The following is a 72,089-nucleotide window of genomic DNA, read 5'->3' on the forward strand; positions in this document are numbered from 1 at the left end:
CCATGAGTCATTCACCATGTGGTTGTATTGTTTCTATATTTCTATTTCATTTCTGTTCCTTTTTTCCCCATCTGCACTTGATGCATGCTTCTAGTCAAATGCTGGGTCCAGGTGACTTCACAGTTCTTACAATTCATAACCATTGAAGGTGGTCCAGTAGTTAATGCTGCTGGCCCACAAGTCTGGAATCCTCACCCACTTGCCTGTGTGGCGTTTGAACATTCTCTTCTGTTTCTGCGTTAGCTTTCCTCCAAGACATGGCTTGTAACATCATACATCATTTTAAGAAAATGATTTTTATTCATAACACTGATCTTATATATCCCCAGAAAAAACCCATAATGTTGGCCTTGACAAAATTTATTAATTCAACTGTCAAAAAAAAGGTTATTTTTGTGTATTCCAGTCAGCACGTGAAAAATGAACGTGTGCACATAAGGATTGTTTCACCTGTATTGATTATCGAAAATGGATTAATTACTTTACTTTGGTGTGACGCCTCGTGTCCCTTAAATGCCAACACCAAAAAGGTCTGCATAGGACTTTTAGATGGTTGAGACTTGTCTTAGCGTTAAGCCAATTTTCACAGCTCATTCGTGTTTTATCAGTCCCTACTTTTGCATAAGAAATGGATTACGCACGTTTCTGAACATACTTGTAATCCGGTTCCACACGTGAAGTCCCAGGTGTCCTTTACTGGTGCTGGGAGAATCTCGTCGACCCATACACAAGGAAAGTCTAGAACACACAGGGCTTGTTCTTGTAGGGATGCTCCCAATGATCGACAGCCAATCTAAATCGACCAATTTCGACTAAAAAAAGACTTGATTGGCGCATAAAAGGTCAGTTACTAAACTGTATGACCTTAAATTGTGAGAAGAACCTGGAGCACTGCAAAGTGGGAAATGCTACCTAATTCATCAACACTGTGGCCTCATAAGAAATACAAATGTGCCCTGTGAATAAATGTTTGCAATGTAAAGTTCCAAATGCAGTGCTATGTAAAAGTTTGGGCACTCCTCGGAGGCTGCATGATAATTTGCTCCATCTTCATAAGAGAAGGTCACAGAAATATTCCATTTGTTACAAGAGAAATGTAGACAAGGGGATGTTTATCAGACCAACATTCTCGGTGTAGCGTTATTGAGTTATACAAAATAAAATAAAATGTAAAAAAGGGATGTGCAAAAGTTGGGCACCCTTTTAACTGCATTAACTTGAAGACCTGTAGTCATTTAATGCTGACAGGTTGCAGCACAAAATTGCTTTGATTAGCTCATGTAGCAGTAGAGGTATCGATCCACCTCTTGAACCCTCAGGTACCACTCCAAACACCAGGTAAAAGTCCAAGACTTCTTTATTTTACAATAATCACGTGCACAAAGCACCCTCCTCTCCACACTACTCATATAAGAAACAATACAGTAATCCCTTGCTACTTTGCGGTTCACTTTTCGCGGATTCACGACTTCGCGGATTTTATATGTAAGCATATCTAAATATATAACGCGGATTTTTCGCTGCTTCGCGGGTTTCTGCGGACAATGGGTCTTTTTACTTCTGGTACTTGCTTCCTAAGTTGGTTTGCCCAGTTGATTTCATACAAGAGATGCTATTGGCGGAGGGCTGAGAAGCTACCCAATCAGAGCACGCAATTAAGTTCCTGTGTGCTGCTGATTGGCTTAGCGACGGAGTGCTGCATTAACCAGGAAGTCTCATCTCACTCATTCAGCATTAACGTGCTCCTCCTACTGCTTCAGGGGCCGTGTCCAAGCGCCAACAGAAGATGCAAATGATTGCAGAAAAGGTAAAAGTTTTGGATATGTTGAAGAAAGGGAACAGCTACACCGCTGCAGGACACCATCACATCACCATCATCTTTTCTCCCAGGGCTGAATATTTTTCCAAAAACTTAACTTTTTTAAAAAAAAGAACACAAAGCAATGGTTTAACATGTCAAATCAACAAAAAATATTTCTTTTTGACAAATGTTACTGTCTTGCATGTTGTATGAGCCTGCATACTATATGATTTCACATACATGTTACGCAGCAAAGTCCTGCAAAGTATGATCTCGCTCAAAGCAGCCTGTTGCATGCATTGCCACATTGCACTGCTTACAATACGAGTTGCACTGGTGCTTCCTTTTCAGTTGTCTGTTGCTGCACTTTCTCACATACAGTGAGGAACATAAGTATTTGAACACCCTGCGATTTTGCAAGTTCTCCCACTTCGAAATCATGGAGGGGTCTGAAATTCCCATTGTAGGTGCATTCCCACTGTGAGAGACAGAATGTAAAAAAAAAAATTCAGGAAATCCCGTTGTATGATTTGTACAGAATGTATTTGTATTGCACTGCTGCACATAAGTATTTGAACACCTGAGAAAAATCAGTGTTAATATTTGGTACAGAAGCCTTTGTTTGCAATTACAGAGGTCAAACGTTTACCGTAGTTCTTGACCAGGTTTGCACACACACTGCAACAGGGATTTTGGCCCACTCCTCCACACAGATCTCCTCTAGATCTGTCAGGTTCCGAAGCTGGCACTCAGCAACACGGAGTTTCAGCTCCCTCCAAAGATTTTCGATTGGATTTAGGTCTGGAGACTGGCTAGGCCACTCCAGAGCCTTGATATGCTTCTTACGGAGCCACTCCTTGGTTATGCTGGCTGTGTGCTTCGGGTCATTGTCATGTTGGAACACCCACGACCCATCTTCAGTGCTCTGACTGAGGGAAGGAGGTTGTTGCTCAAAATCTCACAATACATGGCCCCATTCATCCTCTCCTTAATACAGTGCAGTCGTTCTGTCCCCTTCGCAGAAAAGCACCCCCAAAGCATGATGTTTCCACCCCCATGCTTCACAGTAGGGATGGTGCTCTTGAGATGCAACTCTTCCTTCTTTTTCCTCCAAACACGGCAAGTGAAGTTTAGACCAAAAAGTTCTATTTTGGTCTCATCTGACCACATGGCTTTCTCCCATGCCTCCTCTGGATCATCCAGATGGTCATTGGCAAACTTCAGACGGGCCTGGACATGTGATGACTTGAGCAGGAGAACCTTCCGTGCAATGCGTGATTTGAAACCATGACGGCGTAGTGTTCTACTGACAGTGACCTTTGAAACTGTGGTCTCAGCTCTCTTCATGTCATTGACCAGCTCCTCCCGTGTAGTTCTGGGCTGATTCCTCACCTTTCTCATCATCTGTGATACTCCACGAGGTGAGATCTTGCATGGAGCTCCAGTCTGAGGGAGACTGACAGTCGTCTTTAGCCTCTTCCTTTTTCTGACAATTGCTCCAACAGTTGATCTGTTTCCACCAAGCTGCTTGGCAATTGCCCCGTAGCCCTTTCCAGCCTTGTGGAGGTCCAAAATTTTGTCTCTGGTGTCTTTTGACAGCTCTGTGGTCTTGCCCATGGTAGTAGTTGGAGTCTGACTGACTGTGGGGTGGACAGGTGTCTTTAAAGAGCTCAGACAGGTGCTACTAATTAAGATTACTAAGTGGAGTGAAGGTGGACTTCTTAAAGGCAGAATAACAGGTCTTTGAGAGCCAGAATTCTTGCTGAGTGCCAGGTGTTCAAATACTTATGTGCAGCAGTGCAATACAAATAAATTCTGTACAAATCATACAGTGGGATTTCCTGAATTTTTTTATTTTTTTTCCCACAATGTCAAGCAGGGGCTGAACTTTATACATGGGGTTATAGCCCGGCTCACCCCTTGGGATTTGCTTCTGGTTATCACAGAATGAATAAAACTTTGCAGCAGCACGTACCTAACATCACGCGGCATAACCTGTCCAAAAGCACGTTTGGACCAATGCTCCCAGAAGTTATATCACCAGTCTAGTCCCATCTCTATTTGTAATGCCACAAAGCCCTTCATCTTGTCTTTTGTTGTGGGTTTCCACTTTGAAAAACGAGAATGCGTTGCAAGCGCAGCCCGCGATTCAAAAAATGCTCTCTATACCTGTTTCTCTCGTCTGACAATAGCGGAAAAGCAGCTTCAGGAGAGAGCAGCCTGAAGTGGCCCAGCGGCTGGTAATCTGTCGTGTGCAATAGCAAGCCATGCCGTCTTGTGAAGTCCGGTAGCCAGTTTGGCACCCACGGATCAAGGTCTGGGTATTCCTCCCACATGAACCTTGCCGTAGGTGCGTTGGCTGCGCAAATGCGCTCAGCTGGCAGCCGATCGACCAGCTGATGCCAGTTCCTCACTCTCTTGCTCGATCTCCTGATCACTGTCAACAAAATCAGATTCTGAAAAATTGGAGTCCGACTCAGCAATAATGCGCAAAACATCGTCTGCTAAGTATTTTCTTTTCTGCACTTGTTTCGCTCCCTCATGAGATGTCGATGCCATCTCGCCTTTGTTTACATTTGTTTACTTTTCGTAACTCAAGCACATGCATGGATTAGATGCAGAGTCAATGAGTCTTAACATTCCTCCAAGAAGAGAGGGAATGCCTGTGACGTAACAGTGAGTTTTGTCATCATTAACAGCTGATTGTCACCCTCAACCCCTGGATGTAGACTTTTGTCGACATGCGCCCTCAACCCCTCCTTTCGACGAAAGTCGACAACCACCCTAAAAGAGTTAAATTGGTTATGTTGGTCCAATAAAAAATATCTCACTACTGAAATGTTGCTGTTTCCATAAGGTATAAAATATGTTAAAATGAAGTTGCTGCTACAAAAGCTTAGCAAGTTACTGTATAAAGTGATATAGTGACTTTTATCAGGGGTGCCCAAACTTTTACATAGCGCTGTATTCTCATGCTCAAATCAAGTTAGTCTGATTTAATATTTTTTACTTCTTCAGAAGTTGGAAATTTCATCCTAGGAAGTAATAATTTAGCATCCCAGTAGGAAAGCATTGCGGCCTAGTGATGAAGGATCTGGTGTACAATGAGCAAAGCTGCCAATGAATCCTGAGCAACTTGGTTAACCAACTTGTGGAAGAACCTGCAGGAAAATAATGAAAGCAATTATAACACTGCAATTTGGAAGCTGTTTTGGGCAACACTATCATCTTAAATGTTTTACTATCTGGTGTTAAGACTTGCTTGAGAGCTCAAAGTATAAATGTGTATCAGGAGTTTCTTACTCTATTGATTTTTGCTTGCAGAGATTTTGTCAGCATCGGGGCTTCCTCCTCCATTCAAGAAATTCGAGTATGGTATGTCAATTTGCAATATTAATACGGTTTACTTTAATATCATTTTCCTGTATCTGCTTCTCCAGAATCTTTGCCATAGATTATTTGTCGTAAATGCACATTTAGATACAGTAATGTTTAGGACAAAGACACATTTTCTTTCATTTCCCCCTCTGCTCCACAGTTTAAAAATCGCAAAATCAAACAATTCAGATGCAATCATAAGTGCACCTTGCAGACTTTTATTTAAGGGGATCTGCATACATTTTGGTCACACCATGTAGAAATGACAACATTTTTTTTTACAAGCCCCTAACCATTTCAGGGCCCCATAATGTTTGGGACAATTTGTGTCCCAGGTGTTTATGATTCCTCAGGTGGGTTTTATGGCTTTATAAGATACCCCGGCTTGCTTCTACCCTTTGGAGTCTGGAGTTCAACAGGACGACATGAACTGTGCCAATGAAACTGAAAGAAGCCATCATGAGGCTGATAAACAAGATTAAAACCATTGGACACATCAGCCTTAGGATGACCGAAATCAACTGTCTAATATCATTAAGAAGAAAGAACATACTGGTGGGCTCGGTAATCGCAAAGGGACTGGTAGGCCAAAGGAAGACCTCCACTGCTGATGACAGAAGAATCCTTGCTACGGTCAAGAAAAAGCATTCAACGCCTGTCTGACAGATCAGAAACAGTCTTCAGTGGTCCGATGTGGACGTGTCGGAGACGACTATCAGCAGAAGACTTCATGACCAGAAATACAGAGGAGACACTGCAAGATGCAAACCACTAGTTAGCCACAACGACAGGATGGCCAGATTACAGTTTACGAAAAAGGACCTTAAAGAGCCTGCAGAATTTGGGGAAAAAGGTCTTGTGGACAGACGAGACAAAGATGAACCTGCATCAGAGTGACAGCGAGAGCAAAGTGTGGAGACTCCCTAAAAAACAAAGCAGAGCACCTCATCTGTTAAACATGATGGTGCTGGGGGTGTTACGGCTTGGGCATGTATGGCTGCCACAGGTCCTGGCACACTTCTCTTCATGGATGATGAAACTGCTGACGGCAGACGCACAATGAATTCTGAGGTGTACAGAAACATCTGATCTGCACAAATTCCAATAAACCCCTCCAAACTCGCTGAACGGCGCTTCATCCTACAATAAGATAAAGATCCAAACATACTGCTGAGGTAACACGGGAGTTTTTCAAAGAAAAAAATGGAAAATTCTTGAATTGCGTATTCAACTGAGCAGGCCTTCCATATGCTGAAGAGAAAACCTACGGGGATAAGCCTCTGAAACAAACAGGAGCTGAAGATGGCTGCATTAGAGGCTTGGCAGAGCATCACCAGAGAAGCACTTGCTGATGTGTGTGAATCGTAGACTTCAAGCAGTCAATTGCATGCTGGGATATGCAACAAAGTCCTAAATATGATATCTTTAAATAGACCCAAACATTATGGCGAAATGAGGCGACCATGTAGACAAAGTGTTGTGTGATCCAAATGATTGCAAATACCCTTACGATTAAAGTGCACATTGCAGACTTTCATTTGTCTGAATTGCTTGATTTGTAATTTTAAACTGTGCAGCAGAGGAGTAAATCAAGGAGAAATCTGTCTTTGTCCCAAACATTGTGGAGGGCATGGTATAAAACTTTAGCAAACTAACATTCTTCTGGATATGTCGATTAAAAATGTAATTTATACCTAAGGCAATATACCACATACATCATAATGGCAGCATTCAAGTCACACGCGTAATAGTTCTGTCAGTGTTAAACCAAACTAACGGTTTACATTTTTTACAGACACCATGAAGATCATCCATCAGCCTCATGGAGCCAAAGTAAGTATTATATATTATTCTACTATACAGTGCTATGAAATTGACATTTATTTTATTAGTTGTTTTCCTTACCTTAGTAACACAGTGGCTGGCAGTCCAACCTTACAGTTCTAGTTTCCCAGGTTTGAATCTCTACCTGGTCACTGCCTGTGTGGAATTCTCATATTGTCTACGTCAGTTTTCTCTGGGGACTCTGCTTTCCTCCAGTAGCTCAATGACACGCGTGACGTTTATTTGAAAATGAAACATTACAACCAAATACAACCCAACCATACAAATAAGATCAAGCTACTACATAAATACGACAGTATGCTTTAAAATCAAAAAGAAACTCTACATTCAATACCCCCCACAAAGTGTTCGGTGAATTAGATCCTACAAATTCACCCTGGACAAGCGAATGTATGCATGCATGCTGTTGTGCTCTGCAATGGACTGGTGTTTTACCTTGGTTAATCGTTGCCTTGCACACGATGTTCCTAAAACTCTATAAACTGTACACAGAATAGGTACAGTTGTGCTTAAAGGTTTGTGAACCCTTTAGAATTTTCTGTATTTCTGCATAAATATGACCTAAAACATCATCAGATTTTCACTGAAGTCCTAAAAGTAGATAAAGAGAAACCAGTTAAACAAATGAGACAAAAATATTATACTTGGTCATTTGTTTATTAAGGAAAATGATCGAATATTACATTGAGAGACAAAAGTATGTGAAGCTCTAGGATTAGCAGTTAGTTTGAAGGTGAAATTCGAGTCCGGTGTTTTCAATCAATGGGATGACAATCAGGTGTGAGTGGGCACCCTGTGTTATTTAAAGAACAGGGATCTATCAAAGTCTGCTCTTCACAACACATGTTTGTGGAAGTGTATCATGGCACGAACAAAGGAGATTTCTGAGGACCTCAGAAAAAGAGTTGTTGATGCTCATCAGGCTGGAAAAGGTTACAAAACCATCTCTAAAGAGTTTGGACTCCACCAATCCACAGTCAGACAGATTGTGTACAAATGGAGGAAATTCAAGACCATTGTTACCCTCCCCGAGGAGTAGTCGACCAACAAAGATCACTCCAAGAGCAAGGTGTGTAATAGTTGGCGAGGTCACAAAGGACCCCAGGGTAACTTCTAAGCAACCGAAGGCCTCTCTCACATTGGCTAATGTTCATGTTCATGAGTCCACCATCGGGAGAACACTGAACAGCAATGGTGTGCATGGCAGGGTTGCAAGGAGAAAGCCACTGCTCTCCAAAAAAACATTGCTGATCGTCTGCAGTTTGCTGAAGATCACATGGACAAACCAGAACGCTATTGGAAGAAGGTTTTGTGGACGGATGAGACCAAAATAGAACTTTTGGTTTAAATAAAAAACGTTATGTTTCGAGAAAGGAAAACACTGCATTCCAGCATAAGATCCTTATCCCATCTGTGAAACATGGTGTTGGTAGTATCATGGTTTGGGCCTGTTTTGCTGCATCTGGGCCAGGATGGCTTGCCTTTATTGATGGAACAATGAATTCTGGATTATATTAGAGAATTCTAAAGGAAAATGTCAGGACATCTGTCCATGAACTGAATCTCAAGAGAAGGCGGGTCATGCAGCAAGACAACGACCCTAAGCACACAAGTCGTTCTACCAAAGAACGGTTAAAGAAGAATAAAGTTAATATTTTGGAATGGCCAAGTCAAAGTCCTGACCTTAATCCAATCAAAATGTTGTGGAAGGACCTGAAGTGAGCAGTTAATGTGAGGAAACCCACCAACATCTCAGAGTTGAAGCTGTTCTGTACGGAGGAATGGGCTAAAATTCCTCCAAGCCGGTGTGCAGGACTGATCAACAGTTACCGGAAACATTTAGTTGCAGTTATTGCTGCAAAGGGGGGGCACACCAGATACCGAAAGCAAAGGTTCACATACTTTTGCCACTCACAAATATGTAATACTTGATCATTTTCCTTAATAATTAAATGACCAAGTATAATATTTTTGTCTCATTTGTTTAACTGGTTTCTCTTTAACTACTTTTAGGACTTGAGTGAAAATCTGATGAAGTTTTAGGTCAAATTTATGCAGAAATATAGAAAATTCTAAAGGGTTCACAAACTTTCAAGCACAACTGTAAATGGATGTTTTGGCCTATTTTTCTATTTAGAACAAAACAATGTTAGATGGTGGTATAGTGGGTCCGCGGCATCAAAAAAATATGGCCAGGTTTTTAAATCCATAGAGCCGTGTCAGTCTCCGTGGGCGCGATTGCATGACCGCAGGGAGTTAATGAGGTAGTTGGGGTGAGTCGCACCTGCACGCGAGGGTACGGTCATTATCAATTGCTTCATTGGCTTCCTGTGGCGTGTGATTAAGGCGCTGCGTCCACGGAGACATGTATATATACGGGCCGGCACAAGGGGAGAGAAAGAAGGAGGAGAAGTAAAGGAGAAATCGAGAAAAGGAAAAATGAGACAAAGAGTGAAAGAGGTTAGAAGATGTGAAAGGCAGTCTTAGTAGGAGGATCTGGCCACCTGAGAGGCGGAAGCAGTGCAAGCTGGGGCCCCGTGAAGGAGCGTTAGCTGTGGCGCTCTTGGGGCTAGTTCGCCCCACTGAGCATTCGGGTGGAGTGTGGCGAGCAAGGCAGGTGCCCTGCCTACGTTACTGAGGTGCGACCACGTGAGCATGAAGGAAGAAGGGAGGAGAGCCAACCTCGGACGGTCTGGCTGTGATGCCTGGAGGCAGCCAAGATGGAGGTCAGCCGAAAGGAGCTCGTGGCTGCGGACTCTCCGCTGGCTATGCGAAAAATGGGTGAGCCGGGGAGAATGAGAGATGGAGGTGTGCTGAGATCGTGAAGTGAGAGACTGCATTTTAACTTCTTATTTTTAACGGATTTATTTATTGCTTTTTATCCCCACTTTTCACTGTTTTTATGGATTATTTATTGGAACTGTGGAGCACTGCACTTTTTGTTTGGACACATCTGTTTTCGTTTGTTGATTTTAAATAAAAGCACTCTGTACTTTTTGCACCATCCTCTGGCTTCATCTGAGAATTGTCCTCATTTGTCAGCTCATCTCAGTCATAACTATCGACGGTGTTGGTTTGGCGGACTCTCAAATGGGAAGAGGGAGTCTGTAAGGAACCAGCATCATCACATAGATGATCTTTATTCTTGTATATCAGAATACAATATTCTCTGACCTGTTTAATACAATTCAGGGTAGCTGGTGATGCCGGACCATATTCTGCACGCTTTGTACATAAAGTAGGAATCATTTCTGGACATAGTACCAGTACATAGCAGTGCTCACTCACACACACATACAACAGTACCCTTTGTACTCCCACTTTGACAATTTAGAATAAGCAATTATATATTCATCTTTGTTGTCTTGGTTCCTCGACACCTTTCAGTTGGTTTTCGACACTGAGTTTAAGTCGGATTACTGAAAAACGAAAGGAATCTAAAGCAGCCAGTTGTCATTATAAATGCCAGCTAGTGGGCAGTGAGGTTCAAAGCTCTTTCTTTTACATATTCTTGGATGTAAAATTAAAATATTATTGCAGGCCAACAAGATTTGAAGATGGCTTTTACTCCAGGTTACAAAAAGGGCCCAATTTTATACTCCATGCTTGTCACGATTTTACAGTGTGACTTCAGTGGTTGGTTAATCTTTGTGTCAGATTGACACAATTAAGACTCTGACATGTCCTATTAGAAGAACAACATTTTATACGTCTTCCTGTGAAGTGATTTAAACTTTGTAGCTGGGACTTTTTATACAGCCAAAGACATGTATCAGTGTCTTCTAATTAGCGTTACCACAGTTCATTGTTAATGATTAAGAAAAGAAGAGACCTGACATGTCACAAGGATATGAATTATTAATTATTTAAATGTGGTGTCAAACACGTGCGAGTGGGAGGCAGCTGAAGGGCTTATTTAATCATAACAAATTGTCCGACCAGGGGGCGGAGGAGTGCACTGACTCTCTTTCTCAGTTCCCTACAAGACCGTTCCCGGGAAATCCCACCAGGTGCCAAAGCCCAGAGGAAGATACTTCCGGTCCCGGGTCCGAGGACGACATCACTTCCGGTCCCGGGTCAGAGGATGACATCACTACCGGTCCCCGCCCCAAGGGTGACACCACTTCCTGTCAACCCTCCATAAAAGCCACTCCCCTTCCTCTGGTGATCAGTTCTGTCTTGGACTCAGTAGTGTAAACTACCCTGTGCTATTTTTCATAACTTTTGCAGCCTGGACTACAATATATGGGTGGCTGCCCCAAACCTTCTTGCGATGTCTCTTATTGTGACAGTGGTCAGGGTTGGAGAAGGTGAAATGGCAGTGACTTTACGGGTGCTCTTTGAGGTCACGTTCTCCCTGTTGGATTGAAGAGTTGAATGGTTTCATCATATCTCAGTTACGTTGGCCTCCATAGAGCTTACAACAGACTTTTGCACACAGGCAGCAATAGAGAATAAGGAATTAAAACAAAATGTCTAATCTGACTTTTCCATTATTTCTTTTCAGACTAATGAGTTGATAATGAGTTTGGAAGATGATGATAAACTTCTTCTAAAAGAAAATGATACATTGAAAGCTGCTGGAGTTGGTAATGACTGGTTTTCATTTGAAAAATTATAACAAAGATTGATAAATAGCACATTTCATTTTGGGCTCTGTATGTTGTAAAGCAACTATCATAATTCCAATAAATGGGAATTCCTTCATTAAATTGCATATTCAACAGTAAATTAGATTAGATAAACTTTAATAATCCCATGGCAAAATTCAAAGGCATACAGCAGCAGTAACCTAAAAATAAAGGATACAGACTCACATGTCAGATAATATAGGGTGGTCCAGAGCTAATTATGCAATTTTCATTACGCTATAACTTATTACGTTTATTACATAGAGAATTCACAAAAAATTATTTTTGTTGCCAATAGATGGCAGCACCTGCCCTGCATTCCAAAATGGCGGGGAAAAGGTTGTCAGTCGAACAGCAGGTGCTTTCCTGCATTGTATTAAAAGTTGCATAATTAGATCTGGACCAGCCTGTATAGCCAATCAATCAATCAGTAAATAAAAATAAAGTTAACAAGTAGATTGGGTGGAAGCATTGAATTGCCTGATAGCAGTGGGAAAAAAACACCCCTAAGTGGCGCTTCTTAACACACTGTGGTTGAATGAGCTCTGTGGCTAAAAGTGCTCTAAGAGAGCACCTCCTGGAGGGGATGAAGGGAATTTTTCATGATGACATCCAATTTTGCCTTCATCTTCTTTCTTCCATAACTGCTCATAGTGTGTCTAGGGTTCACCCCATGATGGAGCAGACTTTCCTGAGAAGTTTTTTTCTGGCATTGGGCGTCTTTTGTGCTCAGGTTGGTTACCCAAGAGAATGCTGCGCGAAACACTACACTGGGCTACTACAGACTGGTAGAACATTTACAGCAGCTTGCTGCACACATCTAAAGTCCTGAGTGTCCTTAGCAAGTCCAGGCTCCTCTTTCGCCCTTCTAGTCCAGCGCCACTGTGTTGTCAAACCAGTCCAGTTTGTTGTTCATATGAACCCCCGGGTACAGTGCATCTGGAAACTATTCACAGCGCATCACTGTTTCCACATTTTGTTATGTTACAGCCTTATTCCAAAATGGATTAAATTCATTTTTTTCCTCAGAATTCTACACACAACACCCCATAATGACAACCTGAAAAAAGTTTACTTGAGGTTTTTGCAAATTTATTAAAAATAAAAAAACTGAGAAAGCACATGTACATAAGTATTCACAGCCTTTGCCATGAAGCTCAAAATTGAGCTCAGGTGCATCGTTTCCCCTGATCATCCTTGAGATGTTTCTGCAGCTTCATTGGAGTCCACCTGTGGTAAATTCAGTTGATTGGACATGATTTGGAAAGGCACACACCTGTCTATATAAGGTCCTACAGTTGACAATTCATGTCAGAGCACAAACCAAGCATTAGGTTAGGTTAGGTTTCTTTATTTAGTCATGTTTACACAGGAAAACATGAAATTTGCCTTCTCAGTTGCATCTAATAACAAGTAACAGACAGAATGAAATAAAACATACAAATAGAAATAAGAAAGGTTAAGGTAAGGCAGTTAGATAAAACATATCTATACCAAAAAAAAAAAAAGGTAACAGGATATATATCAAAACCTTAAACATTATCTCCGATATTTCTTATTGAAAAGTCGTATGGCACTAGGAAGAAAGGAGTTTCTGGAGCGATTTGTGTGGATTTTCAAAGCAACTATCCTTCCTGATTTACTGAAGTTTAGTTCTACATGTAATGGATGTCTGTCATCAGTTGAGATGATTTCCAGTTTCTTTAGCATTGCCCTCTGACACACACTAGTCAAATCATCTACATCAGCCCCAATAACTTTAGCTGCATACTTCGTAATCTGCTGGAGCTTTTTTGAGTTTTGGTTTGTCAGACTATTAAACCAGGCAATGAAACTGAAAGTGATCACGGACTGGATCATACTACGATAGAAGGACAACATGAGGTCCTTGTCTACTTTAAATAGTTTGAGTTTATGGAGGAGAAATAAGCGCTGGTTGCACTTAGAAAATAATTTTTTTGTATTTGTATTCCAGTTAAGATTGTTATCTAGGTAAGTTCCTAAGTATTTATATTCATTCACTATTTCTACCTCCTCTCCCAGAACTACAATAGGTGAACATACAGATTTCTGTCTCTTAAAATCAAATATCATTTCTTTGGTCTTTGTTACATTCAGACTGAGAGAGTTTTTATTGCACCAGATTACCATACAGTCCACTTGATTTAGATAGTGGCTTTCATCCTCCCCAGATATGCGTCCTATGATCATGGTGTCATCCGCATACTTAATAATGGAGCAGTGGTCAATGTTCTGTCTCCGGTCACTTGTGTACAGAGTAAACAGTAATGGTGATAAGACACACCCCTGTGGACTTCCTGTGTTTGAATGAAGAGCTTTTGAAAAAGTGTCCTGAACTTTAACTGTCTGAACGATTTAAAAGAAAGTTCTGAATCCATAGTGTGATAAATGGGTTTACATTCATACTGTTTAATTTCCCAATCAGTATATGAGGCTGTATAGTATTGAACGCTGAAGAAAAATCCAAAAATAGTGCTCTGACATATGAACCAGGCTGATCAAGAAAGGTATAGATTTGATGTAAGATAACAAGCAGAGCATCTTCCACACTTCTGTTTGCACAATAAGCAAATTGATTGTTGTCTTGAAAAGACGTTGTCTCTGTCATTAAAATGTTTTTCACCAAGTGTTCAAAGCATTTCATTGGAATAGACGTAAGTGCCACTGGTCTGTAATCATTTAAACAGCTTGGCCTAGAAACCTTAGATACAGGGGTGATGATTGATTGTTTCCACAGATTTGGTACAATACCACAGGTCAGAGACCAGTTAAAAAGCAAATGAAAAACTGGGGAGAGCTGCTTAGAGCAAGACTTTAAGAGCCGACCTGATATGCCGTCTGGTCCCACTGCACTGTTTGTTTTGGCCTTCCGCAAGCCTTTTTCCACTTCAGTTAAACTGAACCCAATCACAGCAGAATACCTGGTGTTTTTATAAAGCATCTCCTTTACTTCTGTATTTTGGGTGCTGAAATCACTTTTTTCAAATCTGGCATAAAAGTTATTCAGTTCATCAGCTAAAAGCTTGTGGTCTTTGTCAGCTGGAAAATCCACATTCATTTTAGGGCCCAGTCCTGTAATTGTTTTTAGTCCCTTCCAGACCTGCTTTGGATTGTTATCATTGAACCACCTCTTGATTTTTTCCCCATACATCTTTTTATTTTGTTTAATTAACCTGTTAATCCTTTGCTGTAAAATTTGCTTATCTTCTAACTTATTTTCTTGATGTGCATGTTGCTTTTGCAATAGTAATGCTTTAACCTCTTTAGTGATCCATGGCTTACTGTTTGGGTACACCTTGACAGATTTTTTCTTAATGATCATAGACTCACAGAATTGAATATATTCGGTGACAGTATAGGTGGCCTCATTCAGTGACTGTGAGGATGTCAGCAGATCCCAATTTGTCAAAGGAATTGTCTGTAGACCTCCGAGACAGGATTGTCTCGAGGCACAAATCTGAGGAAGGTTACAGAAAAATTTCTGCTGCTTTGAAGGTCCCAATGAGCACAGTGGCCTCCATCATCCGTAAGTGGAAGAAGTTCGAAACCACCAGGACTCTTCCTAGAGCTGGCCGACCATCTAAACTGAGCGATAGGGCGAGAAGGGCCTTAGTCAGGGAGGTGACCAAGAACCCGATGGTCACTCTGTCAGAGCTCCAGAGGTCCTCTGTGGAGAGAGGAGAACTTTCCAGAAGGACAACCATCTCTGCAGCAATCCACCAATCAGGCCTGTATGGTAGAGTGGCCATACGGAAGCCACTCCTTAGTAAAAGGCACATGGCAGCCCACCTGGAGTTTGCCAAAAGCCACCTGAAGGACTCTCAGACCATGAGAAAGAAAATTCTCTGGTCTGATGAGACAAAGATTGAACTCTTTGGTGTGAATGCCAGGCGTCACGTTTGGAGGAAACCTGGCACCACTCATCACCAGGTCAATACCATCCCTACAGTGAAGCATGGTGGTGGCAGCATCATGTTGTGGGGATGTTTGTCAGCGGCAGGGACTGGGAGACTAGTCAGGATAAAGGGAACGATGACTGCAGCAATGTACAGAGACATCCTGGATGAAAACCTGCTCCAGAGCACTCTTGACCTCAGACTGGGGCGACGGTTCATCTTTCAGCAGGACAACGACCCTAAGCAAACAGCCAAGATATCAAAGGAGTGGCTTCAGGACAACTCTGTGAATGTCCTTGGGTGGCCCGGCTAGAGCCCAGACTTTTTTTAACACCTTTTTTAAATGAGTTTTAAGCACAGGGCAAAAAAGGAACATTTGAACAAATCTGAACTTTATTTAAAAACCAACCATAAACAACCAAGAAAGTAACATTGCAGGAGTTCACGCTAATAGCTTTATGACCCGCTCGCTGTAAACACTTTTTTTTTAATGAGTTTTAAGCACAGGGAAAAAAATTTAAAATGTGAAAAATCCTTAATTTATACAAAAACTAACCATAAATAACCAAGAAAACTAACCTTGCATGAGTCGAGTTCTGGCATGAAGAAAATGAGGAGGAAGAACTAGCCACTCGTAGAAGGATAGTTTTGCAGCAAATCGCCATGAATCTTCCTGGTTTCCTCGCATATGATCACCTCGCTCACGCTATTCCCCTGCAAGTTGCTTCTCGTTCAACCACACTAGCAACAGTTTTTCCACCTCTTCCAGCACTTGAGGCCTCTGCTTGGTTAATATTGTAACTCGTTTTGCACATCAGCTGCTTTAATGGCCTCTTTCTGCTTTAAAATAGTCGAAATCGTAGATTTTGTCTTCTTGTACTCGGCAGCAAGATCAGTAACACGAACGCCACGCTCATACTTTTCAATAATTTCTTTCTTTAATTTGATTTCAATTTTCTTCTAACCTTTCTTCTCACCAACACTACCACTCTTCACTTGCTTAGAGGCCATGGTTAATTGCAAAATTAATGCAAAAGCACACGAAATAGAGCACAAAGAGTTCACAGCGAATGCACGTCTGATCGAGAACAATGTACAGGGAGAGACTGAACACGTGTGGAAATCATCGGCGTGTACAAACCAGAAGGGAAACTGGCTTGTTCGTATACCGAGTGTGTGGTCGTGAACAGATGCAAATGTTTGGCGAACTTTTTGGTCGTAACCCGATTTGTACGTGTTCTGAGATGTTCGTGACCCGATGTTCCACTGTATTTGCAACTGCGTTTCTCAGTCTCTCCTGCAAGGTGTTCGAACATTATTTTTCATAGGTGTGGGATTAAATGTATTGTTTGGTATTATGAACATCCATCCATCCATTTTCCAATCCGCTGAATCCGAACACAGGGTCACGGGGGTCTGCTGGAGCCAATCCCAGCCAAAACAGGGCACAAGGCAGGAACCAATCCTGGGCAGGGTGCCAACCCACCGCAGGGTATTATGAACAGTTTATCAAATCCCTTTTCTTTGGTAGTGCCACTGTCATGGAAAAAACTTTTATCATCAATAAGGCAGTCATGGAGTCCAGATAAGAATGCAGAACATTTATTCATTTGCACAGATTTCTGCACAAATGTCTCAGTCCTAGGAGTAAACAATTCAACAATTCACCTGCTTTTATGTGTTGTTTCTGATTACATCATCTAATACATCACATCATCTGACTCTTAATATGCCGAATTTTATTACCTCCTCCAATCAACTAACAGCATCAGAAATTTCTGACTGCTGTCGATTCTCCCATTGCTGTGAACACTTCTTTGTTAAGAGGGGTATTTTGCAGATTGTCCTGCTGATCTTAGCACCGCTTCATAGGAGGGGTGTATGGACTTTCCCATCAGTTTATCCCCACTTTCTGGTGGGGTGTTCATTACTCATTTACCTCATTCTAACTTTGGAAAATTACATTGTAACACAATGCAGAGACCTTTATTGCGCTTTCAGCTTTGAGTTGTGGTCAGGTTTAATAATTTAATTCTGTTATGGCTTCATTATACATTTATAATGAATTGTAAAAAAAAATATTGTTATTAACTAAAAATTCTATACTACCGGGATGGATTTGCACTTATTTTTCTTCCATTTCACTACATAATAATAGTAAACTTCTATACCTTACAGCACTAACATACATAGACACTGTAAAATGAAAGTTTCCGTTTTTTTTAACATTAACAAATTACACTGTGCAGGCCAGAGATTCCTGATATGTTAGGCATGTAAGTAATAATGTCACTGTAATCTATACACTTGCCGAGACTACTATTACTACTACTATCATCGAGTCTGATTTGGTTTTCTCTAAAAGCATTAAATAAGGAAAATATCTAAAAACTAGCCATGTGCACTCAATTACGTTGCGCGTGTTAAAATTGTCTGTGAAGGGCTCCCTGTTTAAACGCGGCTGCCAGTCATGAACTGGGCCCTTCGTCGCACAGCATTTTAATTTTTTAAGGGAAACAAAATTACAAAACAAAACCCTTGGACATTGATTCAATAGGAACGGCCTACTCGGAATCACTGTCCAAATAGTAATTATGTGGTGGTGGAGGAGCATTTCTGCTTCTCTCCGTTCACAGTCCGTCTCGTTTTCATGACGCTGTTGTTTCCTCTCACGATCTCTTCTCAACCTTTCTCCAATCTCGCAGGTTGCTTTGTGGCAATCCAAAGAGTAAGGAAGAACCAATGCTTCTTTCTTGAACTCCAAACGCCGACTGATGGAAAAGTCACAGAAGTGTGTCCGACTTATATACTCTGACTGCCGACTCCAAGAAGTGGATGAACATTCGATTCGGACGAAGTGCTGCCAACGACGGTCGATAGAAACACAAAAAACCACAGTCTCGACAACGAAGCAGGTGTCGACGCCAGATCTAAACACAAAGAGTGCTATCGACAGTGTTTGTAAAGAAAAGTAACAACCAAGGTGTTGTGTATTCAGCAGTACAAACAGCATGTAGTTTCCTTTAGTTCAGTCCTCTTTAATCACCACACTCCAACCTCATCCAACGATCCTCCCCCTCACTTCCTCTCCTCCTCCATCACTACTGCCCTCTACTGAACACAGCAGGAACACCACACAAGGCAGTGAATTCGCGGACAAACAAAGATCAAGATCCAAATGAAGATTCTATATAAAGATGAGTCTCATGCACCATAAGTGAATTTTGAAAACTGAGGATGACGCGTGATTTTAAAATCGTGTAATGGCAACTGATGGGATGAGTCTGTTGACTGTCATTATTCACTTCCAGCTGTGTTAAGCAGCCTCCTTATCCTACAATATGCTGGAAAAAAACAAGTTTGAAAACAGATAAACGTAAATGTGACGGTTGGATGTAAAGAATCTTCTAAGGTAGAGAATGAGTGGCATACTCAAAGTGCCATGAACGTGAATATTTTTACTATTCTAAATTATATTATAAAATGACATGGAACTTTTAACTGATTTTTTTCTTTTCTATCTCTTTCAGGAAATGAAACAGATGTTGCTTTTTTCCGCAAAGAGGACTATGAGAAATTCAAAGCAAACCCCAAAACGGTTTTTTAATTTTTCTGTCTATTTGTACAGTTGGATATCTAAAGCTTTTTCTAAATGTATGAATTTACTTTCTGATTTTATTTATTGTTTTGCCAAGTTGAGGTAATTCGTTGTATGATTATTTTGAGTCTGCATTTATTTTACACCTAGCACACAAAATTATCAGGATTGCCAGTCTGCAAATTTTCACAATGGCCATGTATCTTATTTTTAATCCCTCCGTTTACTGCACTAGCCTGAGAAGCATTTTTATAGATGTAAGAAGGTAGGATGTTGTTTAACCTTTGTCAATACAAGAATTATTTTTGTTTTTGTAAAGTTTTTGTAATTGGATTACCACTAAGGGAATAAAAGTGAAATAAAACATCCGTATGTACTGTCCATATGTTTAGTAGCAGAAGTCATCAAAATCTTAATGTTGTTAAAGAATTACAGAGCTGATTCTCTTCTTGTATGACATACAAATTAGCAGTCTTTGCCATTTTTTCAGAAGGTACATTGATTCATTTTAAGCTGCATTACTGAGAGAGATTCATTTTTCTTTATAATGGGTGTGGTGCCCATTTCTGAAAGAATAGTATGAATAGTCATTTAACTTACAGCCCTGGATACAGAAAAAAGCAGCTGCTTTTTACCACTTTCTAGATGAGGTTAACCACAGGTGGATTCTAGTCAAGTTCTAGAAACATCTCAAGGATAATTAAAGCAAACCGCGTGTACCTGACGCAGTCTGAATACTTCTATGAATTAGAGGTTACAGTTTTTCATTTTCAATAGATTTGCAAACCTTTCTGAAATCATGTTTTTGCTTTGTCATTATGGGTTATTGAGTGTTGATTGATGGGCAAATATTTATCAGTTTAAAATTAAATGTACAATAAAGTGTACAGAAAGTGAGGGGGTCTGAATACTTTCTGAATCCACCCTATCTATCAACCTGTATCTTACAGTGCATCCAGAAAGTATTCACCGCGCATCACTGTCAGAGCTCCAGAGGTCTTCTGTGGAGAGAGGAGAACCTTCCAGAAGGACAACCATCTCTGCAGCAATCCCCCAATCAGGCCTGTATGGTAGAGTAGCCAGACAGAAGCCACTCCTTTGTAAAAGGCACATGGCAGCCCGCCTGGAGTTTGCCAAAAGGCACCTGAAGGACTCTCAGACCATGAGAAAGAAAATTCTCTGGTCTGATGAGACAAAGATTGAACTCTTTGGTGTGAATGCCAGGCGTCACGTTTGGAGGAAACCTGGCACCATCCCTACAGTGAAGCATGGTGGTGGCGGCATCATGTTGTGGGGATGTTTTTCAGCGGCAGAGACTGGGAGACTAGTCAGGATAAAGGGAAAGATGACTGCAGCAATGTACAGAGACATCCTGGATGAAAACCTGCTCCAGAGTGCTCTTGACCTCAGACTGGGGCGACGGTTCATCTTTCAGCAGGACAACGACTCTGAGCACACAGCCAAGATATCAAAGGAGTGGCTTCAGGACAACTCTGTGAATGTCCTTGAGTGGCCCAGCCAGAGCCCAGACTTGAATCCGATTGAACATCTCTGGAGAGATCTTAAAATGGCTGTGCACCGACGCTTCCCATCCAACCTGATGGAGCTTGAGAGGTGCTGCAAAGAGGAATGGGCGAAACTGGCCAAGGATAGGTGTGCCAAGCTTATGGCATCATATTCAACAAGACTTGAAGCTGGAATTGCTGCCAAAGGTGCATCGACAAAGTATTGAGCAAAGGCTGTGAATACTTATGTACATGGGATTTCTCAGTTTTTTTATTTTTAATAAATTTGCAAAAACCTCAAACTTTTTTCATGTTGTCATTATGGGGTGTTGTGTGTAGAATTCTGAGGAAAAAAATGAATTTAATCCATTTTGGAATAAGGCTGTAACATAACAAAATGTGGAATAAGTGATGCGCTGTGAATACCTTCCACATGCACTATATATATATATATATATATATATAAAATCCAACATCTGTCTGTGTGTCTGTCTGCTTGTCATGAGAGAACTACTTAACGGATTGAGATCTGTTTTTTTTCTATAATTTGCTTGAACATATCGGTTGATTTTGTGACTTTTCTCATCGCACTAAGAATCATAGTTCACTTGTGTGAAGCCGAGAGAGATGCAGCGGGCCGAGGGGAGGTGCAGCCCTCCTCACTCACGTGCCAGTCTCATGGCGTTCCTTACCTCCGCTTAGCTAGCAAATGAGAGAAGTACTTAATGTGTTTAGATTGGGTTTTTTCTTTAATTTGCTTGAACATTCCAGTTGATTCTGCGACTCTCATCGCTCTGAGTATCATAGTTTGCTTACAGGAGCGATATAGATAGATAGATACTTTATTAATCCCAAGGGGAAATTCACATACTCCAGCAGCAGCATACTGATAAAGACAATATTAAAGAGTGATAACAATGCAGGTATAACAGACGATAACTTTATATAATGTTAACGTTTACCCCCCAGGTGGGATTAAAGAGTCACATAGTGTGGCGGAGGAACGATCTCCTCAGTCTGTCAGTGGAGCAGGACGGTGACAGCAGTCTGTCGCTGAAGCTGCTCCTCTCTCTGGAGATGATCCTGTTCAGTGGATTCTCCATGATTGACAGGAGCCTGCTCAGTGCCCGTCGCTCTGCCATGGATGTCAAACTGTCCAGTTCCATGCCTACAATAGAGCCTGCCTTCCTCACCAGTTTGTCCAGGCGTGAGGCGTCTCTCATATATTCGCACTAATCCGAGACAGAGGCTGCGGGCCAAGGGGGAAGCGTGACGTCAGGAGTGGGGCCCTCCTCACTGTCCTGTCTCACGACTATGTGGGCTGAGCCACGGGGGCGGCTAATCTTTTCTGTTGGGCTTTCCTTAACTATTGATGTATAATCTAGTACCTTTCATATCAATTCTAAAGTAAAAGTCATATTTTGCCACTTTTTTCCAATCTAGAAATATTTTTCCTCCCTATGGTGTTGACCTTCCCATTTGGGTTTATTGAAACGGCTTTGGAGTACACTTTCAAAGGATGGAATCTTCTAGAAACATCTGCTGTTATTCTGAACCAATCAAAATCGCCGGAGTTTAACACAGGTGGGAGGCAGGTAGTCTGCTGTGTAACCTGTAAAGTGATTGGCTATATCTGAGCAGGGGTGTTAACTTAACCCTATTTTGGATATTTTACATATTTTTTAGGATATTTTGGAATTTCTTTGTGACTAATGGGGGTTACTATGTACAGTATAATATAAACAAAATGAAAAGGCCTAATTTCACTTTTTGTTAATTTTCAGAGCGTCATACAACCAAAGGCACACATTTTTATAAGCGATTGATTACTTTCTATGCCCTTATCTAAGTCTGAAATCAAGTGACACAATGAGAAGGTGGCACATCAGAGCTACGGAGAGAACATGGAAGGCAGTGAACGTGAATGTTGAGGATTAAGAGGTTTAAGTATTTGAAGAGAGTGGAATTTCCGTTTTCAGCTGAGGGGGCTTTTAGCCATGCTGGACATCCTTGGCCCGCCAGGCACTGCTCAGTCTCTCGCCTAGCATTTCCCAGTGTTGTTAGCATGTGACTAATCTTATGACGAGGGGATCAGCTTATCAAATTCCAAGGTTAGTAAAGAATAATTCCTTACAATAAACACTATTGTAGGCTGCCAAGAATGTGATTCCGCACAGGGGGGCACAACAGAAGTTGTTGGAAAAGGTCAGTGGACTCGCATATGGATTTACTTCCTCTACGTTCTGAAGTTGCTGACCTGGAAGGTAATCTGTGGCACTCCGCCCACCTCTCCGTCACTTTGGAAGTGACACATCGACAGATAAACCCACGTCCTGTTAGGCAGTCAACAATGGGCCTCGTCTTTCACGTCAAAAATCGATTTTAGTGAAGTAAAAGGTATTGCTGAAAGACAATCTTACAAAGAAGGTACCAAAAGAGGACTATATATTTTTCATGGAGCAATTCCTTTATATTCAACATCATACAGTAAGTTTAACTGTTGTGAAATTGGAGAGGACCTAGAAAAGAGGGTTCCAAAAAAAACTCAAAATGCGCACTGGGGTGGAGTGTTGGGAACTGTCATACCTCGGCTGGTAATGAAAGGGCAAATGTGGAATCCTTATGAACTGAAGTTTTATTATAAAGAAAATGCTCTAAAACCAAGAAGCTCTGTGGAGCTTTCTGTTGGACAGAAGAAAATAATTAATTTTGTCTCATTGCAGTCACGTTGTGTACACTGATCAGGGGTAGAAGCCATGTCCTACTGAGGACACACCGGTGTGCCGTCTTTCATCGGTGCGGACTCCCACACGTGAGCTCCTTTTAAGAACAGATAGGACAGTAGGATACCAAAGCTGTTCCAGGTGAAAAAACTTGGCATGGCGTTAATCGTAAGGCAGAGCGTAAACTTTAATTAGTCATCAGATCTGAAGTGGCGACTGCAAAAATACAGCGACTTTTACGTACTTTACTACAGTATATTGCAGCCTTGTGATAAAATCCATCCATCCATTTTCCAACCCACTGAATCCGAACACAGGGTCACGGGGGTCTGTTGGAGCCAATCCCAGCCAACACAGGGCACAAGGCAGGAACCAATCCCGGGCAGGGTGCCAACCCACCGCAGGACACACACAAACACACCAAGCACACACTAGGGCCAATTTAGAATCGCCAATCCACCTAACCTGCATGTCTTTGGACTGTGGGAGGAAACCGAAGCGCCTGGAGGAAACCCACGCAGACACGGGGAGAACATGCAAACTCCATGCAGGGAGGACCCGGAAAGTGAACCCAGGTCCCCAGGTCTCCCAACTGTGAGGCAGCAGCGCTACCCACTGTGCCACCGTGCCGCCCTGTGATAAAATCATTTAAATTAATTTTTTCCACACATCAATCAGCACCCAGTTCTCCAGAATGACAAAGTAAAACCAAGATTTAAGAAATTTTTGTATTAAAAATATCATATTTACACAAGTATTCAGACCCTTTACTCCATAGTTAGTTAAAGCCCAATTGGTAGAGATTCCAGCCTGCAGCCTTCTTGGATCGGAGGCGACAAAAGTTCCAGCACTTGGATTTGGGGATTTTCGTCCATTCTTCTCTTCAAGTCCTCTCAATTTTTTGTCAGTTTGGATGGAGGTGGTCTGTGGACAGCTACAGTATATTCAGGTCTCTCCAGCGATTGGGTTCAAATCTGCACTCTGGCTGGGCCACTCGGGGACATTCTCAAAGTTTTCTGTAAGCCTCTTCTGTCTTTTGCGATTAGTTTGGTGCAAAGGGCTTGATTTGCTCGGGGCACAGAAGGTAAGTCTATGAACAGGCAAACTAAAGTAGCATCAAAAGCTGTAATAATAAGAATACATTTTATTTATACAAAGGAATCTTTCTAAGCACTTTCAATAAATAAAAAAAGGCGTGACACATAACTGAGTCTACAGGGAAAGAATTTGTCCAACTCAAAAGGTGCTTATGGTTGAAAGAGATGTGTTCCCTAAAGCCTTTCTGCGATAAAATAGTGGGATTGCCCAGCTTTGTACTTCATACTTAAGCTACTCTATGAAACTGTACCAAATAAAAAAAAAACCTGGGTCACCAATTGAGTAAACTGAAGTGCCACAGGTTAATCATTTTGTACAGTATGTAATTAAAACAAATGTGAAATTCTGATATGGCACTGAATTAGATGAACACTCAATCCACCAACCTTGCTGTTAGTGCTGCCAGGATGGACTCCAACCTCCTGTGACTCTGAAATGAGTTAAGAAGGTTTAAGAATGTGTGTGAAAAATCAGAGGGGTCCATCACAGGCTTTCCTTGTGATGAAGTTGTGATTGTAGCAGTGAAATACTGCAGGCAAGTAATGTGAAATGAAAGGAAAGAGCCATATCTTGATAAAAATATATATTCCCCCTTCCTTAATTGTGCTCCAGGCAGGGCACTACTGTCCACAAAACACACAATTATCTCAGTAGAGCAAAATCTACTGGAGAAAATCAATAGGCACATAGCATTTATAATGTTTACACCAATTTCATATGTATGGAAAGACAAAGGCATTTCTAAAATCTGACACTAGGTGGCAGAGTTTACTTTAATAGGATAACAAGAAAATAGCACATTTTAAAACATCACCTAAATCTGATCAAATGAAGAATAAAAAAAGTCTTAACTGTAGAAGGGTAACTTACAATAGATACATACTACATGATAGATATGACAAGCACTATATAACACTGGCCTACAAAAAAATATGTTTTGTTTGCTTCTGGGAACTTCAGTTTTTACACTGATTTCATATATGACATCGGAATTAAGCTAGCATGTCAGGTTTTTGAAATACACATCATTGACATTTTGACACTTGAATATCAATATATCAACACGATATCTGGAGTTTGGACTCTGTCCCACCAAAATTGTTTTGATGTGTTTATTCTGAAAACAAACCAGAAGACAATACCAGAGACACAGTAAAGTATATTTATGTCAATTTACCTCAATATAAAAGTGAGGTCAGCGTACCCAAAAATGTTGGAGGCCCTCACTTTTGCGCTTGTACTGCACATCCACCGCTCTTTGCAAGAACCAACAGTAGTCGCCTTTCATGCTCGGAGTGAATTTTCCCCGATATCAGTTTTCCATCTTTTTTATTTTTATATCTTGATGAAATCTTTCCCCATGCTCATCTCTGACATCGCTTAGATTTGGTGGAAAAATGTCGAGATGAGAATGTAAAAAATGCGTCTTCAGTGACATTCTGGCTCCCGTAACCTAATATACTTACAGCATATTCTCCACAAGCTCAGTATAATTCTCTGCTCTGTGCTTGTCAAGAAAATTCAGGACAACCCGCACGAATGAGGGTGCTGATTCAGTTGGCTTCAGTTTCTTTTTGAACTCATCGTCAAGCATCAGTTCACGGATTTCAGGGCCAACAAAAACACCTTCCTTAATTTTGGCTTCACTTTTCTCGAGACCAAACTTATTTCTTAAATGCTGAAATGCATCGGTTTTACTGTCCAGTCACCCTAGTTGTCCAAGACCTGGAACATCATAACTAAAAAATGGGATGTGCTGGACGAAAACGGTTTTCAGATTTGGAGTCAGCAAGTGAAATTTGTTAAAGTAAAGGTGAAAGAATCCCAGTAGCAAAATGCTTGTTGACCAGTGGAATTGATATAAAATGTACTACATAATAGAAAGATATGAAAAGAAAACAAAAACAGAGCAGCAGGAAGTTCTCAAGAACTCTGGAAGGTAAACCAGGGCTGTCCTACCTTGTAGCTCACATTAAAACTTTCTAAAACCTTTAATGACTGTGATTAAACAGGGTTACCCCCAGTACCCCAACAATTCACCTCGTCTTGTGCTCTGTTTGGTTACAAGCTCCATAGGTGAATTCTCCCATTTTGTATCAAATTATTGTCAATGTGATTGTACCCATCTGAATTATAACATTCTTGCGTAACAACTTTACTAATCTGATATTATCACACTCTGTCTCAGGCTGTTCATCTCCACTGTACCATTCTATTGTTTTTTTACACTTTAATCGCAACTTGTTATTGAAAAGGTCTTGTTAGTAATTTATTTGCTCTGTAGGAGCTGTATTGTCATCTACAGTGTACAGTGAAATTCTTACTTTCACGCCCAGCCAACATGAAATTGTGTCACCAGCCTCCGGTGTCTCGATTAACAAGAATGTATTGCAACACGCACCTTTATCAAAAAATAACTTGCGGCCTTGCAGCTCAGGTCAGAGCAGATTTCGTAACCCCACAGCTGACTCCAATCTTACAATGTGTCATATTTAGTCTAACTATTATATTTTTTTTTCAATTAAAATGTATGTTGAAGTTTGTCAAGAAAACTGCACAGCTGGGGAACATAATGGCACTTTATGGTGTATTCTACAAATGACACCATGCCAAAAAAAAAAAAAGGGCAGTGATTGTGCCTTTCAAATGAATAAATGATTTAATTTTAAGATACTGGGTGATACTGCCTTTTAAATATGGCTCATCCTTTCTCTCTAATGACAGCAGCCTAAGTAGGTTTTCAACCAGCCAATTCACTAGTCTTTCATGAGTGCTTAATTGAGGCACTTATTGAGGAAGAAGAATTAGGTGCAGGTAATCTGAACCACAGAAAAGATACTCATTTAGTATCACTTTATTATTTTTCAGGTAAAAATATTAGGAAAAACCATTCTGGAACACAGGTCAGCTCATACTGTAAAAACAGCCACCTCTTACATTGGCTTACAGTTCAAGCACATGCTGACGCTCAATGTGTTGATACCACACAAGGAAGGCAGGAGCGGGATGTATGAAACATAGCAGCCACAGCCCTCACAGAATTGGCAAGCCCTTTTGGAACAGAATATTAATTCATAGAAACAACTCCTTGAACTGAACACGTTAGACAATGGATGTATGGCTGATTCTAATGGCTCAAAACAGACCTTTAAAAAACTTGGCCTAAGATACTAAATTACCACAGTATGGAGCAACCTTGTGTAACTTCAGACTACTTACTTGAGACAGCTGAAAGAGATTCTGAGCTGTGCGAGTGTTACTGTTTAATGGACGTGCCTTTTTTGATGTGTTTATGGTGTTACAAATTTTTTTTTAAATATATCTATTAAAAAAGGGGTTCTCCAGTTATGCTCTGGTAATACAAACAACCTGTTCTTTCAGTTTTGATTCTTCTCATCTCCCAGTTGTCGATGCCAGCCAGAAGGGACACATGATGCCAGTGCCAATCCTCACAGCATTAGACGGACATGGGGCATCAGTTTAGAACTGCACATTATCCTAACGTAATTATTTTTTGGGATGTATATCAAAACTGGAGGACAAGAGGAAAAACCCAGACAGACACAGAAATTCATGCGAGCTCCACATAGACCCCCCCAACAAGCCAGTGCAGAATTTGAATTCAGGATATCTGGATACCCAAGGCAGCTGTGTTGACCACTGCACCACAATATCTTACTTAATATAGAAGTGTACCAGTTGAAGTACTGTATGATATGCACTAAACTAAACTAAGTAAGACCAGTATACACAAAGTATAACTTAAGCATGGGCAAGCTGAGGTTAACTCACTCAAAACAAGAAAAACAAACAAACAAAAAAGAAAACTACACACAAACAACTGTTTCATGCAACAGATAATGGGAATCTAGAAAAAAAAGCAACGTTCTAAGGCCTTTAAGATTTAGCCAGAAGAGAATGTGGGGCAGCGTTGAGCTGCAGAAGTATATCAATAACTTGCACGATATAAAAAAATAATTAAAATGTAATACTAACCTTCTCGTGTAACAGCTGGTAACCAGGTAACTGAAGGAAAAAGCTGTAGTAGCAGCATCAGAGAATAATGTGACAAAAATATATAATCAAATCAAATCAAACTCCTGATTTTATTAAAAACACAGGCTTATTTACAATATCATGCAGACTACAGCAGTGATAAAGCATGGTGTACAAACCAGAAAAAATGAGTTTACTGGGGCATTCAAACAAACATTTATTGGATAAAACAATTTCCAATGCTGACTCTTAATGTGCACACACTGTAAAAAAATTCTGTAAATTTACATAGAAATTTAACAGCAAAATGCTGTTTTCATGAAATATTAGTAGGTTGCCGTTTTTTACAGTGCATTGTGAGAAGACTTGTTCACTTCAGGTTAGTGGTCGAACAACAACAGTATGTCACTGTTATTTAACGGTATTATATCATATTTTTCGATTTGTGTGACGTGTATTATCACCACGAGGTAGTTTGCACCTTTATCTATGTTTGTCATATGTATAAAAATATTACAGTGGAGTTTTTTATAATGTTTTAATCAGACAAAGCAATAATTAGTAAAAGTCATGCAAAGTATTTCTAAAAATAACGTTATAAAAACATGTGGGTAACGGATCAATTAAAACAGAGACCGTCGTCGTAGCTGGGTGGCTACACACAGAAAACAACGTGTTTGAAATTCAAAAATCTGGCGCGACACGGAGCTGCGCAACTTCCATACTACATTAAAACTGCCACTTTGTTGCTAACAGGTAAGAGTTCACTTTTATTCAAACTGTTCATTTGACTCAAAATCTGCAACTTTCTGTCGAAGAGTGTGGGAGGAGCATTGTAGAGTTTTTTAAAACCAGGCCAACTAACTCAGAAGTTATGGCAGTTCTTTCCAAGGAGGAAGCCATTGATTCAGCCCATCTCACTGTTCAACTCCTAATGGCTCACTTTGCAGAGAATCAAGATGGGCTTATTCTTCAAGAAAATGTAAGTTTTTCTTTATATACATTATTATTAGTTCTTACTATGAACAAATGTGTAGGAATGGTTCAATCAAATATGTTTTGTCATACTTATAGGACTCGTTTGACTACAAATTAGGATATTTTAATAAAGAAATTGTCTGTTTGTCTAGACAGTGCAAGAAAATGGTTACCTTGAAACTACAAAGGCACCATTAAGTTAATATATAGGGCTTTGATAATTTATTGTCTTAAAGCAATCTAATTCCATATAACTGAGTGAACAACCAAAAGAATCTTTTTTTTTTTTTTTTACTGTGCATCTAGAAGTCTTCCATTTTGACTGTTATTCTGTGCACTGTATAGACAAACAGATATTAAATGTTGAAAATATGTATTTTGTGTCAATATTAACAAAAAGGTAAATAAAAGTTAAGAAGTATATATTTGGATAAGCTATTCTTGTTTTAATAGGTACATTGTCGAATATTATTAGCACATATGTTTTTTGGGGATGTTAATTTCTAATTCTTATCTTTAACAATAGATGTCTGCCACTCCTGCTGACCTTGAGAAGACTGGTAACCTACCTGTGACTCCTCGATTGATCCTGCTTGGTAAGTATATGAAATATGACATGTCTGCATGTTCACTAAACAAGGATCACACTCTAGGCTGGCTGGCACAACTTTTTACCATTAGGAGAACATCCAGCTTTATGTGCCTCATTCTGGCCACTGTATAAAAAAAGTTTGATTAAAGTGTACTTTTTTAAACTGAAGAAAATATTTTATGTGATGCCTGAACGAGTTTGTGCTGTTTAGTTTGCATATCATAACCTTAGTGGCTTGTTGGCTAAAATATTGAAACTGCAAGGTTTGTTGTCTTGGAAGATATGAAAATTATATGATTTTGTCAGGGCTTGCATAATATTCTCACTGCCTTTTCTATGTTAGCTCTCCAAGGATAATAGTTTATAACATAATCTGTACACTCCTTTAAGGTCCAAGTGATACTCAAGGGCAGTGGATGAAACAATGGATGATCAGCTTGGAGGGCAGAATAATCTGCGAGGGTGTGCAACCAACCTTTCTCACTGGACTTGCTGCTTTGTTTTCACTGTATTACATCTTCAACCTGCAATATCAAGAGGAAGCAGCATCCACACTGGAATTCCTTCAAAGGAAAATTTACTTTTGTCTTTCAATAATATGGTAATAATAGTATTTTTAAAAAGTAAAGTTAAAGTTTCTGGATCTTTAAAGGTTTAAGCTGTAAGTTTGGTAACACTTCATAACATTAGCTAATGTATTAAATAACAAGTTGTTACACTACTGTGTAAATCTTTTAAATCTTGTTTTATTATTAAAGTTTTAAGACATTGATCACAGAAAGTCTTCCCTTATTATTTTTCAGACGATTTGTTGGAATAAATCCGTAAAAAGGAACCAAGGCTGCAAAAGGAAAAGTGACATCTAAAAAGACTGGGAAAACTGTTCAAAAGAAGACCATGACAGTCAATCTGAAAGTGTCAAATCTTTTAAAAACATTGATGGGCTTTGAGTGGCACTTTATTTAAAATGTTTTTTGTTTTACAGTGGTTTGTATATACTGTTATATATTTTTTTGTATTCTACTTTTTATATCAAGAAAGGACTGGTGTTTGATAAAGCCTTTTGTTGATTTATTTTACTTATATATATTGTTTTTTTTTTGTCCCTGAAGCTTGATTTGAAGCTTGTTTATTATTTAATGTCAAGTTGAGGCATTTCGAAATTGTGTTTGTTTTCTTAAGCAATCTTTGTATTTCTCCATGTTATGGGTGCTTATTTGTTGCACCATAATTTATGCACTCGAAAATATGATGGCTTGCATTTTTCACATTTTTTTGGCACAACAAACAATTAATATAATGTTAAATTGAAATAAAGAAGGACTAAAACAATAAGTTGGCCTTATTTATTTTGTTTTACACAAATATAAAATGCTGGGTATAATAGCATTTGCAATTTAGAATAATTGGGTTGTGATTACAATGTAAATTAACAGCTATATACTGCTAAATAACATCTGTATGCTGTAGCTAAAAAAACAGCATCTTGCTGTTAATTTTAATAACAGTATCCCACTGTATTTTAACAGTGCAATGCTGGCAACCACAGCTGCCAGTAGATTACCGTTTTTTTACAGAATTTTTTTTTTACAGTGCAGTATCTTTTTTGGACAGTTGACACTCTAGTACTGCATAATGAATGTATGTAAACAGTTGTTAATATATAGCTAGTTATGTCTGTCATGTATGGTAACCTCTGAACCACAAGGCAGAATGTTCTGGAATATTACCCACCATCATTTTGCTGAGTAAGTAGCATTCATAGATAAAACAGTCAAAATATATTTTTCCTAAACATAAAAGATTGATGACTCACAATAAAAGTTAGCAATTTCAAAATATAATATGTTGATTCTTTAGAAATACAACTCATATACGACCAAAGAGGTAACATCATAAATCTGCATAAAATTATATAAATATTCTATTCTTCATCTACTGATTGTGCTCACAATTGTGTGATATAAAAATATAACAGATTATATTTTACACATAATTTGATTCAAGTGTCATGAAAAAATAAATGTTTCTCATTCCCAGATTCAGTGTTTATATGTACAGTATCAATGTACATAAAGTAAAGTTCAAGATAAACTTGAAAACAGGATTCATAGGAGTTCTGTATTTCAGAATTTCACAAGAGCAACACAACTATATTTTTATTGCTCTGAGCATGTAAAACTATTCTATAAGATGTACTATAAAGTCTGGCATTTTACACCATCCTGCGGATGTGGCTATATTGGATGACAGCACTTTTTGTACTTTTTATATAGGCAAAAGATGGTAAAATAATCTCAAAGCCTTAGATCTGATACAGGGGAGTAGCTAAGGTTTAATACATTTCTAGAGTAAAAAGTTCTTTACAAAAAATACAATAAGTGCTGTATGCTTGAGACCTACACATAACAAAGTGTAACCATCCACCACAAAACTCTCAGGGTAAAAGTAGTAGCCACAAATGTAATGATACTGAAAACTAACAGACAGACAATCTGCACAGCTACTTACGGTCACACATTACTGATGCTCTCACAGGGCAAACTATCAGTGAAGCATCCTAGTCCTTCCAGTACCTGTGATCCAGCCTTCTTTTCCCAGCCTCTTTGAATTTGCATTAGTCTTCGATTTACACAGGGCAGAAGAAGGCACAATTTAGAAAGCAGAACTATGCAAGGTATTACAAGAGTCAGGGTGAAGGTAGGTGGCAGGTAAAATTTATATCGATTTTTATCAAATGCTCTCTTCCATCCATATAACAAAGTATGTAGTGTAGCAGTCATAAGGGCAACATATCCAAGTCTTGACTGCAAAATAAAAGGTTAAAATGGATATCATTAACATGGCACAAATCATTACTAACATGATCAAAGAACTTTCACAAATGGATACCATAGATTACAAAACCAGGATACATACGTTGTGTCTTGAGAATACATACAAGTACCACAATGCTCGGTTGAAATCTCAACCCAGATATTGTCTGATTCTATTATGCAAGGGCAGCACGGTGACACAGCAATTGGTACCACAGACTCACAGTTGCAGTACTGTATTGCTGTCTGTGGTGATCTTGTACATTTTTCATTTGTCTTTGTGAGGTTTCTCTGGGCCCTCTGGTTTCTTTTCATATCCCAAGGACATGCAGGTTAGGTTCAAATTCTTTAATGGCCTGGTGTGAATGAATATTGCAGTGTGCATGTGTGTGCCTTGTGATAGATTAGCATCCCATCTGAGGTAAAGTCCTGTTTAGGGCCTGGTGCTATCAAGATAGGGTCCAGCTTTGCATGAATCAGCATTGGGATCAGATAAAATAAACAGACTTTTAATGCATCCACATACTTGGAGGCTTGTCTTGGGATTTACAACATAAAACCCATGCCATGTCTTTCCTATGCAGATTTCTTAAATTTGGTGTGTTCTGCTAACATTCAGGGACCATATGCTTATGGTCTTTCTCAAACTATTAAAAGTACAGCATTCGTTAATAGATATCTCACTACTTTACACATTCATGGTGTTTATATTTCAGAAAAAGCAAGTCAGATAAAAAAAAACACCAGATCACACACATGAATGCAAATTTCCTATGGTGTAGGACAAAGTGAGCATTGCCCGTTTTGCTAGGCTCTCAGTGGCCTATTAAGAAAGCAGACAGGATTGCAGAAATTTAGCTGCACCTGCTGTCTAGCTAAACTGAGGCTCTACCAATGTTTTGTCTGTTTGCTTTTTGAATTACCTTATAATAAAGGTGTTAATTAAAGATAAGCAGACACATCTATAAAGACAGCTACAGACCAAAGGTGCTCAGAGTACATTCATTTTAAGCTTTTAACTATAGTACTAGGGTGTTGTACTGTGTTAGCCATTATGAATGTAGAGAACAGCCAAGCAAAATGACACCTTTTATTGGCTAACTAAAAAGATTACAATATGCAAGCTTTCAAGGCAACTCATGCCCCTTCTTCAGGCAAGATGTAATCAATGATTAGATTACAATCAATGATAATCTCAATGAGATTAAGATGAAGAAGTGGGCTGAGTTGCCTCAAAAGCTTGCATATTGTAATCTTTTTAGTTAGCCAATAAAAGGTGTCATTTTGCTAAGCTTTTAACTAGAAAAACAATGGGTTTCATTGGAGAGTAGCAAGCAGAAACACTGCTGAACAATGGCTTAGTCTAATGGACAACAAAACACACCTATAAGTAGACACTGAATTTGCAGCTGAAATGGGTGTTTATCCAATTACCAGAGTCTATACCAGGGGTAGGCAATGTCGGTCCTGGTGAGCCGCAGTGGCTACAGGTTTTCATTCCAACCCAATTGCTTAATTAGAAACCAATCATTGCCAATCTCAGACCTTATTTAATTTTATGGCTTGTTAGTCTGTGCAATGTAAGGCTCTTATATCGTAGATTTTTTTCCTTTCCAAGGATATCATCCAAATGATTTGAGGTTCTCCAACCTTAATTGCTTATTTCAATCTTATACTGCTGCATTCAGTGTTTTAATTGCTCCTTATTAGCAATAAGATGTAAAAGACAAAGCAGCCAGCAGTTCTCCAGCTAGCTTTTTTCCAATTACATCTGTGTGTGTTCATCATGCACTGCTTGATTTAATAAAACACTTAATAGAAAAATGTGACAGACTGAAAATGATCTGTTTTAGGCTTCAAATCATTTGGATGATATCCTTGGAAAGGAAAAAAATCTACGATATAACAGCCTTACATTGCACAGACTAACAAACCATAAAATTAAATAAGGTCTGAGATTGGCAATGATTGGTTTCTAATTAAGCAATTGGGTTGGAATGAAAACCTGTAGCCACTGCGGCTCACCAGGACTGACATTGCCTACCCCTGGTATACCTTCCTTTACAACCTGGCACATGCACTTCTCCATTTACTTTAGATCAAGAAGCCGACCCATTCCATTTGGAGCAAGAAGATGACCTACTCTGTTGGGAGAAAGAAAACATTTTCTGGTGTAATGGAAGCTGCTCTACTTAAATCCTTGGAGCTGGATGCGGCGAACTAAGAACTAAGATCACTCTTAACTTCTGCGCCAGTGACTGAATACAGGCTTAAAAATATTGAGAAGCAGCCTTAACACTAGAATTAGCAAATCTTACGAAAAACTCAGAAATCCGGCCCACTTAAATCCGATCGCACCTCTCCATCAGCTTCTTTTGTCTTGTAAATGTGTCGATAATCCCAAGCAGCCTGCTACACCATCCCCCCCACCGCTTTAGAAATGGCCAAAACCTCTCCCAACTGAAGCCTTGTTTATCAGGGAGTCCTAGAGCTGTATAGGCTAAAAAAATATTTTGTTATTTGGAACACATGCATTTCAGGTGTGTTCCATGTCTACAAAGATCTACTGCCTATGTAAGTGTAGGATGACAGAAATGTTGGAACACACCTAAAAGACAAACGTTTTCCATGTTTTAGTACTAATGACAAAATTTTGACATGAAGTGTATAATGTGTGAAGACTGAAGTCCAAATTTCAAATAAGCAATTTCATAAAAGGTACAAGTATAACAGAACAAATGCGCTTTTTTTCCCCCAAGACTATAACCAAAAGAAAAAGATATCGGCTTAGTGTGGCTTGTTATCTTGACTTCTTTGGTAGTATAGTGGTAAGAGCCGGTGACTCCTATTCAGAAGGTCCCGGATTCGAGCCTTAACATTTCCCAAAATAAACGTTTTGAGTAGTGAGCTGCTCAGTATTGTTACTATTATACAACAAAAACATACTACATTTGATTTGATTTGTAACAGTCGGTGTAAATGTATGGTACTTGCAAAGGTTAGCATTTTTTTTAATTCAGTTTTATTCTCTCAGTCGCGTTCACACTCGCTCCGATCTGACACTGCTGTTGTCAAGTAAAGACGTGCTATAACAGAGGTGAACTCAGATCGGAGAAAGAGAACAGAAGCCATCCCCTCCCTGAGAATGCAGTTAGACTTCTTTTTTGGGCACATACACCGTCCAGATCTAAACACTAGCGTGGAGAGGTGTTCACGTATAAGATCAGCTCACTATTCAAAACGTTTATTTTGGAAAGCATTAAGACTTGCAACCCAGGACCTTCTGAGTAAGAGTCAGTTGCTCTAACCACTATACTACCAAAGAAGTCACGATAACAAGCCACACTAACCTGATTTCTTTTTTTTTGGGTTATAGTCTTGGGGAAAAAAAACGCATTTGTTCTGTTATACTTGTACCTTTTGTGAAAGTGCTTATTTGATATTTGGACTTCAGTCTTCACACATTATACACTTCACGTCAAAATTTTGTCGTTAGTACTAAAACATGGAAAAAGTTTTGTCTTTTAGGTATGTGTTCAACATTTCTGTCATCCTACTCTTACATAGACAGTAGATCTTTGTAGACACGGAACACACCTGAAATGCATATGTTCCAAATAACAAAATATTTTTTTAGCCTATACAGCTCGAGGTACTACCTGACTCCCTGATAAACAAGGCTTCAGTTGGGAGAGGTTTTGGCCGTTTCTAAAGCGGTGGGGGGGGATGGTGTAGGAGGCTGCTTGGGATTATCGACACATTTACAAGACAAAAGATGCTGATGGAGAGGTGCGATCGGATTTAAGGTGGGCCGGATTTACGAGTTTTTTCGTAAAATTTTGTAATTCTAGTGTTAATCCCTTAAGGGATTTTGCACCTTAACTCTTACCCCAGAAAAAGTTGTACTATTTCCTATTAAGATGCAAAGGACATGGTTAAAGTCTAACAGTGAGCCGAGGAAGACAACATAACACTATAGAAAAAAGGCCACAAGGCAAAGACAAAGAATGCACTCTACTACAAGCAAAGTTCTTCACTTGAACCTGTGCATTAGAACACAGGCAATCTGTCTGTGATGTCACACTAAAATTCCAAAAGTAAAAACACTAAACAAAAAAACTTGTTCAATCCTTCTCAAAAACCTGTAAACAAATGAAAAACACCCAACTTGTGTTATATTTCTGTTTGTCTCATCTATCTTGCTTCCATTTGTTCCGCTGATATATAAGCAGTTGTCATATTTTTGTTACCCCAGTGTTTACCAATAAACTGTGTTATACAGTTTCTTAAAAGTAGAGTACTTAATTTATCTTGCAGTACATCTAATGGCCAGAAAACCCACCTACAGAGAAACGTAAGGAAAATAAAATAGAAGCCTAACAGAAGTTTATAATTATTTACTAGCATTGATTAAGGCAAAATCAACAAATAACTGAGCAAATACATAAAACATTTCTAAAGCAGAACTTTACAAGAAGGTCCTCTTAGAGAAGAGGCAAAACCATAATTAATATCCCTTGGAAGATTCTTGTACAGAAGTCAAAAATATTTTAATCCCAACTGTTACCTCTAATTCTAAAGTAGAAATAAGGAAGGGTTGCTCTGTAGCAGTCCTGGGCAATTGGTCCTTTAAATTAAATAATTGGGCATTAGGAATATATCACATGAGACAACATTCGTAAAAGGTTACCCGTTTCAACAATCTCCTTAATCCACGTCAGCACCGCAGGGGAATAGCATCTATTCCAGAAGTACTCAAAACAGGAAACAGCCTTGGACTGGGTGCTAGTCAATCTCAGGGTCCAAGATTCAAATATTTGTAAAAAAAGTATAAAAACAAAGCTAATTTTAACAGAATGAATATTACCTGAATAAAACTAAATTCTCTCCAGCTAAGGGCACTTCCCACAGATGGCAAAGAGCTGATTGCAAGCAGTGACAGCATACCAAGTGCCATAATTCCACAGGAGACATACAACTCCATTCTCCAGACCTCTTCTTCTACCCAGGCATTTTCTTTGCCAGCTTGTACCTGCAATCAGAGAGGACATTTGCACAAATAAAACACATTGGTAAGATAATTATCCACTCAGATTGAGCATGCAGGGAAAACAAATCTCTTCATGTTGTACCACATTCAATGCCAGCTATTGCTACTGGGATTGCTTTTGACCCCTCAAAACTATAAATTGGAAATCCATCTTAAAAATGCATAGAAGGAAGAAATTACCTAACATACGGCAAGTTTTTCAAGTTAATATCTACAATACAATTTTCACATCTAGGCAAATGTCATTAATAAATTTAAAGTAGGTTCCATGTGTTTCTCAAAGCTCAGACAGAAAGATAAGATTGATAAAATATTAAGGTAAATTTTATGAAGTGAGACAAAATTACATGATCCTTTTACAGTTACTCTTTCATTAGTTCCTACAAACTGCGTTTCCAAAAACTGGATGGGATGTCTGTCCATTAGAGCACACACATTATGCACAAAACCACATTCACATTTACTCCTACCAGGCAAGTCCAGAGGTGTCAATTAATCATATCTCTACAGCTTTTGAATTTTGGAAGCCATAGGAGTTCTAGAAGAATGCAAGGAACAGAAGAATGTATAAAGTTCACATACAGTATAGGCTGCCTGTATTGGAGTCCAGAACACCAAAGCTGTACAAGCTTATTATAAAATATGTTCTATATCACACTTGACAATTTGCTTTAGTGTGGAAACTTATGCCAATTTCTTAGTCTGCCTTTTAACATGTATGTAATATCCTTTGAACTGCAGAAAATGACAAATAACCTTTGCTCCTTTGTTGATAGTATAATATGAGAAAATGAGAATATATTCCAGAAAGAATTACAGTGGTGTGAAAAACTGTTTGCCCCCTTCCTGATTTCTTATTCTTTTGCATGTTGGTCACACAAAATGTTTCTGATCATCAAACACATTTAACCATTAGTCAAATATAACACAAGTAAACACAAAATGCAGTTTGTAAATGGTGATTTTTATTATTTAGGGAGAAAAAAAAATCCAAACCTACATGGCCCTGTGTGAAAAAGTAATTGCCCCCTTGTTAAAAAATAACCTAACTGTGGTGTATCACACCTGAGTTCAATTTCCGTAGCCACCCCCAGGCCTGATTACTGCCACACCTGTTTCAATCAAGAAATCACTTAAATAGGAGCTGCCTGACACAGAGAAGTAGACCAAAAGCACCTCAAAAGCTAGACATCATGCCAAGATCCAAAGATATTCAGGAACAAATGAGAACAGAAGTAATTGAGATCTATCAGTCTGGTAAAGGTTATAAAGCCATTTCTAAAGCTTTGGGACTCCAGCGAACCACAGTGAGAGCCATTATCCACAAATGGCAAAAACATGGAACAGTGGTGAACCTTCCCAGGAGTGGCCGGCCGACCAAAATTACCCCAAGAGCGCAGAGACGACTCATCCGAGAGGTCACAAAAGACCCCAGGACAACGTCTAAAGAACTGCAGGCCTCACTTGCCTCAATTAAGGTCAGTGTTCACGACTCCACCATAAGAAAGAGACTGGGCAAAAACGGCCTGCATGGCAGATTTCCAAGACGCAAATCACTGTTAAGCAAAAAGAACATTAGGGCTCGTCTCAAAGATTGCCAAGACTTTTGGGAAAATACCTTGTGGACTGATGAGTCAAAAGTTGAACTTTTTGGAAGGCAAATGTCCCGTTACATCTGGCGTAAAAGGAACACAGCATTTCAGAAAAAGAACATCATACCAACAGTAAAATATGGTGGTGGTAGTGTGATGGTCTGGGGTTGTTTTGCTGCTTCAGGACCTGGAAGGCTTGCTGCGATAGATGGAACCATGAATTCTACTGTCTACCAAAAAATCCTGAAGGAGAATGTCCGGCCATCTGTTCGTCAACTCAAGCTGAAGCGATCTTGGGTGCTGCTACAGGACAATGACCCAAAACACACTAGCAAATCCACCTCTGAATGGCTGAAGAAAAACAAAATGAAGACTTTGGAGTGGCCTAGTCAAAGTCCTGACCTGAATCCAATTGAGATGCTATGGCATGACCTTAAAAAGGCGGTTCATGCTAGAAAACCCTCAAATAAAGCTGAATTACAACAATTTTGCAAAGATGAGTGGGCCAAAATTCCTCCAGAGCGCTGTAAAAGACTCATTGCAAGTTATCGCAAACGCTTGATTGCAGTTATTGCTGCTAAGGGTGGCCCAACCAGTTATTAGGTTCAGGGGGCAATTACTTTTTCACACAGGGCCATGTAGGTTTGGATTTTTTTTTCTCCCTAAATAATAAAAACCACCATTTACAAACTGCATTTTGTGTTTACTTGTGTTATATTTGACTAATGGTTAAATGTGTTTGATTATCAGAAACATTTTGTGTGACAAACATGCAAAAGAATAAGAAATCAGGAAGGGGGCAAATAGTTTTTCACACCACTGTAAGTCTTAATAGTGGAAAAAAACTCTAAAATGCTTGCTTCATTTTGTTAGGCCTCATGAGCCATGGAGTGCTTTGTTTTCTTATGTGTTTAATACTGTAATACCAAAACAAACAATAAAACCCACTTTCGTTCCCTGTGATTATGCACCTAAGTTGCTTAAGTTTATGAAATATTTCTTTTTAGAAATCAAACACTACAATGAAAATAGAGAATGTGTTACTTCAAAGGAGGTGGTTCAAAACCCATACAGCCAATAAAATAATCTGGATAATTACCTGTTTATATGCATCGTTTAATAGCTCGTAGCGAGCTGATCTACGCATTGGGAGGCACAGGCTATAAACAGCATGCAAGACTGCTGCATAAAAACTCAGAAGACCAAGTTGCTTTCTGTGTTTGAGCCACTGATCCAGCCAGTCAGGGAAACGTTTATACTTAGTGTTGTTCTTCAGCTGAAGAAATGCTGCTAATATTCCTGGTAGGTAAACAAGGGAAAGCAAGACATAGGCTACACAAGGCAGTGTGACATTCATAAGTTCAATTGGCATTTTGTAAAAAGCATTTTGATTTTTGGTTAGATATGGATGCAAAACAGATATGATAAAGTTATAGAAGTAAAAGAAAATAAAAAGACCAAATGAAACCAAAAATGGTTTTTTCCAGCTAGGAAAAAGGCGCAAAGGGAAGGATTCTATATCACGGGCACATGACAAGGAACCCATATCAACTGGGATGAATCCCATAGTACGAGCAATTTGACAGACTTTAGCACTGGCATCTCTGTTGTCACTGCAGATGAACACCTGTGAAGAAACATAAAATAAAATGTTACAATTGGCATATTGGTACATGTGGCTGCATGTTCATTCGAGTATCCTTTATGTTACGACAATCTTAAAAGGGCTATATAAATAAAGTTCATTAAATTCTAGGTGGTTTGTGTAATAAAAGGCTCATGTTTCCCTGAAAAATGCCCAGTGTCTCAGCTTGTAAATGAATTAACAATTTAACCTACATGAATATCCGGTTCAAATGACAAGAAAGGTGCAGTTCCACTTGCAACCAACAACAAAAAAATTCCATTGGAAAAATACGCTGAGAATAAATGTTGGTGTGAAGAACTACACCCTAAATGATTCCATACAGTTTGAAGATCCTAAAGCCTTGACCATAGAGCTATTTTTACAATGGACAAAACAGAATGTACAAATTTGTAACAATGAAACACATATTGTACAAACTCAAAAAAAGTTATGAAGCAACACAATTTGATATCTCTTACTGCCTTGTGGATAAAGCATTCCATGTTAGAGGGTTACAGTAATCAGTGGTGATGTACTACACTGCTATGAGGCATGACATACTGAGTTCAAAAACAATACTATAAAAAATAAATGAATAAACAAAATACTATACATAGTGGCTTTAAAATGTATCATGTGGCCAGATATAGGCAAGCCATTGTCAGTTGAAAAAAAAATCCTAAGTACCATAACATGTAATAAGAAAAACTACCATTACACTAATTACTTTGCTACCTTTCATGTTACGGATTTCACTGTGTGTGATATACTTGCAAGTCAGGCCATAAGCAACTCAATAAGTGATCAGTAAAAAAATGTTTCAGACTTGATTGCGGATGATATGACGATCAATGCATTTAAAGTCAGCTAAACAATAAAAAACACTAGAAGGAACTCTTGAGAGAATAAGGAATCGCCATACAAAACGTTCAAAAGCCATGGCACTGTTAGTTTAAAAGACTGACAACAAGAATCATACTTTAGTTGTTCTGTTATAAAGTAACCTTTTATTATATGTTTATGAAACAAGCTTCTATATGTGCAACTCAAATAGCCAAAGGATAAATTAATTCACTTTAAAATATACATTACCTGCTTATTTCCATCTCTGGGACCAGACTGCAGAGCCCAGGCAGAAATAACATTAAACCCCTTCACAACAATGGAATCTGGGAAGAGCGATGCCAAGTACTCTGCATTGGATTCCGTCTGATGTTTCAGGTCAGTGCTGTTACTTACATCTACTAGTACTTTTCCAGCAAGAATAGATTTTAGTTCCAAGAGTGTAAAATAATGCTCCTTGAAGACAGCTATAAAGATTAACTCAGTCTGGTTGACAGCATTCAGTTGTGTAGTTACTTCAGCTGCTTGAGGGAAAAGTCCAGCATTTCGTTTTGGGTTTCTGCTTCCAACCACAACTTTAAATCCTGAACAAATCAGTCTGGTTGCTAAAGATCGAGCAAAGTCTCCACTTCCCAGTATACCTATAGCCATTTTGCTTGTGGAAGTAAAACTTGGTACACCTTCTGAAGAGGTTCTCAAAAGAGGTTTGGCCATGTCTCCCTGAGTCATTCTTTTTAACCTATAATAAAAAAGCAGCCTGAATTAGTCAAAGCATGACAAACAGGATCTCGATTTAAAATATATGACCTAATCTAATTATATTGTGGTACACCAGAAAGTAGATTACAGATAGGAAGTAATTTCATAAACCATATTTGTCTTAAAAAGATAGCCAGTAAAGATAATTGGACATTGCTACACAGAATAGTCAGCTAACAAGAGTAAACAAGTTCTTTAAGTGTTGTGTGTGCAGTATTAAAAACTAATATAGTAGATGGGATATTATGTATTTTCAGTATCCTCATTTTATTTATGTCATGAAATATTTGTGATCACATAAACATTTTTTTTCATTCGCTAACAAAGGATAGAGACTCTCTATGTTTTTATAGCTGAAGACACAGTATTAATCATAAAAAAGTTTCATGTGTCCATGTGAATAATGGTAATAATTAGCACAATCCTTATGAATAGCAGATTCAAAAATGTTATTCACTGATAAACAATTATAAGTAAAAATCGTTGAAAAAGTACTTTTGAGTTTCTTAGGCTAACTTCATTAAATGTCAAAAACATTTGAAAAAAGAAAAACAGAAAACAAGACACCAATGAGGAGATATGATTACACACAAACACCCATATCTCTACATGTGTAAGTCATAAATCGCTCTTATTATTATTATTATTTTTAATAATGCACTGCTTTGTGTTGCAAGCTACCGAGTTGAAGCACTCAGGTACTGTTACTTCTTATCATAAGCAGGGTGGAAAAATATACTGTACTGCATTTAGTAATTTACAATATTGACCTTTGGAGTCATTGTAAAACATCAAGGTAGAAACACAATTTCCTCTTTGAGGAAACAAAAATTCAATTAATTAATCCACTTAATCCACACAATTGAAGAGTTTCTTACATCAATGGTCTCTTCAGTATAACAATACCTGCGATCAAGTTTCACCCAACAATGTCTCAAAATGCAATATGGGAGTATTTGGTACTGGTTGTGCAAGTTCGGAAATCATTCAACATAGTGAATAAAATGATAATGGAATTTGCAACAAATATTGAAAAAGTAAAAGAAAAGCAAAAGCTACCAGTGATGCCTTAACACGTGTTTGATCACACAACCCTCTGCAGTGCGATCCTGGGGTGATGAAGTTTTGTTTGCTCTAATCTGTTGCTGTGCCCTCTCAGGCATATTTTGTGTGCATTGAAAATAATTTGGGCTTTCTTTGTATTGTAATCACACTTCTGCCTCCCATGAAAATCCAGTGCCCCTTACTAATTTTGTCCTAGCGCCAACCTGGCTTTGCAATCCATTTTTTTATACATGTAATCATTTCAAGAGGGTCTCGTTACCAATAAAATGTATCCTTCTAAAAAATCATAATAGTAAGCCAGTGGAACGATCTTATGAGCACCTGTGCTTACATCAAAATAATACATAAAATTACCTAAACAATTAAAATACTTTACGCTAAGGCAACATAAATAACAATTACTCATATTATATCAAAAAAATAAAACACATTAAAACTATGTACAGAAAGTGATGAGACAAGTATACCAGTGTGTCTATTACTGTTTATTGAATTGTAGTCCACACAAATACTAATATTGCATACAGTATGACCAAGCTCTCAACTTTAGGTGTATCACTCTTAATGACAATTGAGTGTATAAATTAAGAAGACTCACAGATTTACCAAACTGGTCACAATGTAGGATTACTGGCCTGGTGACTAGAACATTATCTTTCTAGATGCATTATCAGGTGCATTACAGCAGTTTTTACTGTTATTGCTTAGCATCCAATACAATTTTTAATTTTCTAGGATGAGAGATGGCATAAATGATTTACATTTGTCAACATCCATACTAGTTTCAATCTAGATATATGAAATGCAAAGGTCTGTCCATTTGTCACCTGATTACTCTCAAACTAATGGGGCTAAAACCTTGATGTTAATTGAAAGCTTATGACCTGATACGTTTTGAAGATTCAGAACATTTTAGGTAGCGGCAGCCTTGGCAAAATGACCTGTGGTCATGTGTTTATTAAAGCAAAATAATCGCAAAGACAACTGATATGGCAAAAAGAAAAAAAGGAGTAGTCACATCTGCTGGCCATCAAGAAGCAAACTGCAGAAGCTGAATAAATGAAAACAACAACATAATAGGAATATGAACAGGAAGAATAGCGACACCAAACCAGAGAAGCTGATTATTTGACAAAAACCAACATAACTGGAAGAAGCAGAAGAGAAGCAACATCTGTTGACTGTTGACGGCTCATATGCATGCAAGATAAAGTCCAGGATACAGAATACAAGAATGCCCCCAGACACAGAAATAGCCACGTCAAATAGCCGGAACCTCTGAACATATGAAAGCATTGCTTTTACATCCTTACATTGATTTTTCTTTGAAACCCACTACTTGGCAAAGTTACATGAGCAATGTGATCAATGACAAGCTGTACTTTTAAATGATGAGAACCAAAGAATGTGTTACCAAAATAGAGAAGTTCCGCTTGCTCTATCTGAGCCAATAGAACTAATAAAATACATTATGACTTCTAGAGGAACTGAAAGAAGTGACTAAATAAAAAAAAAATATCAGAAGTATCAACAGCTCCTTATCTTTAACTTGGCTTTTATATGTATTTATTTTAAGACCATAGGTCTGTGTGTTTCACTTGTCAAAGGAATACAAATGTGAATATATACTGGATTCATCTGAAGCAATTAAACTGACCCTGAAGACTTTAGAAACCGGTAATTCCCAACATGGGGTGCACGCCCCACTGGGGGGCAATTTGATTTTTTAGGGGGCAATTCGAGAATTTAGGTACGTTAATTTATAAAATGAAAAAACAGAAATTCATTGTTAAAAATGATAGAAAAAAAATAAACAATTTTTATTTTTTACAGAGACATTTATATATTTATATAAACATAGTAGGGATGGTGAAGAGCCCTTTAATTTATGATTTTACAACCGGCACTGGTTTTTCTACTTAGAAATAGTTTTTACCATTAAAATAATATGAATTGTAACAATGATTATAAAATTTTGCAATATAATAAAAATATAAAATGATCGAAATATTACAGAAAAAGCTGTCATTAAAGTTATTTTATATTTATGAATATCACGTCACTTACTATATGTTTTCAAAACTGTATTTGCTGTATTTTCATATTACTTCATATTATATATTTTTTTTAACAATTTCTTAGTGATTTCTTTGTCAGAACTATCCTTTCCCTCTTTTGTTTCCATGTTCTTAGGAAGCTTGTTTAGACCATATTAATGACATTATGGGCTTCCTCCACATGAGTAGGAGTTCACTTTTTGAATAGGTAATAATAATAATATGTTACAGTGGGGGACATCGTGACTTTAGGTGGGGCACGGCCAAAAAAAGGTTGGAAACCACTGGAATAAACATATTGTGTTTTGTTATTGAATTATTTTTCTCACTAAATAATTGTCTTTCACTGTATGTCATTCTTCAGTCTTGTTCTGACATGTGGTGAAAATTACACCATTGTTAATGCTGACAGATTATGGAATGGTAAATATGTATTATAGCATTAAAGGATTATTTAAAAGCATTTTCCAAATTCATGTCAGCATTCTACATTTTTTCACATGAATCAAAATTTTGTCATATTCTTTTTTGACATACAATCCATGGTCAAATGGTTTTCTGAAACATCTGACAATGACAAAGAAAACACATTTATTGTAAATGAGAGCCATTAAACAATATCTTTCAAATATGCAAACTTATATACTGCTCTTGATTAGCAGTGAAATCAAAATCTCTTTTGATTTAACTTTAACCATTAAGGTATAAGTTTGAAATATGAATATGACACAAAAATATACCTTTTATTTGAGGACATTTCTGTGTACATGTAAAATAAGGTCACTTTTTTACATTGTATTCTCACATCAAAAACAGAACATGAGGCAAACCAAGTGCTTCTTTTTGGTCAGTTGTGTTCATTGATATGATAGAAAGAAAGAGAAATTAGCAACAAAGCTTTAGAATTATACTAGAGCTCTTATATTTGAGAGAAAACACTTGTAAGGTCTTCATTTTTGTCACTATAGCATAGATTAAAAACTCTGAAATGCTTTCTCCATTTTTTATGATCCTGAACATTCAATACTGCAATGAGCTTTAAATTGGCTTGAGACTTGTGTAACAGAGAGAAGATTCTTTGTAAAACTTGATGGCTGTGTTTCAAAAACATGAAACATTGAATATGGCATCCAGCAAGGATCACTTCTAGGTCCAGTACTCTTCTCACTTTACATTTTCCCTTTACGTCACCTCATCTCAAAACACAATGTAAAATACCACAGCTATGCAGATGACACACACCTTATTTATTCATTGGCTCAGATGATCCAAAGGCTCTAGACTGTCTTAACAGATTGCATAAACAGTATTATACAGTGGCTAAGTTGTAATTTTCTTAAATTAAATAAAGAGAAGACTGAACTACTTGTTGTCGGCTACAATAAAAAAGTGCAGAAATAAAAAAAAAAAAAAACTAGAAAAGTTGGAAATAAGAAAAAACTGAGATAAAAAAATTTTGGTTTTTGATTGAAAACTTTAATTATAAATCTAACATTAATTATGTCACCAGAATTACATTCTTTCATTTAAGAAGAATAGGACATGTTTGGTCCTTTATATCCTTAGAGCAGGGGTCTCCAATCACAGTCCTGAAGGGCCGCAGTGGCTGCAGGTTTTTGTTCTAACCCGGTTGCTTAATTAGAAAGCAATTCTGCCAATAATTTAATTTCATGGCTTGTTAGTGCTTTAACTCTGCTATGTCAGGTCATTCTCATATCTTTGAGTTTCTTCCCCTATCTAAGGATATCATCCAAATGATTTGAAGGCTAAAATAGATGAGCAATTCTCAATCATTCACTTTTTTCTCTTTACTTTCCTTCCAAGTATTTAATTAAACCAAATAATGCAAGATAAATACACACTGGCGTAAATGGTAACAAGCCAAATGGAGAAATGCTGGTCTCTTTTGTCATTCGCATGTTATTGCTAATTAGGATCCATTAAAAACTGAATGAATACAGCTGTTTAAGATGAAAATAAGCAATAAGCATTCAAAATCTTAATGAGCGAGACAACTAAAGTGAAGCAGAAGTGTTAATTGAGCAATTAGTGCTTCTTATTAAGCAATTGGGTTGGAGCAAAAACCTGTAGCCACAGCGGCCCTCCAGGACTTTGAATGGAGACCCCTGCCTTAGAGGATGCTAAAATGCTGATACATGACTTTGCCTGTAGTTGTTTAGATCAGGGGTAGGCAACGTCGGTCCTGGAGTGCCACAGTATGTGCAGGTTTTTGTTCCAACCCAGTTCCTTAACGAGAACTCAATTATTGCTGAAGAAGCACATATTGCTTAAGTGACATTTTAATGCTTCATTTTAGTGGTCTCGCTTGTTAAGGTTCTCCAACCTTAATTGCTTATTTCAATCTTAAACTGCTGCATTCAGTGTTTTAATTGCTCCTTATTAGCAATAAGATGTAAAAGACAAAGCAGCCAGCAGTTCTCCAGCTAGCTTTTTTCCAATTACATCTGTGTGTGTTCATCATGCACGGTTTGATTTAATAACACTTAATAGAAAAATGTGACAGACTGAAACTGATCTGTTTTAGGCTTCATATCATTTGGATGATATCTTTGGAAAGGAAAAAAATCTACGATATAAGAGCCTTACATTGCACAGACTAACAAGCCATAAAATTAAATAAGGTCTGAGATTGGCAATGATTGGTTTCTAATTAAGCAATTGGGTTGAATGAAAACCTGTAGCCACTGCGGCTCACCAGGACCGACATTGCCTACCCCTGTTTTACATCTTATTGCTAATAAGGAGCAATTAAAACACTGAATGCAGCAGTTTAAGATTGAAATAAGCAATTAAGGTTGGAGAACCTTAACAAGCGAGACCACTAAAATGAAGCATTAAAATGTCACTTAAGCAATATGTGCTTCATCAGCAATAATTGAGTTCTCGTTAAGGAACTGGGTTGGAACAAAAACCTGCACATACTGTGGCACTCCAGGACCGACGTTGCCTACCCCTGGTTTAGATTATTGAAGTGCATTCCTAACAGGTCTGTCCAAAAAAAAGTTCTAAACTGATTATAGTTGATTCAGAATGCAGCTGCTAGAATCCTAGCTAAAAAGAAATCTGGCGATATTGTGCTAGTATTAGTGTCTTTACACTGGCTGCCTGTGTTTTTCAAAATCAATTTTAAAATACTGCTAATTGTTTAAAAGGCTTTGACTAATCCTGCACCTTCATATACCTTGGAATGTTTGCCCCTTTACATTCTAAATCATATACTTAGATCCTCAAATTCTGCTTTGCTTGGTGAGAGTGGTGAGACTGCTTTTAGTTTCTACGCTCAAAAAATATGGAGAGATACATTAGACCAGTACAGTAAAGCTGTTTAGATGATGTCTTAGGACTTACTTTTAAAATCTGGCTTTTTGTTAAATTTAAGGCTAATCATATTGTCTTTTGTTTTCTCTCCGTATCTGGTGGTAGTCTGAAATTCCCAGAGGCTGGTGGAAGGTAGAAGGGCACTAAAGTCCTTTTCCTGATGATGTCCGCACTTGCTGACACTCATTTTTACTTCTTCTTTGTATCTTTATTTATGACAAAATGGTGGGATTTTGGTCACGGAACCCAGGAGGTTTTTCTGCTCTCCCCACTGATCCATCTAACCCTTAGTATGGTTACTTTTTTTTTTTTTTTTTTTTTAATTATTGGTTTTATTTGTTTCAACTGACTACCATTTGTAGCACACCTTGAATATCATGACATTTTCTACCACACTTAATCCAGACCAGGGTCACTTGGCACAAGGCAGGAACAAACCCTGGACAGAGCACCAGTCCATCGCAAGGCGTACACACAGGGCCACTTTAGAATCATCTGTTCACCTAACTTGCAGGTCTTTGGACAATGGGAGGTATCCAGAGCACCTGGAGGACACCCACACAGACACAGACAGAACATGCAAACTTCACGCAGATAGGATGCGGGAAGCAAACCCGGGTCTCCTTACTGCGATGCATTGCTTTCAGCTGGAAAGTTCCTATACACTCCAATCAACTTAATAACGTCCCATTTAAATGATGGGAAACCTGCTTCAGTTACATTGTTTCACATTCTTTCCAAGGGTGCCAACAATTGTGGCACATGTGTTTTTGTTACAAATAATTATTTCTTAATGAGGGTTTGTTTTTCTTTGAATTAACTTGTTTCAATGAAAACTCACAAACCCTGGTCTCCTTACTGCGAGGCAGCAGCACTACTACTATCCCACAGCGGCCTGCTGGCCAGCTTTCATTCTATATGTATAACTGTTGTTATAACTCATGGGAGTACTTACCCCGTGCATTCAATAACCAAACTACCAAAAAGATACCTTTATCAAATCAGTTATGTAGGAAAACACAATTATTTTTGCACTAATATCACTCACCGTTATCCCAAATATAACTAAGCAGTGGAGATAAATAGTGCTTGAATATGAGTTTCCATACCAGTTATACTTGTTTCTGAAATTCGGATAGCTTAATAGGTATTTTATGTAGTCTGCAATTGCTGACTAAAAACACATTTAGGAATAAAATTCCAAAAACAGGAACTACTTTCAGGAAGCACTTCAACCAGTTAATAATTAATGTAAAATTAAGACATGGAAAAAAAGCAATCCCTTTCATGAGAGATAATAATCAGAGATATAATATACAGTACATATAATACATATATAATAAAACTTTTTCCACAGAAAATTAAAGAGTATATAGACTACAATTTTACCGGTTTTGTCTTCTATATGTAATGAAAGGGCAAATTACTGTATGTTTGCAATGAAATACAGTCATGGCCAAAAGTTTTGAGAATGACACAAGTCTTGGTTTTCACAAAGTTTGCTGCTTCAGTATTTTTTGATTTTTTTGTCAGATGTTTATACTTAGGAAATGCTTGTAATTATACTTAAGTTTCAAAGGCTTTTATTGACAATTACATGAACATCCTCTGAGAGCAACTTCTCCCAACCATCCCAGAATAGTTTGGTGGCCCACAATGCCTTTTCCAGCATGATGGAGCACCAGGCCATAAAGCAAAAGTGAGAATTAAGTGGCTCGGGGAACAAAACATCGAAATTTGAGGTCCAAGGCCAGGAAACTCCCCAGACCTTAATCTCATTGAGAATTTATGGTCAATCCTCAAGAGGTGGGTGGACAAACACAAACCCACAAATTCTGACAAACTCCAAGCATTGATGATGCAAGAATGGGCTGCCATCAGTCAGGATTTGGCTTATAAGCTGATTGACAGACACCATGCCTGGGCAAACTGAAGAGGTCTTGAAAAAGAAAGGTGGTCCAACACTGCAAATATGGACTCTGTGCATAAACTTCATGTAATTGTCAATAAAAGACTTTGACACTTAGGAAATGCTTGTAATTCTACTTCAGTACACCATAGAAACATCTGACAGTAAGATTGAAAAACACTGAAGCATCAAACTTTGTGAAAACCTATACTTGTGCCATTCTCAAAATGTTTGGCCAAGACTGTACCTTCAACTTTGAACAAAGCGACACATTCTTTTAAAACCAGAGTCCTACTTCTTTCAGTGTTATTTGGTTTTATGTTTAATAGAAGCACTAAAACACTACCAGCATATTTACACGGCCATTTGAACAAAGAAAAACCAAATTTATACGATTAAATAATCATAGGGAATCTCATTCAACGATCACGAAAACAGTGGTAGAAAACAGAACACGAGCTGTGGCTTAAGCAAAGCACCCCGACTGTAGAATTTGTTCAAGCTTTTGTAAAGTTAGTCTTTTAAAATAATACTGTCGACAGTTCTCAGGAAGCGACAAGCAGGAGGGTCGGGGGGTGTGATGCTACATTAGTGCCAATCTATACATTTACGCGAAGGAAAGTTTCTCAATACTAAACCATTACATAATGAATACCGAAAAGTTAACAAAAGTTTGTAAAAAGTCAAAATGTTCCTACAATATCTAAAACTTAACGTGACTTTTAAATGATTTTTGTTTTCAGGATTTAGCCGTACGGCTGCCACACCGTAGACGCATATGCCAACTAAAAAAAGCAAGGCAAAACTTAAATTAGAAGTTGGGAAATACAATTTTAATAGAGTGAAATTGTAACAAAAACACCTACTTATTTGCCCACGTGACAGCTAGGGAGCGGAGCAAACAGAAGCCACTCACGTCACGTCAAACCCACGCCGCGGTCACCTTCCGTGTGGACTAGCGCGTCGTGCAGTAGAGCCTGCGCATGCGCAATATCTCCGCGCCTACTTGTCTGAAAGTTTCCCTGTGATTGTTCCCGCCCCTAACCCCCCCTCCACCCCGGTTGGCGCGCCAGTCTGAAGAATGAAAGCTGGCCAGCGGGCCGCAGTTTTGCTCATTCCGATAGCACAGCATCAGTAACGGTCAACTTCTCTCCTTCTTGAGGACAAGTCACGCTCCACCTAAATATGCTGTGCCCTGCCTCTCCCTGTTAGGCAAAGATAAGAGGGCCGGGATGCAATTACTCGGGTCTTTCTAACGCCGACATTGTTAACAGGGCTTCTTTATGGCTACGACAACAGCTGATAATGACTGATAAGCGGCCTTGTGCTAAAACTAAATAATGTCAAGAAAGTTAGCCTTTCTTATAAAGATAGATAACCAAACACTTGTGCAAACATAATTTAAATTGTAAACGCTGGATGTATATTGGTGTTTGGCTGGAGGATGTGCAATGATTTAAAACGCTGGTACTTGTGTACTGTATGTGTTGTGAAGCCCCAACTTACTCTTCCGCGAGGTTGAAGTAAGGTAAATATTCGATTCCAGCCAGCACATTATTCACATAACTTGGCTAGCTGGTTACCCATAGAGAGCCTTAATAGCAACATAAAATATTCTGCATTTTAGATATTACATTTTGTGATTAAGGTGGATTCGGCTTTTGAAAACATCAAAATCCCACATTTTGGAAATGTATAGATACAAATAAGTTCCATCATGTTGAGCCACCGTAATTTTCGTGCCTTTGTGACACGACAGACGCCTTTGTTAACTTGCACCTAAGTTTTGCCCGGCTCCATGCGGGTCCATCAGTCAAACTGAATGGCAAAGTTGGCATACTGTCATATCTAATGAATGGGACTGTGATGTTTAACAGGCACTGTAAATGGTTAAATGGCTTTGGTCACCCTAATTTTCAGTTTCATGTCAAGGACGGTGTCTTTTTTAAAGTGCATTTCATTTACCTGGGTGAAATTCATTGGCAAAATTGGTGGTTGCCTATATTTAATTAATATGCTTTGCTATTAAATTTAATGAGCAGTGTAAAATGTTAAAAGCGTTGGGCCATGCTAATTTACATGGTTCTGTGACAAGACAAATGTATTGGTTAAATTGCAGTTGATGGTCAATTTGACTGGTAAAGTTGGTACATTCCAATATTTAATGAATGGGACTATAGTATTTAATGGACACTGTAAATGGTTAAATTGTGTTAAACCTCCCTAATTTTCACAATTTTGTAATAAGAGTACTGCCTTTGTTAAATTGCTTTTGTGTTTTGCCCGGCTCAATGCGATTATCTGGGTCAAGTTAACTGGCAAAGCTGGCACTTTCCCACATCAAATGAATGTTTTAATGGACATACTAAATTATTAAAAGGTGTTGACCATCCTAATTTTATAATTTTGTGACAGGACAGATGCCTTTTTTAAACTGCGATTGAGTTTTGCCTGGCCTAATGTGAATTCCTGGGTCAAAGCTGCCACATGCCAATCTTATATCCCCCACACTTTGCGACTCTTCAATTCTACCCCTATAAACATTAACATTATTCAAAGTTATTGACTGTCTGTATACCTGCATTGTTATCACTCTTTAATATTTTCTTTATCAGTATGCTGCTGCTGGAGTATGTGAATTTCCCCTTGGGATTAATAAAGTATCTATCTATCTATCTATCTATCTATCTATCTATCTATCTATCTATCTATCTATCTATCTATCTATCTATCTATCTATCTATATAAACATCTACACATGGAAATGTGTGTGTGTCTGTCTCTCCGGCCCAGAAGTGTGAGGCAGCCCGGAAGTGCGAGTTCACAGCATGAAGTTCAAAGAAAGCGACTCTATCGCCAAAGTGAAACTGCCGACAAAAGAGAAACTCACTTTACCGCTAATACACAAGCGATGCGAGCATATCGGCAAAACGAACCCTCCAAGGAGAGAAAAACTCGCTTAGCCGCTGATAGACAACAGAGGCGAGCATGTCAGCAAAACAAAACCTCAGAGGAGAGAGAAACTTGCTTAGCTGCTGATAGACAACGGAGACGAGTATGTTGGCAAAACAAAACCACCTAGGAAAGAGAACCTCGCTTAGCCGCTAATGCACAACCGATGTGATTGATTAATTGAAGTGCCAGAATTCATGGTTTCTAGGAGCCCAGACTTTTTACAGCATGGGCTTACACAGCTAGTATCTGATAAATGGGATTTACTGTTCTGTTTAGTAAACGCTGTACAGGGTTAAAAAGTGTTGGACCACTCTAAGTTTCACAGTTCTGTTATAAGACAGATGTCTTTGTTAACCCTTAACTGCTCACGCTGGTGTACATTGCAGACCAATATCAGTTATTTTTGTCCAACGTCCTTTTACTTAAAACTATTGGCGGCATCCGCCATCTATCCTGAGCTTGATTCACTACAAGTCCAGTGTACCCCCAGCTGGTTTTATGAGTGGATGCACTGTCGCAAGTTCCATATGGTGCATTTGGTACACCACCTGGGTACGTACATACAGTATGTATGACAATGATGAGATGTTTTTCTTGCAATGACTTTGTCTGCAAAGAGCATTCAACAACTGAAGTGCAATGTGATCCATGTGCAAATCCTGTAGTAGATGAAAGTGTGACCGGTGATGAATGACCCCTGGAGAAGGGGATCAGGTTTTTTTTTCAGATAGTCCTAGATTGTGTCATACTATTCATTATAATGGTATTAAATTACATTAAAAACATCCATCCATTATCCAGCCCGCTATATTCTAACTACAGGGTCACGGGGGACTGCTGGAGCCAATCCCAGCCAACACAGAGCGCAAGGCAGGTAACAAACCCTAGGCAGAGCGCCAGCCCACCGCAGGGCACACACACACTCACACACCAAGCACACACTAGGGACAATTTAGGATCGCCAATGCACCTAACCTGCATCTCTTTGGACTGTGGGAGGAAACCGGAGCACCCGGAGGAAACCCACGCAGACACGGGGAGAACATTCAAACTCCACGCAGGGAGTTAACTGCGAGGCAGCAGCGCTACCCACTGCACCACCATGCCGCCACATTAAAAACATGTACAATTTTAAATTATTGCAATATTTTATAGCAGTAACGGCGCACTGCACGATAACATGCACGATAAAGATAATTAACTTGAGCATCCTTAGTTTTCAGAGTCTTTCTCTGTACGTTTATCATTTGTTTGCTCAGAGGTTGTTGTGCTTGCAGCATCCTGAGCAGCTTGTTTTCTCCACCTTAGCGGCCCGCTTCTTCTCTTCTTTCGTCTGCATTTTTTACATTAAAATTTATTAAGTCAGTTTTGTGTTGCAATTCCTTAGTACATTTTTCTTAATTTTTCACTTAAGCTGGCACTTAAGTCTTCAATCTTCCTCAAGAATGATTTAAGATGTGAAGAGGTAGGGGAAGTGATGGCGAAGGTGGTAGAGATGAGAACGGCGCCCGTACGCATACGCCGCTCTGCTGCCCACTGCCGAGAGTTGATTCTTCAATTAAATAAAAATGAAAAGAGGAATAACCTTGGAGGTCAATCATCACCCCGAAAGCGGATAGTAGACATTACATAGTATATGTGTACCAAATTTCAGGTCAATTAGTCAAACGGTTTGCAAGATATAGGTGATTTAAAATCTTGGACAGACAAACGAACAGCCACAGTAGTGTATTATATATAAAGATTACAACCTCACAGCGTGCATATAAATTGCCATTTTAACACTGGTGCATAAAGTACACTGTGCAAGTACTTAAGAGATGAGAAATGGTGCAAGTAGTTAAGGACTAAACTGCTGTTGAGTTTCCCCAGTGAATCACAGGTACATGGGTCACATTAACTGGCAAAGTGGGCACACTCCCATTAAACATCACAGTTAATCCTTTTAATTAGAAACGGGCATAAGCAGTCATCTGAATAAGTAACAAACTTCATCCTCCTACCTCTTCCATCATCGTCAAGGGCAGAGTTAACAGCTCCCCCTTTCATATAACACTCATGCGAACACGATTTTGCTACAGGTTTTTGTCCCAACCAATTTTACAATCATTGAGTCAGTTAATTGATCTCATTTAATTAGCTGGTCTCTGATTCTCTTCATATTCTGTATTCACAAAAACAATGCAGTGAAATGTTTATGTTCATAAGACATTTAGAAAAAGTTGTATTTTTGCTATAGATTTAAATGCTTAAATGTCTTCTGTCCCTTTTCCTCATATTAATTTGCCTTTTTTGCTGCTCCCTCAATTGTAATCCTAATAATGTTATTTGTTGTTGACAGTAATTGAGCTGCGAGAATCTAATGAGTAGATTTCAATCAGCCAAGTGTCATTTAATAAAGCACAAACCAATTAGAATATGGCTAGAGTCTACATTTTCAAAGCTCTTTGTTTTTATCCCATCCACACACAACACTGAGTAGTCATTATCACATGTATACATCACTGGAGATTGTTTTCAAAACTCTCCATTTTTGGAGGTTTAAATTGCTGGGGAAGTGTGGGCAAAATGTATTATGTTTGCATTTTTAAATGAAAATATAATCAGAATATCAGAATCAGAATATCTTTATTGTCATTGTAACAAATACAACGAAATTAGGTACAGTTCCTGCGGTGTCAAAATATAAATAAATATAATTACAAAAGGATAAGAAGAAATAAGGTAGAACACAAACATTCAACATAAGACCTTAATTGCATATGAACACTATTGCACAAGATGGCATCTATTGCACTGCTGCATTGGAGGTGATTAGGTGGAATTTCAGTGCCCTAATGGCAACAGGGTAGAAACTGTTATTCAGTCTATTAGTCTTTGTTTTGATGCTCCTATATCTTTTGCCTGATAATAGTGTGGACATAGCGTCAGTTTGTAAATGACTCATTTAAAATATTCATTGCTACCAGTGACTTAATTAGAGGATGTATTCTACTTGGTAGTGAAACACAGACTTTAATGAAATTAATTTTGACTTATTTCAGCATTGGCTGTATAAGTTCAAAATGATCTTGTTGAGAGGAAAGTAAAAAAAATAAATATTGATGCCACACCATGTTGATCTACTCATCACCACTGTTGAATAAGCTTCAGACATCTTTGTTACACATTTAAAGAAACATTGCTCATTTCTGATTTTAAAAAGCTGGGGATAAACTAATGGGGGGAGGCAGCACAGTGGCGCATTGGTAGCGCTGCTGCCTCGCAGTAAGGAGACCTGAGTTTGCTTCCTGGGTCCTCCCTGCGTGAAGTTTGCATGTTGTCTGCGTGGGTTCCCTCCGGGTGCTCCGGTTTCCTCCAACAGTCCAAAGACGGCCAGGATTGGCTTCAACAAAAACAACAACATTTATTTATATAGCACATTTTCATACAAAAAGTAGCTCAATGTGCTTTACATCAGGGGTAGGCAATGTCGGTCCTGGTGAGCCGCAGTGGCTACAGGTTTTCATTCCAACCCAATTGCTTAATTAGAAACCAATCATTGCCAATCTCAGACCTTATTTAATTTTATGGCTTGTTAGTCTGTGCAATGTAAGGCTTTTATATCGTAGATTTTTTTCCTTTCCAAGGATATCATCCAAATGATTTGAAGCCTAAAACAGATCATTTTCAGTCTGTCACATTTTTCTATTAAGTGTTTTATTAAATCAAACCGTGCATGATGAACACACACAGATGTAATTGGAAAAAAGCTAGCTGGAGAACTGCTGGCTGCTTTGTCTTTTACATCTTATTGCTAATAAGGAGCAATTAAAACACTGAATGCAGCAGTTTAAGATTGAAATAAGCAATTAAGGTTGGAGAACCTTAACAAGCGAGACCACTAAAATGAAGCATTAAAATGTCACTTAAGCAATATGTGCTTCATCAGCAATAATTGAGTTCTCGTTAAGGAACTGGGTTGGAACAAAAACCTGCACATACTGTGGCACTCCAGGACCGACATTGCCTACCTCTGCTTTACATAATGAAGAAAAGAAAAATAAAAGACAAAATAAGAAATAAAATAAGACAACATTAGTTAACATAGAAAAGGAGTAAGGTCCGATGGCCAGGGTGGACAGAAAAAACAAAAAAAAACTCCAGAAAGCTGGAGAAAAAAATAAAATCTGTAGGGGTTCCAGGCCACGAGACCGCCCAGTCCCCTCTGGGCATTCTACCTAACATAAATGAAATAGTCCTCTTTGTAGTTAGGGTTCTCATGGAGTCACTTGATGCTGATGGTCATACAGACTCCTGGCTTTTAATTCATCCATCATTGTTGGAACATCATGGTGCTTTGAGTATATGGTGCTGGCTGCGCCACCACCAAAAGGACACCGAAAACAGACCCCTGTGACCCTGTGTTAGGATATAGCAGGTTGGAAATGACTGACTGACTGACTGACTAAACTGATGGGTGTGACTATTTAAGGATTAATTCACAAGTGTCGAACTCTGGTCCTGGTAGGCCACAGTGGCTGCAGGTTTTCATTCTAACCATCTTATTAATTAGTGACCAGTTTTTGCTGATAATTAGCTTTTTTTGCTTTAATTTTAATCAGCTTGACTCAGGCCCCTTTGTTGTTTCTTTTTCCTTAATTAGCAACCAAATAATAGTGAGACACAAAACAAGCCTTCACATGACCAGCTCACCTGTGCCCATCGGACATTATACAGGGATGGTCCTCAAATCTTTCCAGTTGTGGAAGTGTTTTTTGCATATAACAATAGAAAAGAGGAAAAAGGGGAACAGATGACCTCTCTATAGCTGTTAACCTTTTATACAGCACTGACTCTGTCAGGCAGCATGCTAAAGGTTGGAAGCATGCTCTGATAATGCGTTGTGTAGAAGCGTAAAATATGCCGAAGATTCTCACCTTGAAAGAAAGCTCTAGGAGTCAGAGGATAGGCAAACAGAGATATTAGCTTTATTGCAATAAACAATAACACAGACTCAACCCAATTAAGTCAAACTGAGCTGAGCCTCGAGTGTCCAGAGAGCCACGAATATATTACAATTCTTATCTCAAAATGCCCCCCTTCCAGACTAGTTTCCCATTATCTACTGTATAGAGGTTCCCATGATGTTTTCCCCTCTCAGCACCTCTACCCATAACAATCACCTAATGTTCCAGACCTTATCATAACAATATTCTTGTTGGCAGGACATCTTTGCCATCTGGTGATAAGCATCACCTGATTACCCCTCCCTTCATTCTCACAGCCTAGTAACAATAAAGTTGAGATCAGAAGGGCCCATGTATGAAAACTGGACTGCCTAATTATAATTCAATAAATTGCTCCTGCATTTCTCAAAATAAAGTTTGCCTGCTTGCTTCCTCAGAGGGCATGATGACCTCGTCTCTGACTAAGTCAAAGACTATTTACACAGCAGATGACAATCCATATTACTAACCGAGAATGGTAAACCGGATGGCATGGACGCAGGTACACGGCGATGGGACCATGAGACGTACTGCGCAGGCACGTACAGCTCAACTAACGGAAATAGCAAATAAAACAACCGCCATATTGTGAGTGCCACTACTGCGGAGTGAGGTTAGAAATAATGTGCTGCTTGGGATTGTACAAACCGCTGAACGCTTTACACCAAATTAAAACACAATACAGCTCAACGATACATACACGAGCCCACCTGGATAAGATCAATGAACGCAGGCGCCTACAACAAGCGTCAGAAACTGCGGAAGCAAATCAGGCACGGGTTAAGACACTACGGGGTCCGCAAAGGTCCACAAAGATAGTAAGGAATATATAAGAGCACACCGATCAAAAAAAAATCAATCGTGTAAAAGCACATAGTACACACAAATCATGTGCTCTCAGCGCATAGAAAGCGTATAAGGACAATACGGAGAATAGAGACCCAAAGGCATTGGAGAAAAAAAAAGGCAGATAAGAGATTATGAAAACAGTGGAATTCGAAAGGCTGAAACAAACGAATTCGAAATTATTGTAGCGTCCCACCCAGGTTGAGGGCTTTTTGGTTTTAAGTGACTGTTAGGATTGAGGGAAGGCGGAGCACAGCACGGAGGACTGATAGCGGGGTATTGATTTCATGCGGTAATAGGGGGGGGCGTTGGAGAGGGTGCTAGAAAGTTGTGTTTGGGGTTAGAAAGTCAGCGATTGTTCAGGTAAAACTTTTGTGACACTTTGTCATGTCAGTCACTACAATATCAAAGAAAAGATAGAAACGATTGCATTACCGCAAACAAAACGTGATTAATCATCAGAACCTGAAAAAACAACTGGCAATACAACTAATGAGTTTACACGTTGTTGTCAAAGGGGTCAGGTTGGACTGCCTCCTTTAGATGAATATCCTGAATATCTACGGATGTTTCTAACTAAATATGTACCCGAAAATAAAAACATTATAGACTGCATTAGATCCTACAATAGTTCATTTGGTTTTGCATCTACCGGGGTAAATATCAGGCCATCAGCTGGCAATGGCCCATACTGCTTTCGCGTATGTGGACAAATATTACATCGGATTGGAACAGTGCTCCCTGAGCCAAATCACGAACACAAATATGCACAGATCTACGTGTTAGATCCAGATGACGCACTCTATCAACGATTTTACTACAAATGATGTGTATAAAGAAGTATTCCAATAGATCCTTCTAATGTGCCATGCTATGGGTTCTTTACTTTCTTTGTTCATCATCTACACCTTTACAATTCGATATATCTCATACATTCATCAATGTATTTCGGGTTACCCAACCCCGGGGGTAGGCGAGCGAAGCAAACAGGGGGTGGAGCCCCCTTGTGAGTATACAAAAGATGGCGTTTTTATACATAGACAAAATGGCGGACAGAAATGAGTTGGCAGGAGATGACATCGAAACTGGCAGATGGATATGACGTCTTCAAAAGGAAGTAGAAGCAATGTCTTCTTCTGGTGACCGGAAGTACTGTCATTGGAGGGAGCTGGAAGTGATGTCATCAGAGAGTACCGGAAGTGACGTTAGGCGACCATCTTGGGAACCCGGAAGCATGTTAAGTGCGCTATTTTTCTTATTTGGATATGCTTAAAGAGAGGTAGTACCATAGATCAACCCCCTGTCTCTTGATATTTCACTCACCTCCGGGCTTGTTGACTGCCTCCTAAACACGCGTGTGTGACACTATACTGTGTTACATAAAACACAACACATCAGACAGACAAGTTTCTCTTCTGTTTGTGATGATCAAAGCCCCCCTGTTCTTTATTAGCTGCGTTACATGCATTGTACTTCCTGCAGGGACGTTCTTAGGCATATGTGAACTATGCATCCCTCTAGGGCCCACGACCGTGAGGGGGGTCCCCGGTCTGGCCCCGTCTGTGCCAGTCCCAGGAAATTCAGTTCAGTGCATCTCTTAGTCTTATTAACAATGGTAATTTATTATCCAAATTGCAATCTTCACCTAAATCCCTAATAATATTGTCACGCCATCGTAACTTTGCCAAATGCACTATAGCAAGAGTTAATTTTAGAGATTCGTTTCAGATTCATTGAGAAAGATCCCCATAAAATCACGAAATATCCCTATATTACCGGCATTTACCAGATCCAGAGCAAAATCAATATTTTACCACTCTGCATACACACAGGCGTACATGTAGGCCTACTGGTCATCTAAGGCCTTTTCCGGATGTTTTATTAGAACACCTTCCTGAGCTCTGGGGGAGGTCTGCCCCCCCAGACCCCCTCCCCCCTCTGGGGCCTGCACATTTCTGAACCGCATAGGGCCCTCAAACTGCTAAGAACGGCCCTGCTTCCTGATACAGATTCATTGTTTCTCAGCTCTCATACACACTGAACCCACCTCTACGACTAAAGACGAAATCAATCCTGTTTCATTTTATTGGAGCATTTCGCAGACTAGTTGGACTTATGCATGTCACATTATGCATCAGGCTTCACAAGAGCATTCACACCTGATTTGGGACCAACACAACATTACACATCACAAAATTCTGTATTTATATTATTGTTTGTGCAATTTAAAATGCAGACTTCCTGGAGTTTCACTGGGGAGTTGTAATGATAGGCAACAAAAACCATGCATTATTCTAAAATCCTCTGTGAATGATAATGAAATTTTGCATGTCTATTACACTCAACTCAACTGTAACATAAAAGAGTATATGGAGTTTCAAAAGTTTCATAATGAATACAGCTTCAATAGAGGGAACACCAGAAAAAAATGATAGGTTTGCCCAGCTTACATGCCATATCAGTTACTCAATTATTCAACAAGTTTAGTTTATTTTTTTAATGTGTGGTTAAGCATAATTTGTGAAACAACACTAAAACAGGAAATACACAACTGTAGAGCTCATGATACTAACCCAGAAAGGAGTTACCACAATTATGGAATCCAGTAATACATAAAAAGACAAATTCTCGACTCATGAGAGCAGATAAATTGATAGAGTGGTAGTGTTGATGACAAATGGGATGTCCAGCAATGACAAAACAGTCATTATTTAAAAAACACATTAATATGTTCTTTCTTACCGTAACCTGTTATACAAATTTACCTGGGTAATGCTGGTTACTTTGGCTAGTATATATTTTCATTAAGGTAGTGTTTGTTTGCTGATGTAGTGCCAGGCTCAGAGGTCTGCATTTATCCTGTTTATTCTCCAGCTGTCAATCCTATTTAATGAAAGCAAGAAAAACCAGCAGACACTTTAATTAAAATGCCTAGCAGGTCCCACTAATTTATTTGAACAAATTCTTGATGTGTAAGATTAATGAATTCCTCAGGGCACAAAGACTCTAGTGCAGGCAGTGTCCCCAAATGTGTGACAGTGCTACTGGCTTTAAACAACATTGAATCAACAACTGCAGATTCTAACATAACACAGTGCTAGTGATGACTTGTGACATCCTGATTAGCGGTTTAAAACAGAAGTTTGCTTTTAGCCTGGAAAAAAATGTTATGTTTTAAAAATATGAATATTTATAGGAATATATTTTACTGACTGATTTATCCTAAAATCTCTTCTTTGATTCAAATACATTGTCAACTTTCATTGCAACCCTGAATACCTCATAACCGATTGCAAATTTAATGATCTTAGCGTAATTCTGCAAATTTGTCATTGTCATCCATTTCCAAAACCTTTTGACTTTGTTCTTCCTTTATCATTTTGTCAAAATCATTGCTTTACATATCACTACAGCATTCAGATCAAATTCAGGATTCTCAGTCCCTACCAGCAGCATGTCACAGTAGCAAGATAGATAGACAGATAGAGAGAGAGGTTAGGAGCACACACTGATACACGACATTGCTGCACCCACCACACTCAGAACCCCAGTGCAGCCATGTAATGGGTGACACTTCAGCACCACACTAGGTCAGATGGAATGGACCCAATGTGAGTTTTTTTTATGGTGGCTGGAGTGCCAATTCTGCCACCAACCCCTAGGTTTTACCCTGCAGGTTAGTGGGCCTACATGCAGGGCTGGATGCAGATTAACGTCATACCCAGGACAGAGAAATTGCAGATTAAGGGTCTTGCTCAAGGACCCAATGAATTAGAGTCACTTTTGGCATTTGCAGGATTTGAATCGATCCCAAGCCTCAGAGCCACCCCTCCATTCTATATTTTTTATATACAACAATGTAGCTCAAAGTGCTTTACAAGATGAGAAAGAGAAAGTTACAAGAAAAGAAAAATAATAATAAATGATAACAACAAAACAAGGTAAGGTCAGATGACTGGGAGGACAGAAAAATACAAAAAACTCCAGCTAGGCTGGAGAAAAAAAACAAAATCTGCAGGGGTTCCAAGGTCAAGAGACCACCCAGCCCCAAGTGGGCATTCTACCTAACATACAAATTTCTAAACAAGTCCTCTTTGCTTTCATGCTTCGCATAATGAAGTTGGTCTTGAGGACAGCTGAGACACCTGCCTTCATTCCATCATTTCAGGGGGCTTTGTGGTGCCTCAATCAGGTGGTGGTAGTACAGATCACCACCACAGAAGAATCTCAAGAGATAGAAAAGAACATTAGAGATTAGTACAGATTGCAGAATTTCTATCGGTAAATTATTCCAAATTTTAGATGCATAACAGCAAAATGCCTCCTCGCCACTTCTTTTAAGCTTGTCTCTTGGAATTATAAGAAGACCTCCATTCAAAGATCTTAGGTTACGACTTAGAGTGTAGGGGGACAGGCATTCCACAACATAGGACGGAGCGAGATTATTTAAAGCTTTATAAACCATTAGTAGTATTTTAAAGTCAATTCTTGATGATGCAGGTAACCAATGTAACAACACTAAAACTGGTGAGATGTGCTCAGATTTTCATGTTCTAGTTAACATTCTGCAGTCGATTGATGTCTTCCTTAGGTAGTCCTGTTAGGAGTGCATTACAGTAATCTATCTGACTAAAAACAAAAGTTGAAGTTGTAAAGTGTCTGTTTAAAGTTTAGGATAGATAGATAGATAGATAGATAGATAGATAGATAGATAGATAGATAGATAGATAGATAGATAGATAGATAGATAGATAGATAGATAGATAGATAGATAGATAGATAATAATAATAATAATAATACATTTTATTTATATAGCGCCTTTCCCATGCTCAAGGCACTTACAGAATAAATAAAGAACGGCAGAATATACAGTATATAGCATTGTACAAACCAGATAAATAAACAAAGAAGATTAAGACAGTAAATTCTGAGAAAAAAAACAGACACCATAATTGATGGTCTCGCACACACACACATACAGGTTACATGAGCATCTTGACAGAGAAGTAAACTGAGAGAAAGGTAATAAAGTCAAGTAGAGCTAAAAGCCTTCCTGAACAGATGAGTTTTGAGTTGTTTTTTAAAAGAATTCATGGAGTCAGCTGACCTGATTAATTTTGGTAGGTCATTCCAGAGTCTGGGCGCTATACAGCTGAAGGCCCTGTCACCCATGGAGTGTAGATTAGTGACGGGCACAACAAGATTACCAGAATCAGAGGACCTTAGTGGGCGGGCAGGCACATAGTGATGGAGAAGGTCACTGATGTAGTTTGGCGCGAGGTTATTTAAAGCTTTGTAGGTTATTAGTAGGATTTTATATTCGATTCTGTAGGACACAGGGAGCCAGTGAAGGCGGAGCAGGATGGGTGTGATGTGCTCACTGCTGCTGGCTCGAGTAAGGACTCTTGCAGCTGAGTTTTGAATAAGCTGGAGCTGTGATATAAGATTAGAAGGGGCACCTGCCAGTAGGGAATTACAATAATCGATGCGGGATGTGATAAAAGCATGGACAAGTTTCTCAGCATTAGAGAAGGAGAGGAAGGAGCGAACACGGGATATGTTACGGAGGTGAAAGTAAGAAAGTTTCTTAATGTGATTTATGTGGGCGGAATAAGTGAGGGAGGAGTCAAAAATGACACCAAGATTTTTTACAATAGAGGCAGGTCTGATGAGATCACTGCCAAGATGGACTGGGAAGGAGCTCATTTTATTAATTTGCATTTTAGTCCCAATTTGCAGGAGTTCAGTTTTATTGCAATTTAATTTTAAAGAGTTCTGCTCCATCCAGGTTTTAATTTCACTAAGGCAGGTTGTGATCTGAGAAAGCTCTGATGAAGTTCCACTTTTAACATTGAAGTAGAGCTGAGTATCATCTGCATAAAAATGATAACCCAATCCATAACTACGGATAATATGGCCAAGGGGAAGCATATAAATACAGAAAAGCAGAGGACCGAGGACAGAGCCCTGAGGGACTCCTTGTGTGACTGGCGCTGAGCTGGATCTACTGTTGCCAAGACTAACAAACTCTTGCCTATCAGTCAGATAGGACTTGAACCACTGGAGGGCAGTGCCAGAGATACCCAGCATGTTCTCCATTCTGAACAGTAGGATGTCATGTCTGACAGTGTCAAATGCTGCACTGAGGTCTAACAGAATTAATATGCTGGTTTGTCCAGAGTCTGCTGCCATAAGCAAATCATTGGTTACCCGTAGCAGAGCAGTTTCACAGCTGTGCCGCGCCTTGAAACCAGACTGAAAGGGTTCCATCAAATTATTAGAGGTTAGGTAATTGGTGAGTTGGGAAGCTACAACACGCTCAAGAACTTTTGACAGGAAAGGTAAGTGGGAAATAGGCCGGAAATTGTTAAGATTGTCAGCATCAAGGCCAGACTTTTTTAACGTTGGGGTTACAGAAGCAATTTTAAAAGTGAGCGGCACAGAGCCAGTGTCAAGGGATGAGTTTATTATTGTTGTAACAGTCGGGATTATGGCATGAAGGCAGGATTTAAGTAGTGTGGTGGGGATGGGGTCCAGTACACAAGTAGTCGGCCTCATCTTATAAAGCAGGTCATTAACAAACGCAGATGTGACTGGTGAGAACTTAGAGAAGGAGCTGGATGGAGTGGGAAAACAGGGAGAGATATAAACAGATGATGTATTTATGTTGGTTGAATTATTTAGATCTTTAATTTTGTTACGGAAAAAGTGGAGGAATTCCTCACAGACTTCAGTAGAAGAGGTAGTTGGACCAGATGCGGGTTCGAGTAGTTTATTAACTACAGAGAACAAAACCCTTGGGTTATCATGGCTACTTTCTATTATTCTGCCATAATGGGTGTTCTTGGCAGAAGTTAGTGCTTCTCTGTAAGCTCTTTGGTGGTCAGAGAAAGCCTGGATGTGCACGGTGAGGCCAGTCTTACGTGACATTCTCTCAAGGCGTCGGCCAGCTGCTTTCATAGATCGCAATTCTGAGTTATACCAAGGAGCTGAGCGTTTAAAGGAAACCTCCTTATATTTTAAAGGAGCTGTTTTATCTAATGCTGAGTGAAGGGCTGTGTTATAGTGGTGAACAAAACTATCTAGTGTTGATGGAATAGGTGCAGACAGTAAAAGATCAGAAATGGATCCAGAAAGGATAGAGGGACAGATATTTTTAAGGTTTCTGTAAGAAATTTGTCGTTTACAGGTAAGAGGTGGGAGAGGTAATGAGACAGTGAAAAATACTGCTTTATGGTCAGAGAGTCCCAAATCAGTGCTGTAAATGTTGGCAACAGATAGTCCAGAAGTGCAGATCAGGTCCAATATATGACCGCCACAATGGGTTGGACAATCAACATGTTGTGTCAAGTCAAAACAGTCCAGTAAGGACAGGAATTCATTTCTCAGTTTAGATGTGGGGGTGTCAATATGGATGTTAAAATCACCAAGAAGGATAATTCTCTGAGAGTAAGAGCTTAGGTGGGTCAAAAGTTCAATCAGATCTGATAAGAAGGATGCATTGTATTTTGGGGGACGATAAAGAACAATGAGTGAGACAGGATAGATAGATAGATAGATAGATAGATAGATAGATAGATAGATAGATAGATAGATAGATAGATAGATAGATAGATAGATAGATAGATAGATAGATAGATTTATTAATTTACCACAAGCAGGACATTTAAGTTTTTAAAGAAGCTCAATAAATAAATAGATGCTGGGAGTAGAGGATCTTTGGTGCGGTGAAAGCCAATGAACAATTCCTTGGTTTTGCTGATGTTGAGTTGCAGGCAATTCTCAAAGTTCTCCACCTGACTTATATACTCTGTTTCATTCCACTTGTCAATACTCTCCATTAGTGCAGAATCAATCTGAGAATTTCTGCAAGTGTTCTACTTGTAGTCTAATAAGTACAGGCATGTTCCTTGTGGTGCTGCAGTGTTGCTCACACAGTCCTTGAGCCTCACAAGCTATGGTCTGACCGACACATAGTCCATTGTCTAGGACACCATAGGCTCATCCACCTGCATATCTCTTAAGTGTATCCCTTATTAAGTGGTACTCAATGGTCTACAGGAATCAAAAAAACATCCAGCCTAGTACAGCAGATATTACGAGTATATTTGCATCTACCACTCCATATTTTGTATGATGGGCAAACTGCTTAAGGTCCAAGTGGTCTTTCACAAGAGGACTCCTGTAGCCCAGAACCAGGGTCTCAAAGGTCTCCATGACATGGGACTTAACGGCCACTGGTCTTTAGTAGGGAATCCATTCCCGGACATTTTTCATTCCGAAACTGCAGTAATTTTCGGGAAAACGGGAATGGCCAAGCTCGCATATATAGCGTGTAAAAGTGTAAAAATCGATCAAGAAATAACAGAGTTATAGTTGAAAATAATTAAGGTGGCACCATTGCTGCAGCTTGCACTTCATCAGACAACAGCTTTGAACAGCAACTTGAAATTGCAATGCGTCAGTCTGTGCCAAGTAACTTGCCATCACAGAATGATGATATGAAACTGGATGCATCAGTAAAAGCTGAAATGGTGGTGTTTCAGAGCAACGGCAAGCGCGGGCGTTGTTTAGAACAAGTGTATCAGTATCTGATGATTGTGCTGCCTACTTCAGTGGAGGCAGAGCGTGCTTTCTCAGCGGCTGGCGTACTCTGCACGAAGGTGCGCTCTCACCTGGATGACCGCACGCTGGACACATTGTGCTTTCTACACTCTTATTACCGCAATTAAAGATACATGTACTTATATGACAGCATGAACTGCTTGTGGATAAGGTTAGTCTTTTATTTGTGTCAACATATTGCAGTAGTTTTATTAAAAATAAGTGTCGGTCGTTCTAAAACCGTTCACATGTGAGATGCCCGTGCACTGTGTCATCCCCGGGAGCCCGGGATTCCCGGGAATGAAATACAGGATTCCTGAATTCCTGGGAATGGATTCCCTAGTCTGTAGTTATTAGATGAAGAGATTTTCTTCACAGCAGCTCCACTTTCTGGAGCCTTAGTGACAGAAGACACCACAATGTTGGTCAGCACAGGTCTTAAGAAGAAGACTGACTCTGGTCCTGCAGCTTTTCCTGTGTTTAGCCTCCTCAGTTGTCTCCTCACCTGGCCATCAATTATGGACAGCCCACACTGATATGTGTGAATTGGACACATTACTGATCCTACCTGTTGAAGTTGAAGAAGTTGTTGATGAAGTAGAAGTGCAGTGACAATAAATATTGCAGCTGGCAAGAGTCAGCCTCATTGGACATCACTTTGTTATCCTGTTGTCATCTCTGAAGTACTGAATATCCCATTTTAAAGATACTGGACCGTGCATCAGCAATGGGGTGACAACCCTTCCAGGCCCTGCCATTCAGCCAATGTTGCTGAGCTAAATTCCAGCTTTTTCTGCACTACTAGTGGATGAAGCAGCTTCAGAAAATAGATGCATGGATTTTTGTTTATATTTTTTCACAATTTAGATTGAATGCAGATGTATTTTAGAATCCAAAAGTTAAACAGGCAAATAAGAACAAAAAAAAAAACAGTTGACTTGTTAGAGTCAAAGCAACTTCTCCACTTTGTGATCAGTCTTTTAAGAGTGGTTAAAAAGTGAAGTCTGACTCCAGGTCAAACTCTGTCAACACTGTTTAATCAAAGTACTTTCCCTTAAAAAGAGGGTTGAAAGCCCAGGGCAGTGGTCACATCTGTGCAGTTTATTGATGGGCATTTTGATGGAATGGAAACAAGATGTAAAGTTATGCTTTGTCTTGTGAAATTAATTCAGCTTCATCCACACATTGCCTACTGAAATGTCTTTCTTTCCAACTAAACCTTTTGCCTGAGTTGACTTCAAGTGTAAATCATTGATCCGCATTGGTTTTGTAAGTATGCGATGCATAACAGAAAGTGATAGCACAAGGGAAAGACAGTCACAGCGGGTATCCAAAATATAAAGTGAACTGAAGTAAAAGAATAAAGCAAAAGAATGTCCTCTTGTCACTCTTGACCTTGGCCTCTTTTACTCCCAGCATCTGAACCCTCATCACCAGTTTATTTGGACAAGCGTTGGCAGTGAGGGGCAACCCTACTTTCGCATTGGAACAGATGGGTGTTTTTTTAATGTTATATTACAATCAACGATAAAATTGCACCAAACGAGGACGGGATCAAAACCTGTACTGTATAGTGAGTTACTCTTTTGCTTCTGTTCATTTTATACTTTGGATGCCCACTGTGACAATCTTTGAATCCCCAAAGTTAATTTTAAACCCAAATTACACAACATTCAAACTATTTCACTGTCCAGAATGTTAAGGCATGTCATTCACCTCTGTCTGTATCATTATTACAGTATTCCAGAAGTCCTCCACACCAAACTCACTTGGCTCAATCTCCCAGTGGATCAAAAACTTCCTGACAGATAGGAAGCAGCAAGTGAGACTGGGAAAAATCACATCCAGCACACGAACAGTCAGCACTGGCGCCCCCCAGGGATGTGTCCTCTGTCCTCTGCTCTTCTCCCTCTACACAAATGACTGCACCTCAAGAGACCCGTCTGTTAAAATCCTGAAGTTCGCAGATGATATGACAGTCATTGGCCTCATCAAGGACAGTGACGAGTCTGTATACAGACGAGAGGTCGAACAGCTGGCCCTCTGGTGCGGTCAAAACAACCTGGAGCTGAACAAGCTTAAAACTGTGGAGATGACAGTGGACTTCAGGAGGAGCCCCCCAGTGCTGCTCCCTCTCACACTACTCAACAGCATTGTGTCTGCTGTGGAAAACTTTAGGTTTCTGGGATCCACAATTTCCCAGGACCTAAAGTGGGAACTAAACATAAACACAATTGTTAAAAAGGCCCAGCAGAGGTTGTACTTCCTGCGCCAGCTCAGAAAGTTCAATCTGCCTCAAGAGCTGCTCATCCAATTTTACTCTGCAGTAATCCAGTCTGTTCTCTGTTCATCTATCACAGTCTGGTTTGGCTCAGCCACAAAACAGGACAGGAACAGACTTCAACGGACAGTCAGGATTGCAGAAAAAATCATTGGTGTTGATCTGCCCTCCATTCAAGACTTATACAGATCTCGAGTCAGGAAACGGGCAGAAAACATCATTGCAGACCCATCACACCCTGGTTACAACCTTTTTCAACTTCTTCCCTCTGGTAGGCGCTACAGAGCACTGTACGCCAAAACTACCAGACATGTGAACAGTTTCTTTCCTCAGGCCATCACTCTCATGAACACTTAAGTCAATCTCACAGCATCAGGAACAATACTAGGTATACTGGAGTCCAATTCCTTGTATGTGTACATATACTTGGCCAATAAAGCTGATTCTGATTCTGATTCTGATTTGTTGATTCTAGCACTAGAATTCTTGCATTTGTTTGAAAGACAAGGACAAATGACTCACTGCGATTGTTGCTTTTGTACACCTAATTTGCTACTTAGGTGTTAATGAGAAGAACCCATGTACAGTAACATCATGTCATTTTCTAACTTGTTTAATCCAGATCAGGGTCGTGAGGGGTGCTGGAGCCCCTCCCAACTAGGATGGGGTGCAGGGCAGGAACAAACTCTAAACAGGGTGCCAGTCCAAGGTGAACACACAGACACCAAACACAAATTAGGAACAATTTAGCATTGTCAATCCACCTCACCTGAATACTTTCTGAATCTGCAGTATCCTGGGCAGTACATCAGTATGGGTGTACTGTCCAAAGCAATGCTTGGTCCAGTACTGATGCCATACTTCTGTTTGTGTCCAGCCCTCATGACTTTGAACACTAGGAGGATACTGGAGGAATCCCATGCCAGTGTTGCTAGATTCTTGGTTTTCTAACTCAGTTCCACTGCAAATATTTGGCTTTCGTTGGTTGCACTCTTTTAGGCTACTTTTTTTTTTTTTAAACAACACAATATTTTGGGCTATTTTTTCATCCATCCTCCAACAAATTTTTACCAGGATTTTCATTCATCTGGAGCCTTTTCCCCTGCTAGTCATACTTTACCATTATAAAATCTGTAGGTCCTTCCCACTCCCGTTGTGTGGTGGTATATCGCCAGTGCCGGTGCTAGGTTATTTTGTGCCCTAGGCCAAGCTTATTAGTGCGCCAAACTGACTGCTTGGTAGCTAACCCGTATGACTCGTTTTTTTCCCCCACTTATGACCTACACCCTAGACAG

The 72,089-nt window shown here is 39.2% G+C and overlaps 2 protein-coding genes across 8 annotated transcripts in view; one reads left to right on the forward strand and one right to left on the reverse strand.

Moving 5' to 3' along the window:
• The window catches only part of c8h2orf76 (chromosome 8 C2orf76 homolog), a 331,828-nt gene extending 312,290 nt beyond the window's left edge, over nt 1-19,538 (forward strand). For all 7 annotated transcript variants that reach the window (XM_051930768.1, XM_028807964.2, XM_028807962.2 and 4 more), the window contains exons 3-6: nt 5,126-5,176; nt 6,975-7,012; nt 11,532-11,613; nt 19,103-19,538. In XM_051930768.1, the coding sequence (XP_051786728.1) occupies nt 5,126-5,176; nt 6,975-7,012; nt 11,532-11,613; nt 19,103-19,179 (248 nt within the window). In that variant the 3' untranslated portion in view covers nt 19,180-19,538. The remainder of the gene's footprint in view (nt 1-5,125; nt 5,177-6,974; nt 7,013-11,531; nt 11,614-19,102) is intronic.
• A 9,040-nt stretch (nt 19,539-28,578) lies between these two features.
• LOC114656365 (metalloreductase STEAP3-like) lies at nt 28,579-52,134 on the reverse strand. Its single transcript, XM_028807967.2, has 5 exons — nt 51,986-52,134; nt 42,240-42,729; nt 40,620-41,147; nt 37,746-37,910; nt 28,579-32,869 (listed from the first exon to the last, which is right to left on the reverse strand). The coding sequence occupies exons 2-5, from the start codon at nt 42,717-42,719 to the stop codon at nt 32,576-32,578; spliced, it is 1,467 nt and encodes a 488-aa protein (XP_028663800.1). The 5' UTR covers nt 42,720-42,729; nt 51,986-52,134; the 3' UTR covers nt 28,579-32,575.
• Between the last annotated feature and the right edge of the window lie 19,955 nt (nt 52,135-72,089).

Source organism: Erpetoichthys calabaricus, chromosome 8, assembly GCF_900747795.2.
Source record: "Erpetoichthys calabaricus chromosome 8, fErpCal1.3, whole genome shotgun sequence".
Taxonomy (NCBI): domain Eukaryota; kingdom Metazoa; phylum Chordata; class Cladistia; order Polypteriformes; family Polypteridae; genus Erpetoichthys; species Erpetoichthys calabaricus.

What these genes read in the sequence shown, in the direction of transcription:
- LOC114656365 (XM_028807967.2), bottom strand. Translation starts at nt 42,719, where the DNA reads ATGACTCAGGGAGACATGGCCAAACCTCTTTTGAGAACCTCTTCAGAA. An exon ending in TAAACGATGCATATAAACAG is followed by an intron (nt 37,911 to 40,619) that starts GTAATTATCCAG and finishes CTCTGATTGCAG; the next exon opens with GTACAAGCTGGCAAAGAAAA. An exon ending in GAGAATTTAGTTTTATTCAG is followed by an intron (nt 32,870 to 37,745) that starts GTAATATTCATT and finishes TTTATTTTGCAG; the next exon opens with TCAAGACTTGGATATGTTGC.